Source organism: Vidua macroura, chromosome 2, assembly GCF_024509145.1.
Source record: "Vidua macroura isolate BioBank_ID:100142 chromosome 2, ASM2450914v1, whole genome shotgun sequence".
Lineage (NCBI taxonomy): Eukaryota > Metazoa > Chordata > Aves > Passeriformes > Viduidae > Vidua > Vidua macroura.
The window spans coordinates 75,888,401-75,957,825 of NC_071572.1; the positions used below are offsets into that span (position 1 = coordinate 75,888,401).

Consider the following 69,425-nt stretch of genomic DNA (forward strand, 5'->3'; position numbering starts at 1 on the left):
CAGTCAGATCTGTTAAAGTCCATTAGAGTTTCTTGGATCAGATCTTTCTTCATGTCAGGAAACAACTTCTCTTTTTCACTCATTCAGGTGCCAAATAACTTACCATGATATTACTCCAGGTGTAATTATAATCATCTCGGCACCAGTGCTCATAAAGAGCCCTCAAACTTCAGGGCACATTACTAAGAGTCTGATTCAACCTCTTATAATCCTATTTTTAGCACCTTACTCATGATATTTGCATATAAATCAATGGGATAAATTACATGTTACACAGGATTGGGCTTGCAGAATCTAGAGGTGTTGATGCCCTTTTCCTCTAACTGGTATAGACTAGGCAATTCAGAAAGCTGTCAAAAATGCAGTATTTAGAAACCAACCTTATCGTGGAAAGTAAGACTTTAGAGCTGAGAGTCACGACTCAGGATTCTATACCTAAGATGGTGTAAATACTACAACCCAATTAAAAAAAGGCCTTAGAAGAGGGACAAGGTCATAAGATGCTTAGAGGGCTGGAGCACCTCTTCCGTGGACACAGGTTGAGACAGTTGGGATTGTTCAGCTTGGAGAAGACTCCAGGGAGACTTTATTGCTCCTTCCAGTACCTAGAGGGGCTCCAAGAGAGCTGGAGAGGGTCTTTTGACAAGGGCATGGAGTCTTAGGACAAGACAAAATGGTTTGAACTGGCAGAAGGCAGACTCAGATTAGGTACTATGAAGAAATTCTTTTATGTGAGGGTGGTGAGGCACTGGAACAGGTTGTCCAGTTAAACTGTGGATGACCATCCCTGGAATTGTTCGAGGCTTTGAGCAACTTGGTCTTTTAGAAGGTGTCCCTGCATACAGTGGGAGTGGGGGGTTGGAACTAGAGGATCCTTAAGATCCCGTTCAACCCAAACCATTCTGGGATAATTATCTGTAAAATATGAGCAAGCAATATGTAGGAAAAAATTCCGTTTTATTTTTGTGACTGATATCTTTATTTTAACATCATGAGAACCAAGCAGTGAAAACACCTTCGGGATTTTATATCAATTTTATCTTCCCCTTTGTACACATACTCTGATGAGAGGGAATAAGTACAATCTTCCCCAACATATGTCTCCATAATGAGTTCAAAACAATCTGCTTATTAGGTCTCATTTTATGCAGAAATAAAACAACCAGCAGCACAAGCCATGATAAAGTGTTTGCACAGAGCAGAGAGAGATAAAAGTGTTCCTCAGGTGTCATTCCCTGAATTTACCTGATCACAAGGAGCTAACCACGTGCTATTCTTGAACGGCAGTCTTTCCCCATTGCCAAGCAAAATACTACTGGATCCACACACTGAAGTGACAGGACGTATCCCTCTAGTGGTGTAAATTGACATGATTCAATTACCCAGGGATCAGTTAAGCCATAAGGTTTCAAGGCAACATTAAACTGTATGGAAAGAGGATCCTTTGCCACAGGCAACCTGAGGTCACAGCAAAATATTCCATCGGCATGACAAACACGTTTTTAGTAATACTGAAAATAGGCATTTCAGCAGCTCTGCTTGGTTTTTGCTATTTGAGAAACAAGACATTCCCTCCATAGGTTGTACAGATCGGACAAAGAAAACCCAATGCCTGGACAGAGGTACGTTTGATCCTTTAATCAGGCAGACCACATTTAGATGCAAAGAACTTCAGGCTGTCACATTATATCCAGTGGAGTATTGGGCAGGACAAGGCATAGCTCAAGGTTACAGAGGAAAACTTCTGATTTTAATATGTACTCTTGTAACAGCTGAAGCAGTCAAAGTTGGTTTTGTGGAAATCAAGTTTACCTCTACAAAACATTCTCAGGAGGAAAGAAAACCATCTATTGTAATAGTTTGAGGCTGCCTCTTCAATACTATCCTTCTGAGTGCAATGACTGAAAGGTTTGTCAGAGTTCAAAAGCAGAGAATCAAGCCACAGAACAAGTCGGAAGTAAATGCATTTTGTGATGGAGAATACTCTAGAAAAGTGCCAAATAAATAAAAATTCCCTAGTGATTGGCCAGAATCCTCCTCACTGTTTACAACCAGTTTTATGCACCTTGATCAGTCTGGTACTCTTCCAGACCCAATCTTGAAAGTCTAAATCTGTGGAAGTAATCTAGGTCTGAAAAATATAGGAAGAGAAGTCTGCATATAAAAATCCACAGGGATTTTGACGATGTTTTGACAATTTAGGTGTATTGTCATTGCATCACTAAAAGAATTTATTTTAGTGCTTTATAGCATGATGAAAAATAGTGATATATGTTAAATACATCTCTACCTGATGCTGGAAGCAATTATATACAAACAACTTCAGAAGGTAAGATGCTCTTGAAGATAGATGTATACATTCTGCCATGTATGTACAGTCAGAAAGGTCTGTGTTTAGACTGGCATTTCTTAGCTTACAGAAGGAAAGGTGAGAAGAAATAAGATGTGGAAAAAGAAGTCTGTGTGTTTATATGCAGGTATACTAAATTCTGCTGGCCAGCAGGGTATAAGCACTGCATACAGCCCCCAAGGTCTGCCTGAAGCTTCTCCTCAAGTCTTTGGATCACCTTCTGAAAAACAAAACACACGCAGCATTATCAGGCCTTTACTGGTACACTTTATTCTTTTCTCTTACGTCTCAAGTCTTTCCATTTTTAGATTGTACTTGCCTCTGGATACCAACTCTGCTTGAAAAGCAGTTTGCATATTATGGGTGTAAGTATAGTACACGTAGTAAGCACTGAGGAGACTAAATAAGGCATCAGGGAAGAGGAAAACCCCCGTTTAGTAGGCAGTGCTATAAAAAATCTCCTTCCTTCTCCCAGCCCACGAGTATGAGGAACACTTGCCTCTTCATTGCTTTCAGGAAGAAATTCTTCAATGTGAAGGTGGTGAGGCACTGGCACAGGCTGCCCAGAGAAGCTGTGGCTGCCCCATCCCTGGGAGTGCTCAAGGCCAGGCTGGATGGGGCTTTGAGCAACCTGCTCTAGTGGAAGGTGTCCCTGCCCACAGCAGGGGGTTGGAACTGGATGGTCCTTAAGGTCCCCTCCAACTCAAATCATTCTAGAATGCTGTGAAGCCGTGTTTCAACAACATGAAGGCAGCACGCTGCCCTGCTCGCCTTACAAACGCCCCACGGAGTGTATAAGGAAAACCGGAGTGGAAAGCTGAGTGAGGAAACATCCTCACTGCCCCCAGATCGGCTTGAAAAGTGGGTGAAGAGAGCGCCGTGATGTTGCACATCCCGCCTTATCCTCACAGGGACATCGCGCGGGTTCCCTGCGAGCCAAACACGCTCCGCACCGGTGCTTCACCACAGACTCTCCCCACATCCACGTTTTTTAGCACAAGGTGTTTCTCCGCCCCCGTTTGCTCCGTCCGACAGGCCGCAGCCCGTCCCCATGGCGACCGCGGCTCCGCCCCTCGGGGCGGGCCCAGCGCCGGCCCCGCCCGCTCTCCCGCCGCCGCCGCCGCTGCGCTCCGGGCCCGGCGCCCTTCTCTCTCCGCTGCCCCCGTGCCCTGGCTCCGCTCTAGCCTGCAGCGGGCGCCGCGATGGCTCCGGCCGCCGACCGGGAGGGTTACTGGGGTCCGCCGACCTCCACCCTGGAGTGGTGCGAGGAGAACTACGCCGTCTCCTACTACATCGCCGAGTTCTGTGAGTGGCCGCCCCGGCCCCGGTTCCTGCCCCGGCCCCGGGTGCCGCGTCCCACCGCCACCTCCTTCTCCCTCTCCGCAGCTCTTCGTGCTCTCTCCCCGCAGCGGGGGAATCCCTCCCCCTCCTTGGCCCCTCTTTCCTGCGGGGTGCCGGTGCCGCTGCCCCTCAGCCAACCCTGGTGGGTGGCAATGGGTGTTTTTTACCGCCTTCCCCCACAAATCCGTGTCGGAAGCGCGGGATGGTGTAGCCCCTTTCTCCCCAGCGTGTTGTTTGGGCCCCCATCCCAAGCGTGTCCTTTCGGCCTGTGTCCATAGGGATGGCAGGGCTGGAGCGGGGGTGCCGGGGGCCTGCGGCGGTGCCTGGGATGGAATGGCCCGTGAGGTGTGTCCTGGGGGTTATCACGGGAGCTGGGCTGGCCGTGTGGCCCCGCAGGCACGGGTGTAGAGAGGGGCTCTCGCTGGAGTCGTGCTTGGGGTGCCACGCTATGCCCACCGCACGGGTCTGCTGCTCTGCTCCCCTTGAGGCGGAACCATCTGCCCAGCCTGGACGGTCAAACCAAGTGAAACTGCTCAGGGAGAGAAAAGGTATCTTCCTTTGCAAGATACGGCTTCATCCGTGGATGACACCTTTGCCCAGCTGGTCTTTGGTGCCTCGTGATGACCATCATCTATTAGGTGGCTCTGCTGCCGGTGGTGGGAGTTAAACGAGGCTTGAAGGGTCGCTCTGTTTAATGTGATTGTCTTTTAGGATAGCTCAGAGCATTGGCAAGACAACAGGCTATTGGTTTGACCTTGAAACTCTGTTATTCAGAAACAGTCAGGATTTAGCATGTTTTAGGGAAAGAAGGGGCTTCAACTACAGGCTCATCCATCAGGTGCTTGAGAAAAGAGTGTCTTGCAGATGATAAAAGATCAAGCCCTATGTCAGAGGTTTTGTTGAAAAACTAAATATTTTTGTGTCCTGGGCAGCAACTTTAAAGGGTGTAGTAGTTATAATTATGTGCTGCTGCCTGGCATACGCCCTGTACTACAAAAAACTTTCATACACATAAGGTAGGTACTGCCTTTGAAGTGTTAGGGCCCTGGGTGCTGAAGTGACCAGGCTCACCTACCCTGAAGTGCTTGAAGTGGGCAATCTGCAGAGGCCTTTCACATAACTAGGATGCTTCAGCGGTGGTTTGGAAGAGCTTGGCATGCAGAAGATGGAGGGTTCTGGGTGCCCATGCCAAGCTGTAACTCCTGGTTGCAAACACTGACATAGGTGAGGATCCAAAATGAATAATTGTGAAAGAGGCTTCAGAGTGTAAGAATAGGAAGGAGAACCAGCTCTGAAATGAACAGCAGCATAAGCAGCTTAGAAGCTCAGAGGAAAAAGGAAGTTAGTGTGTAGATTTATGGCTGAGAAGAGACAGGCTGGCTGAAAAGGAAACAAAATTAAATACTCTTAAAAAGGAACAAACTTAAAAGTTTAAATAGAATGAGACTTTTGCCAAGTATGTATATTTGGGTTTTCCTTTTTGTCAAGCATAATTTGTGAGATAATTCTCATAGGGAAGAGGAAGTTCTGTTCCTTCACTAATGTAAAAATTAATTTGACTAGCATGTAAATTTTTTTAAATAATCCCTGCATTGTTTGCCTTGTTAACTGATACTTTTTGTCTACTTTTGGATTATTCAGGAGAAGGAAGATGATGATGAGAGTAATGGGAGGCAGAAAGGCTTGTGTTCTGAAGAAAAAGGGAGTAGCTATACAAGGTCTGGTCCCTCCTTATGGTTTTGGTGTTTGGGACCACAGTTTGTTGGTCTGTCAGTTGCACTGGAAAAAACTGTATGTAAGGGCTGTGCTGTAATATAAAGCATTTAAATTGTCTAAGTTTAAAATGCAGAACAGTAAGTAAGCCTGCTGTGGTGTAGGGTTAGCTTAACAGCAGCTAATTTTAGTCCAGATGCCAAGATGGGTTAGATTGTCTTCAGCAGTGGTTCTGTAACAATGCTTTCAGGGTCTGAGGCAATAACTGTTCTGGGGATATTATTTGCAGTTTTACCTTACAGAAGAGTGAAAATCCGTTTCTGACTTGGTACCACTCAGGTACAGCTGACTGTATGTAAAAATTTTCACGTTAAATGTTTGTTGCTAATAATTTATAAGAAACTTTGGAGGCCCAAAGATTGAAGAATATTGGCAGGTCCAAACCAAATAGGTTGCAGGCTGAAGAACCAAACAGAAAGCTTGTGCAAATTACATTTTTGTGCCATTTAGCAATTTGGCTTTCACATGCTACTTTTAGTACAAAATTGCTACATTGTGTTCCAAAAGCCCACATGCAGTTCCTTGCTCTTCACTCCTTAAAGAACTAGTGTAAATGATAGCAGCTTATCAATTGTATGTAGTGAGAGATGTGGAAGTGAGGTAAGGTGATGGTGTAGCATTTCATACTTGAATTCCCTTGATGTATCCGAAACACAATGGCATGTATTCAGAAGGTCATTTTTTTAATAATGAAAAATGCTTTTTCTTGCCTTTCTGAGTCTGCACCTAGTCAGTTTTTCTCCCCTGTGGAGGTGGATGACTAACTGCTCTTCATCCGTCTGTAGAATATTAAACCAATTGAAATGGTAAACCAGTTGAAAAGAATTGTTTTGCGAGCTTAACTCTGTTAAGCCTTAAAATGAGTCTTATATCCCCCAGTGACTTCTGGTGTAGTAATTCCTTTTTCAGGGTTTCTCATTGATTGACTCCTGTGTGCTGGAGGGCACATGGGACTTTTTTTCTTCTTTAAAACTAAACCTTTCCAGGTCCTGGTGCTTGAAAGCTGAATTATCCAGACTTTTGTACACTTGATTAAGAAAAATAGTAAAGGATAAACCCACCATCTTCCCACATAAGTAAATAGAAAAAGGGCAAATATAAGTTCTGGTTTTTAGCACTTATCACTCAAATGTTACAGCTTACTCCTTATTTTAGCCCATGTAGCACTGAGTTTTGGGGGTCTGTTTTGATGTGAATGTCTATGACAGGAGCCTTACCCTTCTTGCATTCAGTCATCCCTGTAAGAAGAGTTTCTCTTGTACAGTATGATGAGTGAATATAACTAATCTTCACATATTCCCTTTGCTGAGAGCATGTAGAGTAGTAATAATTCAAACAAATATTTTAGATTCAAAGCAGCCCTGTGTGGTACATGAGGGCTTATAATTCTCAGTCAGGAGAATTGTGGGAGTGAATTTGTTGTTGTTATCAACAGAATGCTGTGTTCCAGTTTGGATCAAATTTGAGTCATGTTTCCAGTTATGTTGCTTTGAGCTATCATTGTCCATGAGTAATATGCATCATCTACAACATGACAGGTTTAGAGATAGTATATCCTTATGCTGGCATTTACAGCAGCAAGCATCTAGAACATCGCTTCAGGCTTCTCAAGGAATTGGTCAAATTGTTTCTTTCTTGGCTTCTGGTTTTGTCTAAGCATGTTCTGATATCTTCATATAAGATTTTTTTTTAATTATTATTATCATTACCAGAGTTAAATCCATTAGTTTTTGTTTTCATTAGAGATCTGGTAAGTGACTTCTTGTAACTGGGAATTCCTTATGGGACTCTTATTTAGGAAAAAAACGTACCCATGTCATGAGAATCTGCCCATGTTTCTAGCTATTTTTGTTCCGTTTCCTTCAAGCTTCTGATTTTTGCCTCAGACAAGAGATTGAGATAAGATTATGGTGACTTGTGTTGTTCAATGTGAGATATCTCTTTATCTCACATCTTGGATGGCATAGAGTACTGTCCAAGCATTCTTGACATTGTGAACAGTGACAGGAAAATACTAGTTTCCTTTTAGGCATTGCTCAGAGAATACGGCTGCCAAAGATGCACAGATCTGTATTTTCCATGGGGATCATTGCTTTAAAACATAAAAACTGCAAAATTTACTTAAGCTTTGAATAATGTCATTAATGTTGAATTTGTACTGCCACGTATGGATTGTCACTTGTTCCTCGTGGGTGTCCTGTTGCATATTGCCTTTTTTGCCAGAGGCTTTGGAAAGCAGCCAGGGACTGTTGGGCTAGGTACTCTCTAAGTGAGAGTAAGAAAACTAAAATAAAGCCAGCTGTCTGCCTTCAAGAACTCTTCCTGTCCTTTCCGTGATAAAGTGGCAGATGAAGGAAACATCATCAAGTTTAATTGGGTGGGATCAGCCCAACTGCCTGGCTGCGATGGAGCAATTTAAAGATGAGTTCTAAGGAGTGCTTTAACAGAAGACAATGTCACAGACCTGTAGACTTTAAGACTGAAAGGGATTTTAGTGTGTAAATTTAAGGACATCATTGGAAGAAACCACATCACAACTTTCCTCTGGAAATTTATTTGGCTTCTTGAGGGAGCTCCCTGAACTGAGGAGACACTGCAAGCAAAAAGGTAAAGGAAGCATTAAACTAATTGATGATGAGTGTAAAGTCAAGTGGAATGTGCAGAACAGTGCTCAGCTGTGCAGTGCATTTTTGGATGAACACTTCTAGCTTGCTTTTTGTGCTGCAGACAAAAAGAAGTTGAAAGAGGGGTTCCTTTCTCCAAAAAATAATATAGCAGAAGCAAAATCATAAGCCAGATGGTCTCTGCTGTCACTTTTTTTTACTTCTTTCTATTTGGTTTTGAATCAGTAGCAAATACTGTTGCATTAACTTATTTCCTTTCCTAGACTGTAAAACTTATTTCCTTTCCTAGATCTTGTCACACAGTTTTGATGCATTTTGACACCACTAATGATTTATATATTATTTTTAATTCCTCCTTGTTTTTTATCTTCCATCCATGAGGAACTCTACCTTTGATCTCATGACAGCTTAATTTTCAGTTTTCCCATCAGCCTTTGTTGAAAGATGAGGTCAGGGGCTCTTGGAAAGTTGATTTCTCCAGTCATCAGTTCTTATGTATCCATCATGTTATGGATATGCTTAAAACCTGGCAGATGCTGTGCTAATGGACCACATGTGTGTTTATCTACTAATATGTGTGTAGTTATTAAGCTACAGTAAAATTCTTAAATATGGTTTAACAAAGCATTTGATGACTCTATAATTAGTGTTTCACATTCAGTACTTGTACAGCTGGCAGTTGGACATCTGCCACTCCAAATGGTAACAGAGCAGTGACATTTGTACAATTTAATTTTTCTTATGTGCAAACTGAGGCAGACAGGTTTATTAACTGCATGATATGAATTTACAGAATATATATTTGTAGATAGAAATAGGAAGATTAATGTAAAATAAATGATTGTAAGGGAACACTGTTGATTTTTAAGTTACTTTTAATGGGCTTTTAGTCACAGGTTAAAACGTTTGTCATAATTGAAAGACAAAAAGTCTTCAGTCTGGGGTTTGTTATGTCTTGTGTGTGTGAAACTGCTATTTATGTAATGCATTTTCTATATTTGCTGGTGCCTTTCACAGATAAGTAGGAATTTTTTTTTTTAAAGAAGAAAGATTTAATTATTGATGCAAAAATGTTCAAAGAAAGTCTGGGAATTGTCTCCAGTCCCAAGAGCTCAGCAGAGTATGGCTTTTTTGTCTTGCAACATGTGCGAGTACTCACACACTTGGCTGTTTCTCTGATCCTCCAGAGGATCATGGAAAGGTTTGTGGCTCATGAAAGGTTATAAAATGCAAAGAGTTCTTTTAGTCCAAAATGTTATCTAAATGTGACATTATTATGCTAGAAGAGAACCCACTTGCAAGTTACCAGGGCAAAGCTACCTGTCTTAGATTACCTTCTAGCTGGGAGGCTCTTTGTATCTGCCTCATTAATTACACTCATTCTTCTGTCCATTAACAGAGAAGCTGAGCTGCTGCATGAATTAAAGGTGCTTGGTTATTCTGTCTTTGTGGAATTACTACAAAGAGCAAAAGAATGTGTCAGGAAAATAGAAATTCTAGAGAATGTTGCAATTAAAAAAAACCCAGAGCAACCCTGCTTTAGTGTCAATCATTTACCATTAATTGATCTGAATATGCCCATATAGGCAAGCTCAGTGTAGAGGCTCAGTGACTTTGCTGGGTACTGTTTAGATTTAAGCTTTCAGGCACAGACCCTTCTTTGTACTTGAAAATGCAATTATAAATTTTCAGAGTTTTTGTGATAGCTCAAAAAAATGGAGTGTCTAACCATGATTTTTTTTTCTGTTTCTAAAAATTAATTTCCTTGAAGAAATATGCTGCATGTGCACTGTGACCAGTGACTAAAAAACTGATGTCTCTAAATGATCGCTACAGTCAGCATCTCCAGGATCATTACCTCCTTTACAGTCAGGTCCATCATCCTCTGGCAGAGTACACACTTCAGTGTGTCTGGAGTTCAGGAGGCATAAGTCGTTCTCTCTGTCAATCTCAGTGGAGTGATTGCACCCTTTGGGCCCCTTCCTCAGCCTTACAAGATTCCTCTTCAATTCTTTGCTTCTTCACCAACTGGTGACTCAACCTGCCCTGCACATTGCAGCACTTTCCTGAAGGAAATTCCAAACTTTATTTCAAATTTGAGATTAGTGTCCAGCAGTGTGTCTATTTCCCAGTTGTGTCCTGGGGCTTTAGTTTCTTATATTCTGTTTTACATTGTTCCTTGATTCATTTTGATGTATTTTCTGAATGCAGTGTCCTTGGAGTGACCCTGAAATGGTATGTACAGAGCGTGTGTCTCTTAAAGAATCTCTGGCTGGCTTTGTGAACAGGAAGGTATTTTTCCTTAGCCAACTCCAGGTAATACTGCAATTCTCCTCTCTAAGCAGAGGAACTGGAGAAGGGGACAAGAGTGTGGCCTGATAGAGCTGGGCAAGGCTCAGGATGTTAGTTTGAGACTTAACTTTTACATTTGAGAAGGCGAGATTTAGGCTTCTTCAGACAAGAAAGCAGACAAGCAGAATTAGGAAAAGATGTGGTGTTAGGGGTGAGCTGAACATCTGTATGTTTTGTATGAATTTGATATTAATATATTATATGTATTCCAACTAGCAGGATTTCAAGGTATCAACTGAATAGTCGTAAGACATGACCCTAGAAGCTCTTGATTTATACAATGCTTTAATGAGTTCATTATTTGCAGTAAGCTCATGATGCCACTGCTTTGTAGGCTGGATTTTTAGTAATTGCTAATTCCTGTTGGATAAGGATTTTCATTTGAACAAGAATCAGCATCTGGGAAACAGACACAGTATTAGCTCAAAGAAGTCCTTTAGAGCACTGAGCATTAAAATTAGTCTGGACACTTTCAGTCTTGAGACAGAGGTATTTCTGTGTTAACCTGAGGAACAAATGACATCTCTTTCTTCATCCTGCCTGGTCAACACCATTTGTTTGTTCAAGCAAAGACCTGCTTCCTGACTGGAAAGCATGCTATTGTGATCCCTTCAAATGGGTATTTTAAGCTTCATTGAGGAAACCCAGGGATAACTGAAAATTTACTTGTATGTCTTTGAGAAAGAGGATTTGCAGATCTGGCTTGCTCTGAAATCAAATGGGTTATCTGCAACAGGAAGCTGAAATGACCAACATAACTGATGAACTGATTTTGTCGCAGAGAGGACTTTACAATACTTCTAAGTAAAATGGGTGTATTTTTCTTCTACAAGTACTTAGCCTTTCTTGCACAGCAAACCTTTTCATGTTTGTGTGAGTCTCATTACAGATTTGATTGTTCTTGGAGGGAGTTTGTAGAGCTGCTCTCCTGACAGAGACTTCCAGGTCTGGTGCTGACACCAGACTGCAGCAGCCAAGCTGCTTTGGGGGTTATTGCATGCAGGTGCAGGGTATATTTCTACAGATATTCCTGCATTCTTTCCACAGGATAGAGACAGTTGTCATTTTTTTTAGATTTTAAATCCTATAGAATTAAGAAAAAATCCACAAATATATAAACTCAGAGTTGCTCCAGGTGATATTTTGTTCATGAATGAAAACTGATGTCTTCGTCTTTTTTCTTTTCTTTTTTTCTAAGTCTTTTTCACAGCTGTGAAAATGAGCTGTATAAGCCGAAAGAATAAACTATACACAATTTGCTGACCCCACTGTATGAGTAAACTGCCTGGAAAATCAGAGAAATAAATTTTTTTGCTTTATTTTTTCAACTTAGTAGCAAAAATGTAGAAAAAGTGTTGGCAATGCACTTCTGTTCATACCAGTTTAATGTCATCTCCATAAGCTGCTGCTAGCAGTAGCAGTGTGGAAGTTCAGGGCTTTCTTTAGCAGAGCAAAAACCAGAAGATCCTTGCTGGTTTGTGCTACTCTTGAGCACAGTGTCTCTCTAAGAATCGGTTCAATTGAATTGTGTCAATGCCTTGGAAGGCAGCAGAGAAATGCACTGTGGTAGTGAAATCATACAGCAGATGTTGTTTTCATTCACTTAAACAAACTGCTATGCCTTTGTGATCTGTGATACCACAGTTGCTTTTCACTCAGAGTTTTGGTGGCTGTTAAATCTTTCAAGGCCCAAGTTTTATAATCCTGCAAGGCTCCTCACAATACATTCTTCTGCACAATGCATAACATCAGTGCAGTAATGAAATGCTGAAACTCTTAAGTCTATCCCAATTTAATGTTTCATGTCCTTTTTTCCTCCTCTATTCTGCGCTGCAGAGAAATACTGTAAAGCAATTTCCGTTTCTTAAACACATTTCCTTCCAAGCTCTTCCATGCTGATTTCCACTTGACTTCTGTATTATTTTTTTTTTCTACAATTGTCTCAAGCATTTCCTCTGAAAGATTTCCTCTGCCAGCCTTTGGGCCACATTTTGTTGGGAACATGTTTAATTTGTATATGGTTTTCAACTATTTTGTATCTTATTCAGTAAATCAGATTTCTGCCTAAATTCCTGCCACCCACCTTACGAACTATTATTGAGCAGGTACTATATTAATTTATATTTATTAAAAAAATAGTGTTTAAAGTTTGAACCTTCAATGTGTTTTATATCTCTTCCTTTATTTGGCTTAGACTGTGAGATACTTAAGATATGGTCTTTGATCTTACTGTCTCTGTGGAGAAGCTTAATTTTCCCTCCAGATAAATAGCTTTTGCCAAGATTTGTGGATCATAGATGATTGTTAATCTTTTTTTTTTTTTTCATTGAACAAGAAGGTTGTCTTGAAATGACAATTGGACAGTGACTAAAGAATACAGTTGGAGTTACTTGTAGACTAGGAGTGACAACCTTTGATTCCTTGCATTATTGAATTAATTGGGTACTATTGAAATTTTTTGCTGGAGGTTGTTATATTAACTGGAAAAGGTTATGAAAACTTTGGAGAAATGAAGTACCTACGTAAAAGAGATAAAATTAGATATTTAGGAGTGAAGATGATGATACCATGTCATTTCTGTGATCAGTTGCCCGTCATCACATGTTCCAGATAGCCTTAGGGTTTTTCATTTATGGCAGCCCTGACAAAAAAAAAAAAAAAAACAAGAAAAAATATGGTGATTTGCAGAAGGAATTTTTTACTACTACTGATGATAAGAGGGTGAATGTCACCAATCAGTATTTGAGTGGCTGCGGTGTGTCTGAATCAGGCTGTGGTTGCTGACCAGTTTCATTATCCTCATGTGTTCTCCTACACTGGTCACATAATATTTCACCTTTAATTTCCTGCCATCCAAGTAGGGCAGAAGAATGGCAGGAGTCATTAGTAGAAGAGGCTTTAATTGTTCTGGACACCCCAGGGAAATCTGTATTGATAGTAAGAAAGGGAAAAAAGTGAAAGCGAGAGAATTTGGATTTTGAACATGGACTACCCAAGCTAAAGCTACAAATACCCGGACAGAAGCACTGGTGCACGTTATTTTCTGCAACTCACCATCCAGTGAGCATGTTGGACTCTCCTAAGGCTCAGCTCTTCTCTGTCACTGCATAGTGCCTGGGACAGTCCTACCAGAGCCTCTGGGCTGATACCCACAGCTTCCATGCCTCAAGTTGGTTTTTCCATTGTAGTGGGGACTGACAGATTTTGAGTTGGATGTACTTGGTAGCTCAAAGATATCAGCTGCTACAATCTGTGCTTTCTGCTCTGGACAGACTCTTTGACTTAGAAGAGTTGGTGCAGATACTGAACAGGAAGCCAGGATGCTGATGCCACCATAGGAGAAGAATGGCTGGAAGGAGTTAAGAATGATGAAAATTACATGGATGATCAGTGTAATATGTTGGTCACTGCTTAGTTTTAGCAGGGGCTGAACAGTAATCTCCATGTCTGTTATTTTCTTCCAGTCTGACATCATCAACTTGCCTTAAAATAACATTTAAAATAATGTTTTATTTTGTTTTCCAGTAAAGGATATAAAAGAAGTGAATCTGCCCTTCAGCAACAAGCTTATTGCATGTAATATTCTAACTTTACATCGTCTCAGCCTAATCTCTTTAGACTTTGATTGCATTTTCCAGATATAAGCACTTGCTTTTAGCGAGCTTTCTAGATTGGTATTTCAAATGATCTGCCTATGTCAACTGTTTTTACTTTAAATTTGCTTTCAAAATCCTTCCAGGTGTACTTCAAAGTAATTGGTGTGCTTACTATCATCTTAGATTCACGTTTATTAGAGAAATTATGCTTCCTTTTCCACGTGGTTTCCCATACCCTAGGAAATCAATATTAAAATATGACAGGATGGCATAGTATCTGGCTGTAATGCACGTTTATTCCTTGCAGTCTGGTTAATTGTGAATTTCTTGGATTGAGAATAAAATGTCCCGTAAGGAAGGTGTGTACTATCATATTTGTCCAAGCTGCTTCCTGCAGTCTCAAAAAAATGGTCATGAATAGATTCTTGCATATTTATTATTACAATTCTAAATACTGTCATTTTTCATGTTATGGTACATTCAAAATGCAAAAACCATTTATTAACGTTCCACCGTGCCCTGCGCTTGTGACAGGCATTGGTATGATAAACATACAACTACAGTAAGATAATAGGCTTCAAAAGAGAAGACAGTATTTGGCTTTTTAATTTAAGTGTTGTAGGTACCCTTATTCTAGCCTATCACCTCAGAATATTTTCATTGCAATTGCTTTCATAATTATCTGTTAAACTTCACAGCTGGTCCTCCACATTTTAATCTGCCCTTCTAATGCTCTTCTGGGGAAGAGCAGTTCATGCTGATCTCAAACTTCACTCCTAAAATGTTTTGAGACAGATTGCTTGGAAAAAATCAACAGTTACCCTTCCTCAAGAAAAAAAAATCAATACAAGTTCTGGGGCTTTAGGCACTTTTTCTTCACTTGTGATAGCCTTTAAGAATTCCAGGAGGAGAAGTTCATTATGCTAAACATGAGAATTGGCAACAAAAACATTGTTTCTGGAAAGTACTCAGCTCTTATTGTGACAGTAATTTCTACTTTGAAGCTTTACTTACGAGAAGCGGTGTCGTGAACTCATTCATTTTTATTGTGGCAGCTAAGGATAGTCAAGTGGCTAGAGGAACACTTTGGTGTTTGAAGGTCCTGACTTCAGTTTTATGCAGGTTCCTTTGTGACTCAGGCAGCTTTATCCAGCCTGTCTTGCAGGGATATTGAGATAGAAGACTGGGGTTGCTTAGACTCTGCAGTAAAGGAGACTAAATAGGTGCCCAATGTATTTTAGATTTGAGGGGAAAGAGCAAAAATTTCTTTGTCCCTGCAATAAATGTTTCACTGTCTAAATCAAAATTTGCACTATAAACACAAATGTTGTATTTCTGGGATTGCAAGGGTATCTCCAAGTGTATTGATTTCTTATGAAGAAATAAGTGGAGCTTTAAAATGTGAATTTGTTAAGTATTAGCTTTCATTTATTTTTACAAGAAGCAAGGTCAATGTTAGTATAGTCTTCTGTTAGGTTGTAGTTTTCGAATGCCTTTACTATACAGTAAAAGCAGATTGCAGAGATGAGGGTAAGGAAAAGGATAGCTTAATTGTAACCTAGGGCAATTCAGAAGCAGTTTATAATAACGGCTTTTGTAGGTTGTGCATTCCAAAGAGGCTTGTGCATAAGAAAATACACCCACACTTTACAGGTTTGAACTGAGCTTACTTGTGTGTATTTTGTTAGTCAGAACTGTTGAGAGCTTTGTATTCTAAGTACTTTTTGATTGTTTTGAAGAACACAAGTGTAACATGAAATAGTGTAATCAGACTAAAATCATCTGAAAATATTAGCTGGACTAGTATTATGAATGTCAAGGGAATGAATTCTGCAGCTGGAATATAAAGTGTGTAAAACCATAAATCAGAATGTATCACTTGACACAGCATGTTGGAACCACTGAGAAATGTACACTGGAAAGAAAAATCAAACTGTGTTGTTAATAATGAATTTTTTTCCTAAAATTTCCTCTTTACCCTTCCCCAATCCAATATATCACTGAAATGGTTTACCTCTTCAAAAGGATATCAACTTGCATATCTGTGCTGTGCTATCCTGGAGAAATAGAGGCCCAGCAAGGGAGAAGCAGCCTAGAAGGTCTAGAAGTGCTGCCCTGCATGCCGACTTTAATCACTTAAACCTTCCAGCTGGCCATCAGCTCTGCAGCAGCAATGTTGCCTTCAGTTTTTTTGGTCTTGTCCCAGCACTTGGACTTATTGGAAGCAGTTCTGCTGCTGCTGGGGCTGAGACACGTGCGACTGGAACGCAGTGTGCTCACACCAGTGGTATGCATCTGAGCTGGTGCTGGCCTTGGGAAGGAGCCTGTGTTCCTGCCTCATTTGCCACCTTTCTTCACCCACAGTGTGTTGTTTTCTTCATGTGTCTTGCAGTGAGTTGTCCATTCTGTTTGAAACTCTCTCAGGATTCATGGTTTCTTTTGGGAGACGTTGATGCTGCCAGATGCTAGATTTCTAGATGTCCTACTGAAACTTCCCTTTTCCTTGGCTCAGCCTATTAGTGCTCATCAGAATGCTCTTCTTTAGTAATTAAAATAATATTTCCTTTCAATCCTTTCCCTGTGTAAATCCTTTGGATTCCACATTGCTTTCTGGTAGCTTTTGTCTGGCTGAGATTTAGGTAGCTGTTCTTTCCCTTTTCAAGTCTTCCTTTTCCTGTGTAGTACTCCTAGTTGCTGTATCTACTCCCTCCCTCTCATTTGTGCCTTACAGTTTTTCTCCTAATAGTATGACAGTTTCTATCCAGAGCTAGATTAATGCAGCATTGCTCTGTAATGTACTTCATTACGTTTTTCTGTGCTGTTTTATCTGTCTTTTAATTTTATGATTCCTATGATCTATGTGAACTTGCTCTATAGATTTCTGATATTATTTTAAATACCTAGGAAGATCTAGTAGTCTCAGTAAAGATCCATTTATTTGAATTGTTATTTATGTGTACTCATTTTTATAGTTCCTCAGGAAGCCTTGATACACCACTTATGCAGTTCACTAGTTCCTTCAGTATTTGGTCTCTTCTGTATGTTTCCCATTTTGTTATTAGAAATGTGGTGGCCAGTACAAGTTGCAGCTAAATTGCTGAAGTTGTAACTTCAATTAATGTCCCAGTAATCAAAATCAAGGGCTACTTTAGTATTTGGAAAGGAGAATAATAGATTGTAAGAAATGGATCTTGCAGCTTAAAAACAAACACCCCACACTTCAATTTTTTAAATTTTTATTTCATAATTTTTTTAAAGTCAGCATTGGTCCTGTATTCCATCCTGCAGTAAAACTGTATTGTATTTCAGTAAGTGACAGGAAGTTTATATTGATCCTTCATGCACATTAGCAAGTAGGGAGTACAGTAATTACATATTGGCAAAATTCCTGTTGGGATGACTTGGTTTTCTCCCCTTGAGGTCCTTCTGAAATATCAAATGGAAACAGGAGTTTTCATTTCCTGCCACTCTGATGTGCAGTTATTGTAGACTTTGAAGTGGAATATATTAAATCTGGCTGGTGGAAGTGAAAATCTAATTGCTGCTCTGCCCTCCTGGTGATAAGCTGTAAGCGAAAACAGCACAAGGCTGAAGTTAGTGGCCAAACCAGGTGATTCTGTGTAGTTGGCTCTTCTGAGCAAGAGAGCATACCTAATGGTAGATGGTTATGTTCTCAAATGTGCATGAATTGCATTGCTTTGCAAATTCTTGAAACTTGGTAAACTCTCTAATAATGAGCTGTAGTTTGCACCAGAACTGCGTGAGGTGATTTCAGAAACAAAACCATGAAATAGAATTCCTTGTATCTGAAAGCAGATAGAAGGATGAATCAAGTTCTGCATGATGCCATCTGACAGGCTTTGTTTTTTATAATTATTTTTAATTTCTTCCTGCAGTGATGTAAAAAGATAAAGCTACATGATCCAGGAATTGACTGTGCAGAGCACCATGATATCCAGACAATGAAATGGATGTTTTCAACCCCAAAACTTTGTTTGCTTGTGTGTTTTACTTAAAGGGATACTTTGACTCTATTACAACTTAGGAAAGTGGCTGCTATTTTCTTAAATATATACCTTTCTCCTGTTTCATAGTGGGATGCAAAAATCTTACTATAATGAAAAAATCTTACTGTGGTGAATGTTGTGTTTGTTAGACCTGATATTAAATTAGCTCCTTATGTATAGTCAACTTTTTAAACAACTTTTCTTCTTTTCTCTCAGAGGGTAACATTTATTTCTATTGGTTTGAGTCTTTTAAAAACCATAAGAGAGTGAACAGTCTTAATTTGTTTGACAGAGAGAGCAAGAACATTTTAAAATCTGAAAAGATCTTTGTGCTTAGTCAATCTTGCTGTCATTCTGTATACAAACATAGGAGAAAGAATCTCTTGACACAGGATAAATCACACTGATCACCTTGTCAAAAGTTGAATGTAATTTTTTGCTTCTTTTTTATGATAGCACTTTTCCTCCCTCACCAAAACCACCATCTTTATTCTAGCTCCTAGCATTTTTCCTTATCTTTTTGCATCCTGTTTATTATTCCTTTATGACCATGTTATTTTACAACTTATTTACAACTTTACTTTTTTTTTCTCTATTGACTCTTCATCCAAATTTATTGTAGCACTTACTTTCTAGTGTGGAATTAACTACATATTTGGAAAAATGGGAATTTTATGAAAGGCATTTCAAATTTGTGTCCTTCCCAACTGTTTGCAATGTCTGTGCAACAGTAAGCTGTATATTGTATCTGTGTCTGCCTGTAGAAACTCTTTTCCCTTTTAAGTTATTTTTGTTTGTATTTGTGGTCAGTCTTTGTATGGATCTTTGTGTGTTGATGATAATACACATAATTTTTAGGGCTTGAAGATGACTGTTAATGTACATGCATTAGAAAAAGACTTTTCAGGTTTTGCTGCTGTATTTGTAGAACGGGAAGCAGATGTGGTTTAACACTCATACTGTTCTTCCTACAGACAGAAGCTTGTTGAAAAGATGTTTTGCATAAATTTGATTTTGTTCTTGTACCTTATGGCATTCTCTCAATAAAGAAAACATTACTTTGAAACAATGATTTGCATTAAAACAGTCTTGAAAGACTTCTATGGAAATTTGTGCAGTCAGTCACATTGTCACAATTAGACCTTAATTTAGCCCTGTACCAAGTACCATGTGCAGTCTTTGTGGATGTGCTCTGGTTTAGTCCTCTGGTAGGCTGCTGCATCATGTAATCTGATTGTGGAGCTTCCTGAGCTCCACTCTGAAAGCAGGTTCATCACGCTGCTCATTTCTGTTGGGGAAGCACTTGTAAATATTTCCTCTCTAATGGGAAGCTTTCCTCTTTATTCTAGCCTGCATTTATTTGGGGTTAGTTTATATCTATTTAGTCATTGTCAGTATTATCCTTCAGTTCAAACAGCTCCCTTTTGTCATTGGCTTTGACACACGATGTCTTTACAGAGCACAGTCTTGTTCTATCCAGCCATTGCTTTGTTCAGTGAGCTGAGCAATTTTTGTCCCTTCTGAAATTATAGGCTCCCATTCATCACTCCCATCTGAGGGGAGCTTCTCTGCACCTGATGAGCTTTCTTTTTTCTTTTATCAATAACTAGAGAACAGTGTATTCCACTGTTGACTTGCATGAAGACATAACTATTTTCACTGCTTCTATTGGAAATAAATTTCAGGGGTTTGGTGCGTACAGTGATGGTTTTTGGTCAGTTACCATACAGTCTAAATTCACTTTTCTGCCTCTTCAAATAGATTAATTCTACATATGGAGTAAGGATTCATATTCATATTGAAAGGTGTGTTCGTGGCTGTCATATTTAATCCTGTTCTTGTCATTTCAGTCTGTAAATTCATTCATTTCTCCATCAGATAATGTGATTTGCTTTTCTTTTGATGGACATGTTGAAGATAAAATGTTGAGAAGCAGTCTTTGGTCACTAACAAAGTTAGGTCACTCCCTGGACCAGTATTCAAGGAATCCAGTAGTCAAATATAAGAATGCTGTACAGAGTTAAGCCCAGGTCTATCCATGTGCATTCGTCAACTTTCTGATGTACCCGATTTCTTACAGGCATAACCAATAATTTGTTCTTTAATTATTTTACATATCTTTTGCCTCATGCCTTAGTTGCAATTTCTCTATTCACTAGTTTTTCCATAGGAAAATGGGAATTCTGCTGCATTGTCTCTCACCTTTTAAAAAAAGGAAATTCAGTGAATAAAGATGAGAATTTTTTTTGACTTTTTGAATTGTTTTCCCATTTTCAGCTTCCATATTTATTCCCTTCAAAGCTTGTTTCACTTCCTTGTTTGCTAAATAACTTTAGAGTTGTGGGTCTGCATTTTGTCACCGTTTTTTTCTTTCTTGGTATTCTTTGCTAATCTCTGTGCATATCCCACTGCCATTTTTTGATGGAATTAGTAAAAATCCCTTTAAATGAATTTATGAGCTATTCTGTGTGAGCATAATCCTATAAAGACTAGACTTTTATGAAATATGCATTCCTGGGGACCTTGGGTTTGCAAGAGGCCTTGGAGTTTTGTTCTTAAAAAAAGTAATTTTGCTAGCAGCATGCCAGAGGACTTTATTGTTCCCCTGCCCCCATTTCCTCTTCTAAAAAAATGTACACTACTTTCAATAAGTATGTTTGCAGATAGGCTTGCCTAATCCATGCTGCAAATGTTCTGAATAATATGGGCCAAAAAGTGCAGAGAAGGAGTGGCAGGAATGTACAGCTAGATTAGGTCTATGGTATTTCCTCTCTCAGCAAGATGTTCCCAGATTAAATGCTCATAAATTTTCAATAATTTAATGTAATTATAGCTTTACAGGAAGTGTTCAAACCTTCCCTTCCCTTTCCTACAGAAGAATCTGTTTTCTGCATTCTTACACGCATCTGAAGTTTGTTATCCTACTGCAACTCTCTTCCACAGTCATGTGCCTTCCCAATTGTGGATAAACATTATGGTATTTCTTTTGTTTGGCATTTTCATATTTGAATTTTTGCCAGGCTTTTGACAGTTTCATAATCAAGTGACCTTGAACAGTGACATTTATATAATGTCTACTGACTTCTCTTAAAAATGGGCATAGTTGAGCACTGCTTTAGAAAGCAGAAGTTTTGCTATCCAGACTATGTAACCTTTATTCTACTTTTCAAGGCTCAATGACATGTTTGCATGATTTACAGGAGGACATGGCAATGGTCAGTGTGTCACACAACAGCGTTTTTGAGTGAATTTCTTCCAAACGTGGTCTCTGTTGAAAGTGAATCACTACCCATTGCAACACTGTGGGAATGTGGTAAAAGAGTAATGATTCCACCAAGAATTTAAACACAAAAAAGGCCTTTTATATTGGTGTAAGCTTGTATATCCTTACAGAAGGTTTTTTGTTTTCAGCTGGGCTTCTTTTACATGGAGAAACTTACTTCAGAGCTGACTAGAAGAGTGAGATCTCTGGCACATTTGATTTGACTTGTTAAAACTTGGTGAAATTCATGGTTGGCCAGGATATGATGTTAAATCAGTAAGGAAGTGATTTAAAGAAGTTCTGATAAAAATCAGATGAGATTTTTAACTGGTTGAGAAGGCTGTTTCAAAGTGAGATTTGTATGTACTTTGTGAGAATATAGAAGAGCTACCTTGTTCAAGGGAACTAGGTACACTTCTGCTACATGTGTTCTGAAATAACCTTTTTTCCATTTGAATTTTCTTTAAAACTGTGAAGTATGGATTTTTGTTTTTAGAGGTGCTGCAATAACTTAGGGTTATATGAATATATTTTGGTATGTTTTGCTTTTCTTTTGGATGGAGCTTGGCAAGTAGGACTCCTGAAAAATAGCTGCTTGAATTAGGGGTGTGATTCAAAAAGGACCTGTTCACTCTTGTTCCTTGTTCTAGAATGTGAAATGCTTTTGGGATTTTCTGCTGAATAAAAAAATACAGAAAAAGGGTTTTTTTGGTGTCTTAATAGCCTCATAAATTGTATATTTCATTGGGATATTTGCAAATTAGATTTCAGTTTTATATATATTTAACTGATGGTGTGTGAAAATGTGCGGTTTATTTTGTATAAGCCTTTTTTTAACAGATTTGCTAATTTCCCCAAATTGTATGGCATTTAATTCCCATAACATAACCTCTATTCTCAAAATTATAATTTGTGGTTAAGTGAAAAAGCTGAATCTGCATCCCTTCTGTTGAGAGATGCACCATTTCCTTTTGTTTCACTTAAACTTTGCAGGATTTCATTGCACTTTTGCTTAGGTCAGCACAGTTGGGAAAAGAAAAGCCAAATCTAAATCAGCGTACAAGAGCTGGGCTCTTGGCTTGTATTGCTTTCTCTGGTCTCTGCAGCACATGTAATTTCTTTGCATTGGGTAGAATGTAGGATAGAGTCCTAGAAAGGTTTGGGTTGGAAGGGACCTTCAAGAACATCTAGTTCCAAGCCCCTTGCTGGAGGCAGGGACACATTCTGCTAGACCAGGGATGGAGAGCAGTGGTGTTTTGCTGAGTCACTTTCTGGATGAAAACTGTTTAACCTGTCTCTAATGAATGAATATAATTTTGTTAGATTTAGTTAAAGTGCATAGTACCCAATTCTAAATCTCTGCTTTGTGTTTCTGTCCTACAGGGAACACAGTGAGTAACCTGATTTTCATTCTACCTCCAATCTATGGTGCGATTCAGACCTATAAAGATGGCCTTGAAAAACGGTATTTAGCTGCATATTTGTGTCTTACAGGTATGTGTAAAACTTAATTTGCTCTTTCATTACAAAGAGAGCTCAGCTATACAATGGAAAATATGTCTAGATATTAATAAATCCAGTAGTTAAATCCAAATACTATGTGTGTGAAAAGTAGACCTCAATTTGCTACACTTGTTAATGTTTACAGAAAATTTCTATCTGTTGGAGGAACATGAAATTAGAATTCACTAAATAATTTGATCAGATTTTAAAGTGATCCTTTTCTGGCTTTGGGTCCTGCTCAGTGCATCTTAGCTTGCTCTGTACTTTTCTGATGATTACAGAAAGAGTCTTGTGTATTCTACTTGTAAACAGTTTCACACTATATTAATATTTTTATGACATTTGTATGGGAGAGTAATATAAGAAGTTGCCAAGATGTAGAGGGAACTGGAAAGGCATTCTTTCATAACTTCAAATTTGTTTCCAGTTCCTCTTTGGCATATATCACCTAGCCATCATGTCTGGGAAGTTTTGCAAGAATGGAAGAACAACATGATATTCATGTTTCAAGAGGCAACTCAAGGGAAGTCTGTCCATTCTAAAATAACATAATTCAGAAAAGAACCAACTTCCTTTTAAATGTTAATTGTGTGACTAGAAGTCTTGTTCTTTATGAGAAAAGATGTTTGAAGATGGTTCAGATGCGGCAGTTGGGTCTCAAAACTAGATTTCATAGAATTTCTGTGTTTCACAGGATTTCTGTATTTGCTATAGCTCCTGTCTTTATGGAGATTTTTCCCAGTCTTTGGAGTGGTAAGGGATTGATAAATGTGACTTTTAAGATTGGCATGTTATGCATTTAGGCGGACATTGTTGAAAAACAAATATCCACATGCTAAATGTATCCTAGATACCAGTTAAGCTGTAACATACACAAGGTGCAAATGGACAAGTTTTCAGTTATATTAGCTTTGCTGATCTATTTGAAAGATAGGCAGCAACGATGCACGGCTTTGCATATTGTCTGAGCACTTTCTAATAAGCTATTTATAGGCTTTCTATGGTTTCACGTAATTACTAATTTTTGTCTCAGTATGAAACAGAGAGAATTGTTAAATGTCGGGGTTTACTTTTAAAGAGACATTTACACATCATTAAGAAATTATGTGTAAATGTTTGCTGAAGTTGACTTTGGGTGTTCTTGAATCAGTGTCCCATACTGCAATTCTTTTAAACTATGAAAAGGAACCCCTTAAATTAAAACTCAGTTTGAAACTGTCTTCACCATGATTTGTGGCTACCTCTGTCAGTGGCAGTTTATGATGGACAGAATGTGTGGTCACTATCTGACAAGAATGCCAGGCTGTCACACCAGATGGGCATTTCTCATATCCCATTTAATGTTTAAAATATTAAAAAAACAAGAACACACAAACCAAACAATAACCAAAAACCACCAAAAAAACAAAAAACAAAAAAACCAAAACATACCCACTGTCTTTGATCACAGTAAATACCTTGGATTTCAATTTTTCCTCTCTGGTGTTGCCGAAGGGGAGCTCAGCCTGTATTTAGACAGCAGTGCTGGAAGGCAGTCCTGAGTTCCATCTAGGCTCATCTGCGACTGAGTTGGCTTTGATTCCTGTCTCAAGTGATAGATGGCTTGATTTTTATCTCACATGTTGGAACCTAATATTAAAGGTCTCTCCCAAAAATGTTTCCCTTCTGCTTTGTGTCTGCTTCAATATTTGTAACCCTGTTTTACAGCAGTTGAAAGATGTAAAGAAATGTAGAAGACTTTATAGTTTGCAGTGAAAAACAGGAATAAGATTTGGAATTTGGAATCACAAACCACTTAACATTTGCTCTACTACAGGATAAAAGTAGTGAATGAGAACATAAAAAGAATTTTAAATATGGTTGAAATATGTCCGGAACATTGCCATTCTCTCTGTGCATGTGGCTGAACAAGAGGCATACTGAAGTGGAGATAGAATAAGTGTACAGAAAATTATTTTTGTAAGAAGTACCAGACAGAATTCTTTCCATCATATGAATTTTGTTTATTAATAGGTTTCAATCCATTTATTTAATTTGTAGCAAATAAATGTAAACTTAACCTGTGAAAAGATAGTGAATTTAACAAACTTGTGATTTCACTTGAGGCAGCATGCTTCATTAAATTTCATGCAGCAGAGCTTCTAAGTGAGGGTTGTTTTGTCAAAGTAGAAATTCTTTAACTGTTCTGCTGTGAAGATGGGGGTGGAAGGGAGGGTACTTTAGTTCGGTTTTAACAATTTTGAATAGTTACTGAGATTTTACAAGATACTAAAAGACAGCTGTCAAAGCCAACGTTAAAATTAAATCTGTTAGCATTTGAGAACATGAGGTGTTGTTTCTAGACATTATTTTGATCCAAATCAGCTGCTTCTTTTGCATGCTTCCAGACATTTAGCTGATTATCAGTTTCTTTGTGTTTTACCACGCCGTGTTCAGTGCTTGCCTTTTATACCCACAATCTCTTTGGTTGACATTTATTTCGTTTTTGAAGTACATGCATTTTCCATTATGGAAGCTCTGTTTCACGTACATGGTAAGATCATGGCAGCACAACAAGGGGTATTTCGAAATAATTGTTCAAATAAATTTCTTGTTCATACTGGTGCCAATACTGAGTTACATTTTTCAACAAGGCCTTTGCAATAAAGCACACTGTTCTCATTCCTTTTTTCTGCTGCCTTTCAGCATAAAGTGCATGCTCTCAATTAACTCAATAGGAACTGGATATGATTTTTAAGCTCTGGAGAACCATTTAACCAACGTAGAAATGATGAAGAATAATTTTAAGCCAATCTTAATCTTAGTATGTTCCATCACCTGAAGTAGGTGGAACAAATCATCAGACCATTACTACCTCAAGGAATAAGCAGTTGGTTTTGAGTAGTTCCTTATGATTCTGGAGTGTTGTATCAGGTTCTACACATGCCAGTTCCTCATACATCTTGGGGAACTGTAATTCTGTGTAATTCTGAAGTGGTTCATATTCCGGAAGGGTCTTGATTTTTTTAAAAATAGTGTGTGTGTGTATATATATATATATATATATATATATATATAAAGAAGTGTAACTTCTGGACCTGAGGAAATAAGAAAACATTCAATGAAGTAATGTTTGTTAGATACTTCACTTGAAATTTGGAAGGATTGTTCTGATTTGTATTTCTTTGGCCTGTTTAATAAGGGCTCAGTCATTCAAGCAGTGCCAAAGTGGAGAAAAGATAAAAGATGTAAAAATTTTTCTGTATTAGGCATAGCCATAGGAGCTCTTTAGCAACTTACTAAATCTAATTTCCAGTGAAACTCTGTGTCTGTGAAAAGAACCTCTTCAGTCAGAGTTAATTCCCTTCCTCTTACCTAACACCTGTAGAGAAGCTCCCAGGGCTGTGTCAGTGGTGGTAAATCAGCTGTGGTTGGGAACATTCCCGAGTGCTGAAGCCAAGCAGTGTGGAACAGCCTGTGTCTGTTCCTCTTAGCCTCCAAAACAAGGTGACCGCATACAGATTCCCTGCTGAGCATGGGCCCCAGACTCTGCCAGCTGCTGGGCTGTGCCTGGAAGCTGCTTGGGGAAAGTGTTCATTGGAACAGGCCAGATTCATACCACAGACTGTTCCAAGAACTCACTAGTGCAGACACTTGTACCGCAGTGTCTGGGAATAGTACCAGCCAGGCTGGAGGTTAATTGTAGAGCTGTACCTCTGGAGTAACCAGTGTCTCTCCTGTTTCTTAGGCTGTGGTGGGAAACCATTACAACACAAAATAATCCATTAAAAATAGTTAATTTAATTCTTCTTCTTTTTAATCTTGTTTCATTCTTTAACTTTTAATGACACAGTGTGTTGTTGGTTATCTTTAATTAAGTTCTAGCATTGTAAAAAAATAGAATGGAATTTAGCTCCAAATTTAAACACCTAAACATATGTGTCTAGCTGTGCAGAGGGTTCTGTCTGCCAGTGCAGTCAATAAAGCCAGGAGAATAATTTGACTTTTTCTAAAATACCCATTTGGCCAGCTGCATTGCTCTTAATAATGGCATTCTCTTAGTGGAAGCTTTGACACCTAGTTCATGTGTAGATACCTAAATAATGGTGTTTATATCTGGAGCATCCTTCCTTCAGAATATTTTCAAACAGTGTCTATATAGTTACCATTTCTGTGAAATCCTAATAAACTGTTTTTTCTGTAAAGAATTTAGGCTCATAACAAGAATTTTGAGTGCTGATGGAATAGTTACATCAAACTAAATTATCATTGATTATATGATGCTTCTGATGCTTCCTAAAACTATTGAAAAAATCCCTCTAGAATTCAAATCTTGGAGGTTTATAGGGTTCATATGTAGAGCTGGATCTGTTGTATAATATTCAATTATTTCTAGCCATAGGTATTGCCCATAAGTTTTTTGACAGTATGTGTATGAAGTTAAGTTTGTAGATGCATTGTTTTTACATCATCATAACACTACTATTTTATCCACTGGCAGTAACCACACAGGGTGTTTGCTGCAGGGCAGAAAAAGACCCTGTTAGTCTACATAGAGCAGCAGCCCTGACTTTGCATTTCTAGTCTTCTGAAGTGCCATTTTGATCTCATAATATTGTGATTTAATGTGTATTCTGTGCTTAGTACATAATTTATATACATCCCACATAACTTGGGAGGTTCACTGATGTAAAAATGCCAAGTGACTTGTAGTATTTATGAAAAGTGAGTAACAGTAGTTAGAGAGGAAATGGAACGTACTGCTTCAGATGGTGTTAAAGCTTCCCAACCAATATGCAGCTTTTAGTCAGTTAAGCTCCTTTGCAAAAGGAAACACCTAAAATATGAAAATTGCTTATAAGGTAAGGAGCAAATTTATTGTTCAGTGTGTCAGTGGCTGTATGGGACAGTTGCTTCTCTTGAAAACTTGTGTCATTGCAGTGATCGTGATCGCTCATATTTTGAAAAGTACCAAGCTGGCAGAAGGTCTCATTGCAGATGGTTTTTGTGAAGTAAATATTTTTTAAAAATGTCTTGAGCCTGGAACCATAAGATTTATCCCTGTAAGCTTTTCTTCTTCCAGATACCTATTTCATATAGATACTATGAATAAAACATTGTTCTACAATGCATAGTAAAATTTCATAATCAGAGAAACTCCAGGAGTGATTATTGCGCAGAAGAAAGAGGGGTTCTATCAATTTTAACTGTAGAAATTAACTATAGTCATGGAATTAATGACTTGAAAAACTAATATATGCAGCATTCTAGATTTTTTCAAAGACTGAAGAAGAATTAGTTTAGAAATAATTGCTTCTTACTGTATAGGAGGAAGGAAAGAAGCTCAGTTGCTGATTGTTGAGATTTATTAACCCAAATAACATTAACAAAAACAAACAAGAAAACCACAACCACATATTTAGTTAATTTAAAATCTGTTGAAATTTCTTATGCAGTGATTTTGCTCATACTTGAAAATTACATTTGTTACAAATTGTAAGAGTTTGTATTCTGTGACAGGATAATGGATGGCACTATTTTAATGATTATCTTAATGGTTTTTTTCCTCCAGAATGAACAGTTGTTGTCATATATTCTGTATACATAGAAAAATGGCTATGAGAATTTCTCATTAGAATCTCAATGAAGGTGAAAGCAATTGTGGATTGCTGTTTGGAAAATTTTTTCAGAAGCAAACTAATGTGATCAAAGTTTACAGAAGTGCATGTGGTTGTTTATTTTCTGGTAGGAACTCTGCTTAATTTTTCCAGAGAAATAATGACATTGAAGTGTGTGGTAATACATTTTGAAATGATTCTGTATTACAGTTTTGTATTTCAATAAAGCTACATGCTTAGGTATTTAATTTCCTTGAGTAAGTGTAATAATCACAGGTCTACTTAATAACATCTAAGGAAGCATCTCCAGACATGTCTCTTGACCGTCTTGGCAATCCTTTACAGAGTGCACAGAGATAGAATTGTTGTTTATGCATTAGTGAAACTTGACTGGTGTGTGTAGACAAGGTGATACTCTAGCCACAAAATATGGCAGCACTACTTGGTGATCAAGGCTCAAGTGCAAAATACTTGGCTTTCTCTGAAACTACAGTCTGAAGTAAAACATAATTTCTTGAAGGAAGACAAGACATTACATTACTGTACTTGTTTTTGCAGTATAAAACTGAGCTAGTGCTTGATGTGAGTGTTTTACTGATAATATTTCAAAGTAATGAATGATGCATTAAATACTTTACCAGCTTTGCTCTAAACAGAGAAATCTAACTTCCAAGAAGCATTATTCATGCCTAACTGAAAAAACTGTATAGGCAAAGCATATGTCTCAAAGTAATTTCTGAAGTAAATTTGAAATGTGTGAAGAAAGTATTTCAAATAAATAGAAATCATTTCTTAGAAGCTCATCTTTCTATAGAGAAGGCCCAGAAATGGTGATCTCATTTCGCAAAACAAATCCATCCTATGTGGGGTTGGTTTGTTTACCTTGAATTTCTAGTTCTGAGTTCTAGTAGCGAATTCACTTCTGCTTTTGAATCACAGAATTGACTTGAGTTGGAATCACAGAATTGACTTGAGAATCATTGAGTCTAGCTCTTTAATGACTAGCCTCTGTGGGTGTCAAACCCCAAATACTGGTGTTATTAGTGCTGTGTTTTATGAAGACAACAAAAAGCTTTTGGTAAAATACATGTTTTAAAACTGGAGTGTAAACAGAAATATTGAGAGGCTTTCAGGAGTACTAGTTATTGAATGATGCTTTGCCTTATAGAAGGGTTGGAACAGAGAAATCTTAATTCACTTAAAATTAAAAAATGAAAAAGATAAATTGATATATAATATTCCATTTATTCTGGTTCTCTCTGCTCGTCTCCTCTTTGAGATTATGCCCAATTCATAGGACACCGTATTAAGAGAAGTTTAAGAGGACACTCACACCCAAAGCCCCATAAATTCAGAGATTTCATTGGTGACTATATATAAAGTAGAAGGCTGTGGGAAAATGGGGGTTTGTCCCTGCTGTAGAACGCTGGTGTTCTAATTTATTTCTCACTGTTAAGCATGCATTTCATAAATTTAAGTTAATGTACCTGAAAATTTTACATAGATACCATTATGCTGATGATAGTTTTGATTTGTTTTCAGCTGTGGGATTGGGATCTTGGTGCTTCCACATGACCCTGAAGTATGAAATGCAGGTGAGTACTGATAAGTAGCTGTGAATCATTTTCTGTGTGTATCTTGCTGTACAGTCATTTTTCCATTTCTTGGCTCGATGAAACTTGTATAAAATGAGTTAATCTACCTTAAGTATCATTGTGCATGACTCCTGCTCTCAACAAGGCAGTAATGCAGGTCTTGTTTCAGTAGGTATTATCCACTGATTATATACAGAAATATATACTTGTGTCTAAAATAAGAGCTATCATCAATTGCTTGTGGTGGTAGAGGACACTTTATCCTTTTGGGAAATCATGTTATCTTTTTACACGAGATGTTATTTTAAAATTCTCACAGCTTTGGCATAATAGCAAGCAGTATAAAGTATAGTTATTACTATTTATTGTAACTTTTCTCACCTTTATGTTTCTGTTTATCTAGATATACCTGTAGCATTAATTCTGAAATCAGTATCTTCTGAGTAGTGGTAATTGAGTCATTTTCTCTCTATTTTCAAGTAGACAGCATTCTGTAACAAACCACAGGACATAGGGATTGTCCTGGTATTTCCTGTTTTCTAAAGGGACACAGGAAGTCTTGTCTTGTTGTCCTCTTTTAGCTCTGTAAAGAGTAAGGAAATGCATCTTTGAATTAAAGTCAGGTGAAGTGGGATGTTGTTCAGGATTAAGAAACCTACATTTAGAAGTCTGTGCTGGAAGTCTGTGTTCCCACCACTGTCAATGGAAATACAGTTTAATCAGTGGAGTGGAGAGAGGCTGGGCTGAATCATTCTCTAGACTCCACTGGCAATCTTTGCACAAAAAAGATTCATTTGTCTAAACAGAGATGTTTAGTGTTATATTAGACCCTGTGAGTGTTCTCTCAAGCCTTCAGCTTCCATCCCACAGAGGTGCAGGTTTCTTAGACTCCTTTCACATCTGCCAGTCTTGGATGGGTGTATTGGGAATGACAGAGCATCTCAGGTGGCATTAGACAACTATGCTGTGGCAGCTGAATTGAGTCTTGCGTTTCTGCTGATCACAGTGGGACCTACATATTGCTGATTGTTTGATGTTTGTTCCATAATGCTCTGTTTTGTATATCTGGCATGTGGTGGAGACTGTCAGCTTCCACAAAGCATACTGTTGGCACCATGCAAGAATATTTGGTGCTTTTCTTGGCATGAAAAAAGTGGTTTGTAGAACCATTTCACCACTCTCTCCCAAATTAGGGTGCCATTTTCCTGTATTTGGTGGTGAAACTGCCTTGAATTTCCACCTTTTTCGTATTACTTCCCTCAGCTGCTTGTTCCTATCATGGCCAGTATTTCAAATTCTCTTTCTCACACTGTTGCAGAGGTGAGCAAGGACACCCTGAAATCACAATAATTAAAATGATCCAGACTTAAAACCTTTTATGAAGGGGGAGATTGTGTGTTTTTGTTTGTTTTGTTTTGGGTGGGGTTTTTTTGGGGTGTTTTTTGGTTTTGGTTTGAGTTATTTTTCAGTTGTTGTTGGAGGTTTTGTGTGTGTGTACAGAGGCTTTATTTTAATCCAAGTCACTTTGCTGCTACTTGCCCAATAGTTCTGGTGTTGCATCAGAACAACTAAGGGGCCTATGAACTGTGGTAAATAAAGTGGGGCAGAAGCAGATGAGGGGAAGGCAGGAATGTCTTGCATCATCTTGTCAACTGATGTAAAAGGCTTCGTGTGAGGCAGAGAAAGTACATTTATTTTGGCAGCCAAGTGAAATCCACAAGCGGGCCATAATTATTCCAGTTGTTTGCTTACTGATCACCATGGAGGAAGCAGTTCAACCAGTAAATAAACTTTCCTCATTCACTTTATCTCTTGTTAGGGTTAAAAATCAGCATAGCTATTAAAGGAGACTTTTTTTTACATTTGTTTTGTAGTTTTAATACTGTAAATGATCGATTCAATTTGCTGAATTAATATAAATGTGAACACTTCTGTTATTGAAATCAGGTGTTTAGAATACTTCTGAGCAGTTCTCCCCTTTCCTGTTATTTTTATGGGAATTTGCTTGATTGGATTCTTGAGGAGCACACAAAATGCTTATTTAGCCAGTGAAATCAGCTCCCTGAGTTCCCTTCTTTCCATAGTTCTTCATTGTCCAGGCATGCCTTTGACAGTACTCCTAGAAGAATTAATTCCTTTGGATACAGAAGTCATTGTCTTCTGCATGCAAATTCTAGTTAAGATCTTTTGAGAGGCTCTTTGTTGCTAATGTCCCTGAGATGCTGCCAGCATATGAACTTGAGTGTAAGCACCTGTCCAAATTTGAAAGATTTTCCTGTATTTTATTTCTTGTTCTTCCCCCACCTTTTTCTTTAATGAGGTGTTAAATGACTCACACTCTTGAACAGCCACATGAATTAATCCTGTAGTTAATTCCTATCAGACTTGGAAAAGTACATCTCTGAATTTGTAAAATATATTACTATAAAGCTGAATTCAGCTATTGCTTCTATTTTGTCCCCTCTAAGGCATCACAACAATGCCACCGAACATGCCTGCTAGCTTCAGCTGCTACCAAAGTTCCTGATACTGTCTTTGTGCTGCTTGTTGTGGTACCTGACCATGTAATGCACAGGTCCTGGGATTTAAACCCTGCTCTGCAAGGTTGGTTGTGTGCTGGCTCAGCACCTGGATTTGGCTCCCTGTAAGTCAGACCAGCCTGACCTCCCACTGGAGAGAAGCAGTGGCAGTCTGGGGGAAGAAGCAACATCTGCCCTATCTATCAGTGGTAGCTGGGCAGAGAACTGTTTAGCACTCTTGTGAAACAGTTCCTGAGCTTTATATGACGAAAATCACAACAAGCTAATATTTCACACTCAAGATAATACATCTCTCTCCTTCTGTAAAGAATTAGATCCACTTTTTTTTTTTTTTTTTTTTCCCACAATAGGAAATTCCAAAGCTAAAATGAAGTTTTTGACTGTGCAGTTAGAAAATTATCCCAAACCAGGCAGAATCAGGCTGGCTTTATAAAAGAGTTTGGGCAAGCTGCTTACTGCTCTTAACAAGTCTTGTTGCTCAGAATAACATGGTTATGAACTTGTTAAGTACCCTGTAGCAGTGGTAGGAAAGCAATTTATTTACAGGCACAGCCACCAAGAACTTTGAGTGATGATGGAAAAAGGTCAAAATCTTTTTTGCATCTAGTTCTTGTTTTTCTTAGAAGTCAAGCTCTAAAAGTTCTAAAAGCCCTAACTATTAATGTTTGCTTAACATATTAGAAATCAGAGGCTGTGGTTCTTCATTGATCCATTTGTATCCTTTTTCATTTCCATTATTTTCAGTCTTTCTTAGGAGGAGGTAAGTTTAACTGTATATTTATAATCAGAAATTCATGAAAATTATTTTGTGAGAAGTTTTACAAGAAAATGATGCTATAATTCTTTTTCTTTCTAATGATAAATGGCAATTTTGAGTTTATCTGCTATTAAGAAATCAACTCTCTTGTGATTACCATTTTAATTCCACTCATTAAGGTGGCAAGTTCCTGGAGAAATAACTGTTTTAGCTGTAACACACCAGTCCTCTCCCAAAGTATAAAAATTATTTAAGATAAAAAAACATTATATGCTGCCATAATTTCTGGGGGAAAACCCAACAAAACAGCCCACAAGATTCCCACATAAACCAACAAAAAACCTTGTCTCTGAATTAAAACAATGTAAGAAATTTTGAAAATTAGGAAGTAAACATGCGAGCATATTGCCCATCCTAATAGGCTAAAATTGTATTTTATGCTATGGAAAAATACAACATTTCAAGTTCTCTGTCAAGTCAGAAGATGCTACTGACTGTAAGGCCACATATGGGATGGTCTTCTTCAGCCTGGCTTTACAGAACTAATTCTTACAAATATTTTAAGAGGTGTGAGCAGCAAAAATGTCAAGATTCTTTGAAGGCGTGGGCGTTTATGAAGCATAATATTCAAAAGATTCTGAGTTACAAGCTTTTAATGCAGCAGCTTTGGTAGCTGAACAGGGTTTGACAGTACTACGTGTCAGAGTACAGTCAAGAAGATGGATATCCAAATGACTTAAAAACTCCTGTTTATTAAAACTTACCCTTTCCTTAATTAACTTAGACAAGCTTGTGAGTTAAAAGTAACTTTCATGTTTTGATGTCTTTGCTTTTTATAGCTGTTGGATGAACTGCCAATGATATACAGTTGTTGTGTGTTTGTCTACTGCCTGTAAGTATTTGTTAATTTTTTTCCTTGAATATTTATGAAATGTTAACTTTTGAAATGTAGAGTCTCTGAAGCCAAATTTAGCATATATAGAGAGAGAGCTTCTACGGCTTTCAGGGAGATCTGTTTTTGTACAGCATTATGATATTAGAGTACTAGGCTGGCTTTAGTCCTAGTTTTTGCTAATTTAGATATGTTTTACCAGTGGTTTTTTTAGTAAGGAAAAAAATCTACTCATTAAAGGCTTGGTGTAGTATACAATCAGGGCTCAGTGCTACTTGTATAAAAACAGCAGACATAATAAAATCAACTAACTTCAGTAATGCCTACAAAATTAGCAACATTATAGTTTATTTGAGCTGGATTTCTATGATGTAGTCTGGCTCAAAATGAAAATTTCAGATTTCTGGCTAAACCTGCTTTTCACTCATCTGTAAAATTAAAGGGACAAGATTTTATGAGGAGTTGAATGCATATTTTGGGGAGAGTGTCTTGGAACATGCATGACAGCTTAATGCGAAGCCAGGATATGTTCTCCCGTTTAATTGTGGGAGCAATGTAACATTTGACAACTGTAAAGATACCCTAAGTTGGCTTTTTCTTGCCTGTTGCTGCAAGGCCTGAATTCAATATAATTTGTTCTGTCACTTGGCAAATCCAAATAATAGATCAACTTGTTGCAGACTAAAAGAGAAAAAAAAAGTATTTTTGCTTTTGAATATGTCAAATACTCAGCTGTTGAAAATTGTGATGTCTTGGTGAAGATTATGGTAGCTTGCAATGCAGATGGGATGCTTTAGGACTAAACCCCTATCTATGGAAATGGCCCTCAGTTTGTGACTCATACATTAGTGTGATTTGTACAAACTCAGGACCAGAATCATAATGCCTCTTTTAGTGCAAATATTTCCATTGTAGCTCCTTATCTCCTTGAAATTGCCTTTGCATTTGTCTGATTTGAATGTGATTGGAAAACAGGATGAGAAGTGGCTATAAAAATCTATCTGAATTTTTTTTTAGTGCAGTGGTTACTTTATCTTCAAAAGCACTGAAGTATGTTGCTGCATTTATAATTTCAGTAAGATTCTGTGCATGTATGTCTAGTAGCAATTAAAATGCTCAAAAAAATGAGCTAATGTGTAGTTTAGGAGGCCTTTAATAATTGTTTTGGTTTGCCCAGGACATTCCCTTATACATCATTCAGTTCTGCTGATTCTCAAACTGTGTAATTACTTCAGCAAGCCATTTTGCAATGTAGCACATTGTGCTGCCTTTAGACTTTTTGTTTCCCAGATGTGTTTTTATTTTATTTCCTTTTATCAATTCATGATGGTGTCTATTTCTCCAAGTTTATAAACAAAGGAGCTAGACAGATTTAATTTGGATTTATATAGACAGCTTCCTCCTGACAATAATGGGCTTCTCAAAATTCATTTTTGTTGGGGTTTATTAGACCTTTTTTCTGATGTAGATACAGTCTGGGATGTGTGTGTATTTCCATCACAGCTGAGACTGAGGTGTAGTGTAGAGATTGTGAAGTTAATTTTAATTGTTTGTTTTACATACTGGGAGCAGTCAGGTGCTTTTACCTTCCACTTTTACCAGTACCCAATCTAGCAAATGTACTGCACTGCAACTGTAGTGAAGCCATAAACAATCTACATTTTAACAAATCTGAGTTCAGTGTTTTGTAAGGCAGTCCTTTTCCTACACTGCTGCTTGCTCAGTAATGTTTTTGACAGCTGTGTTGCATTTTAAACTAATTTCTAATTTGCCATCCATTATCACCCTGTAAGCACCATCTGAAAACACTTCTGCTTCACAAACTCTTTTCTTAGAGTGGGTTACTTCTTGACATATGCTTGAGCTTATTGATGTCAGGGTTTTTTTGCCTTAGATTTAAAAAAAAAACATTTATTGGCAAGAGCATGATTTTTTTTTCTTAAAATAATGCATCTTTATTTAAGGAGTTAGAATTTCTTGGGGGGCCTAAGACTAATTTGGATCAATTTTCTGACAAATTTTTTAATATTATACCATGGAAATTGCATCCATGATATGGTAAATGATGAATGTTATCTCTCTCCTTTATCCTCTCTTCCAGGTATGAATGTTTCAAGTACAAGAATACAGTCAATTATGCACTGCTTTTCTTGTTAATAACATACAGCGTCGTAGTCAGCATAGTAAGTAACTTTTCTAATATGGCATTTTCACCCTTAAGTTGGCAGTTTTTCTGACAGTGGAGAAATGTTGTAGAGGCAACACTAAATCTCTGTCACTTCCAGTCAAGAAAGACAAATTATTCTTTTGTTGGGAAAATTACGTTGCTGGCCAGAGAAACCTAAAACCTTTCTATCTAAACCACTGTATAGAATAAATAAGGAAGAAAAGCAATAATCCAGTTGCTAGAACAGGAATGTGAGAAAAACAGTTGCCATTGACTTGATATGAGACCTTGGATAAGCTGTGTTCCTTACCTTCTCTCACTTTAATTCATCTGTAGAAATAAGAATAATTCTGTCTGACTGCAAAAAAAAATGAACTGTTATATCCAGTCCAGGATGCAGACTGGTGTTCTAAAACAGGCAGAATAAGAGAAGAACTTAGTTGTTAGTTAAAATGCTTCTAATTTTTTTTTTTGTGTCACAGCTAACTTGACTCCCTATGTCAATGGAGTATTCTTCCTTTATGAATAAATTCAGTTTCATGCTGTCAACCACAGATGGAATTTGCTATGTAATTTTTATTGATAATCATTTCTTTAAAAATTAAAGTATTATTGTAAGTCATCTTCAGCTGCCAAAATACTTGCCTCTTCTCTTCTATTTCTCCTGAAATTTTTTACACTTGTGGCACATTATGCCTGAGGTCTAGGGCCCTTCTCTCTTCAAGAACATAAATTAGCTGTATTACAAATAGGAAGAACTACTAGCTTTTCGTAAAATGAATTGAAACATTAAATTATTGTCAAAAACAATAAAAGCAAATCAGAGTTGAGTATGTTTTCTTCTTGCAACGCGTATTGAGAACATCTGGTAACTTCAGCAGCTTAATTAGTTTTGTGTGTAGTCAACTCTACTAAATTAGAAGCCTTATGTTAGTTGTTAATATTTGATATTTGTGCTTCTTAGTTTAAAATAATTCCACAGTTAAAACCTCAGGTTCTGCCAGAGGAAACTTCAAATATTTGATCAGTTCTAATGGTGCATGGATAGGTACTCATGTCTTGATTCTAACAGGAGACACCTTGGCAATATTTAGATTAATAATATTATGATGGTTCTGATGCAAATTATTTCTCCTTTTGAATCTTTCCAGGTTTACCTAGATTTGAAAGAGCCTGTATTCCATCAGGTAAATCTTGTTCTCTTGGAGCAGCTAATTTTGGTTTTCAACTATGCTATTTTAGTGGAATACATTACGGTATTTTACTGCTAGAAGAAAGATGGAGGGGAAGCGCAATTTGCCATTTGCTTTTTCTTTGAGCAGTATTCCTGCCTGTCATGTCATCATCCTCTTACTTAGTGACCTGAAAAACTAGAATGCTTCAATGTGTGTTGTCTTTTAGCTTGTGACCTAATATTTCCCATGGTTTTCATCAGTGGCAAGTGTAATGAGGTGACCCTAAGGTGTGTGAGAGAGGAACAGCTAAATGAGTCTTTCTGCTGCTTTCTATTAGCAGCTGCTTTGAAACTATGACCTTACATCATAAGACGTCTTGATTGACTTAGCACCACATTCTTCTCTCTGCTTTTACACACTTGTTTATTGGGTTTTTTAACTACTCAGTTTTACTTTGTGGAAATTCAAGGTGAGTTTAAGCACAGAGTGCCTTCCGGGGTTATGTAGCAGACTGCTTTGTAGAGGCTTAATGGAATATTTGGTACAGGCTTCTTTTGTAGCAGTCCAGGAGTATTAATATGCATCCCCTGCCTATGGAGATAGGACTTGCATTGCTTACCTCTTCACAGGAGGTTAGAAATGATGCTCATTTCTGTATGTCATGGCTAGTTTTCCCTCATTTATGATTTTTTTGATTAGGAATAACAGCTGAAAAATTGCCAAGCAAAAAGCACAGAGCTCTTTAAAGCTTTAAAGCTTTAAAGCCTTAATTTTTGAAATTGTTAGTGCCACTGCTTGTCAAAATGTGCCTGCTGCATCAGCAGTTGTAAAAATGATAACTGGCTCCTGTTGGTGGATTAGTGAAGTGCTGATCAAGAGAATAAATTTTCAGCTGTTCCAAATAGTCTCCTCTAGAAACATGAATTGTTACCATACCTGTAGATAAAGTAGAAAATTACAGTGTGGGAGTTTTTGATTATATCAATTAAATCCTTTCTTTTTTTTCCCGATTTACATTTCCAGCCGAAAGATACTGCCTGGGATTAAAGTGACAATTTTTGGTGTTTTTAGTGAGCTGGTCATAATTGGTTTTGAATGAAGCATCTTAGAGTAGTTTTGTTAACAACAGTGGCAAAATTTACTATTTATAATGAACCTTTATCTCTTTAATCAATTATTTGCCCAAGCTGCATTTTTTGGAACAAATACATCACAGTTTCACTGTAGTCCAGTTTGATGCATTGACATAGGTGTTGCCCCATTTCACAAAAACTAAAACAATAGCTATTACAACATTTTGGGAAAGAGGGTAATAGAGAAAGTTTAAACTGTTGTCCCAGACCTTTAATTTTCTGCATCTGGTTTCTCTTAGGTTCAGAATATGATTTCCCTGTTATAATTCATACATGAGGAATCAATGTAGAAAATATTTAGATCCCATAAAAGTGTTGGACTTTTTACCACAATTCTTTGCAAATTGATTTTTATGGAGAACATACATTTATGGCCATATTCAAAATGTTCAAGTACTGTACTTATTTTTTCACAGTCTATGCCAAATATGTAGTAAATCCTGAGGAAATATTTCCCTGACTGCACAACTAAACCAGGTTTTTTCCTTGATACTTATACATTATTTTATTATTTAAATTATTAAATTAAATTTAAATGTGCATTTAAAAAAGTTAAATAATTTCTGTAAGCATTTTCAAGCTGCTTTTCAAGTCACTTAGACTTGAAATAAAATTAAATATGTTAATGTAATCATAGTTTAAATCACAATCTTTCTAATTGGGTTAGAAAGTAGCATCAGGAGATAAAGCAGTATTTGGTTCCTCTAGGTGTTTGTCTATGATAATTTTAAGTTGTCAGCCTTGGAAAAAGAGGAAGAACTACAAGGATAACTTTTTATTGTTCATTGATTCATTGTTGCAGTATGGATTGTGAGTTTTTTGGGTTTTTTTCCCTCTGGAAGAAGGCCAGTAAGAATGGAAAAAAGGAACATATTATATTTAGCAACCAAGATCCAGTCCTCATTTTTCCCCAAATTACTTTCTATTTGTTTTTCCAATTTAGGCTCATAAATTGCCAGCTGCCAGCAGGGCACAGAGGTGATTTCAGTTTGTTATCCATGGCACAGTAGCAATAGAGACCAACTTCTTTTTCTGCATCCACATATTAAGGGAGATCTTTAAGTATTTTAGTGCTTCAACTGTAGAAGGAATGAGATGCGTGTTTTGGGCGGTTGGAGGTAGCACATCATTAGAAAGAAAAAAACAATTCCTGTTTGACAAGTGGTCTAGTATTTTTTGCCACCTCATCAATTAAATAAAATATATTAATGGCCTTTACAGGCATATATTGTCTTGTTTATGTTCAAATATCTCAGGTTAGAGTACTACTAGTCCTAATTTTCAAGGTGCTAAACAACCTTAGTTCCCAGCTGCCTGGTTGTTTTTAAGGCAGATCATTGTCACAGAAAACAGCTGTGCCTCTCCCCTCTTTTCCATCTGGCACACAAATTTATTTTCTGATGTGAATTTGATTGGGGAACTCAACAGGTTAAAACTCTCCTCGGAATTAATTTTAAATCAGATTAGTTCTTTATCCCTGTTTGCCACATGTATACAAGGAAAGGGGCAGGAGAAGAATGGCTGCTAGTGTGAAGTGATCCACAGGCATACAGAGAGAGCCCTGGAAGTAGAAGTAGTTACTCTGGAAGTTAAACTTTCAACTCAAGTCTTACAAGTAGCCTTCTTCCTAATATGATGAGGTCTAGGAACCTGTCACATACTAAGCAACATGTTCCATCCTGATGAAGTTGCTTGCTGCATGCCATATCTGATCACTTGGAGTGATCAAAACTCTCATTCGGTTAGTGGGCCAAGCTGTGTGAATAGGGAAATAGTTCTAAAAACCTGTTTTATTTGCGTGATGGTTTGAGGCAAATTTTAACAAATAGTTAAAAGATTAATGGAAAATTAGATTAAATAGCTGTTTCTTCTACATTAGGAAATGTGATGTAAAAAAAACAGGCATTCTAGAATGTTCTTGTAGTGTCCCATGAGAAACCAAGCCAGCTAAAGGAATAGATCAGTAGGAGAGTTGCAAATAGGGTAAGGTAGTGACTAGTGAAAAATGACTGAAGGAGATTATGAAAAAGCCTGGATTTTCTTAGAATCAGTCATGGAACTGTTTTGTTTGGTTGGTTCGTTTTTTAACAACCTGTAGCAGGAAAAAGAAGAGTGTACTGCTGGTATTTGTGATGATACAAAGTTCACTGAGTACTGGGGAAAATGAAGCGATAACTGGGATACCCGGGGGACAACGATGAGGACTGATTCAAAATGGAGGACAAATGGACAAATACAAGCTATTCTTGTTCCAAACTGTTCACAGATCACCAAAGGAGGGGAGGGAGTGCCTGGATGTGTTCACTGTTTACAGCATAACAGCTTACCCAGAGATTTTTTTTTTTGCTTTTGGTAGATATAAAATACAAGTATCTTATAATACAAGTATTGCATTTACTTCTTCTGGTGACTTTGTGTAAGAGGAAGAAAGTAAACATGGCAGGAAAAGGCATTTCATTTGCTTTAATTAAAAAAAAATAATATATTTTTTTAATAGGGGTATTTTAAATATACAAGTGCAAGGAAGAAGGTGAAATCAAGATGAAACGTGTAGCAGTATGGAAGTACGTAAGGGAGCCTGAAACTGCATGAAGAATATATTGTGTCTGGGCACAACCTGTTCAGACTTGAAGGATTCACCATTTTGGGGAATCTGTGTGTACCCACTGGATATCTTACAGTTCTCCAGAGTTCCTCCTGCTGCTAAGGCAATAGTTAATAATTAGCTTGTGGCTAATATATTGTGCCTTTTGGTGGAATGTGTTCTTACTTTCTGTACGTTTAGGTTCCCCAGTATTCTGTTCGAAATGACCTTTTCAGGCTTGTCTTTACCACAGAGCTTTTTCCGTCTGTCATTGTCCTGCTGATGAGCACATATAAAACTAACTTGAGTGACATTTCACTCTTACACAGTCTTGTGGGATGTCTTCCCAAGCAAGTACAGCCTTCATTCTGGCTGGTGCTTCTACCTGCACAGTAGCTTAGGGAATGAGGAAGGATATTCTGACTCTCCAAAGGTTCAGCTCTACAAGTTGTTGGAGGGGAAGCTTGACTTTCTGTGGCAGACAGTGTACCAGAAGCTCTACAGCAGCAGTGACTTGTGTGTCATTTTGCTATCACATACATACATCTAAACAGGACCAAACCCAGTGAATCTGAGTTAGTTAATTCGGGAGCTGTCGAGGCAGCCTGTGGTACTACACAGTTGTAACTATGCTGAGTTACTTGGTGTTTCAGTGTCATCTTGGGGTTGTCCTTCCTTTTTCTCTCAGCTCAGATTTCTTCTCCAGAAATCCAAGCCCATGTAGAATTCAGTTTTCTTTGTTGCAAATTGCAAATACAACTTCCACATTAAAGTATTTAAGTAACTATCTTTTAATAGCTGGTTAGAGTATTAGATAAGCTGGTTGCCAAGAACCCAAAATCTCTCAGTACAGTGCCCAATGTGTATACTAGTATTTGAAGCTGATAAATTGACTTTATTAACTAAAGATGGGTAGAAAGCCAGGAGCAGAGGAAACAGAGAAGTGGAAATAGCAGGCTATTGCTGCTTTCTGTACTAGAAGGGTAGATGAAGAGCCAGTTTTTTATGCTCCCCCTCTCAGTATGGAGTACCAGCCTTGCTTCTAACTTATGTAAGTGAATTTATGTATGATTTGCTTAATTGCCTCCACATTAAAAATGCTGCCAGACATGGATCCCATGCTTACTTCCCATTTGTGAATTAGGAAGTTCTTCATATTTCACCTTCTTATGAGGTAATCCACTGTGTCTTCATCAGACTTTGGGTTTTTCCCTCAATTCCAACGATACCTCCAAAGCTGAGATAAGCAGAGCTTTATTTGCATCTGAAACAGCAAAGAGGGAACTGTCTAGTAACAGAGGATTGAGATTGTGATCTTTCCTTTTGTTTCAATTGCAGTAAAATGATGTTCTTTGGCTTACAGTTTAAAGGTGGTGTGAGACAAAATAGCAGAAAACTTGCCTGGGCTGTCATCTGTCACTTAAATGATGCCTTAGTTAAAGAAAAGAAGGACAAAGGAAGTTAAAAGAATGGGAAAATTTGAGCTAATTTGAAGAAGGCAGATTTTTCTTTTTTTATATAATATTGGACTTTGTCCTTATCTAGATGGATGGGTAATAACTAACAAAGTTTTACCATAATAAAAATAGTAAAGCCATGGATGGTAAACGAGATAAAGTAAGCACTGCTGCTTGACATTTGAACTAAGTTGTGCAGTTTGGTATGTAGCCCTCTAAGTAAGAAAGTGCTGAGGGAGGCAAGCAGGTACAGTCTCTGTATATCACATCAACAGCTCCTGGGTGCTCACCTTCAGCAAGGAGGATTGGAGCATGCAGAGCAGAACAGTTTGTTGTTCCAGCTTTCACAGGCTTTTGAACACAAATGTGTTTTACTGCTAACAACCTGTTTGGGTGGGGAAGCAGAAAAGGCAAGAAATTGAAGTGTCAACGATGGACATATTTTTCTTCAGTCACTTCAAGGTTCTCTTCCTTTTTTTTCCCCCCTTCCTTCCTCCATTAATACTGTCCTCTTCTACAAGCCATTAACTCAGCAGGAAATATCAAGCTGGAACCTCTGCAAACAAAGCTTTTCTTAGCTTTTACTCTTTCCTGCTTTTAACAACCGCTGAAAAAGGTAACATTGTACCTGGGCTTTGGGCTGCCTGTAAGATCTGTTTCTCTAGGCAGAGTCTGACACTATCGAACTCCCTGTACAAAGAATCCAAAAGCAATTTGTGTACAGGCATAAGGGTGGTCACAACCGCTAATGTGTATGACAGAAATTGCTCTTAATGGATAGGTTTTTCCCATATCTCTACTGCAAAGGAGTATTTTAGTGATGGAAATTTTAAGAAGGAGAAGATCAGCAAATCAAACTGTAATTTGGATCCTGGAGGAGCCTTTCTATGAATACCATCCCTCTCTTAGAATAAATTGCTGAATTTTATTAGAAAAAAAATGGAAAGGGCTGTTTTAAATGAGGCTGATACTGGTGGGATCTTTTTCGCCAAAATGTCAGTAATGAAAAATTGTACCAGCAAGCAGCAACCAAGCACACCTGAGCACTCCCCTTCCTACCCTTACCTTGAGACTGATAAGCACTTGATACTCAGGCTATGTCTAGCAGGTTGTATTGGTTTTCTTTTTTTCCTGGTTTACATGCTGTACCCCAACAAGGGGACTGGAAATAACTAACAGCTTTGTATAAATTATAAGGCAGAACCAATTAGCCTTTCAAATACTTTTGCTTTGTTTAGTTCTACAGAGCAGAACATACAATAGTAGTAGCTTATTTATTGAAGTTCTTTAATCTTGTTCTGAATGCAAATGAAGAGCTGCTGTGCTGACTGACTTTGAATAGTCAGTATTGGAGCTCACTTCTACCTGTTGTTAGACATAAGGGCTCTCTGTTTTGTCCTGTATACGTGCCCTGATAATACAGTGTGTGCTGCTAACCTCATCCTTTAAGCTAAAGGGAGTTTGCAAATTTGCTTTTACGGACTTTTGGAAGGAAGGTTTCACTTTGCATTATTACAGTAACCTGTTTTATGTGAGATGACTAGACATGCTTTCAGGATAGTAGGATCTGAATGCCCCAGTTACAGCAGAGTGAGAGGCAGTCCCTGTCTCAAAGACAATTGAAAAAAGGAGGGTTATGAGGAGGTCACTAGAACATGGTAAGGACATCCATTTGTATGCACACTTATTTCTGTGAGGTTTAGTGGCTTTTAAAAAAAGACAGCAAAGGTTTATAATTTTTCTGTTTCATGTTAAACAAAGGCAGAATTAGATAGTAGCTAGAAACAAGATGAGAAAGTTAAGTTAGTGAACAAGGAAGAAAAAAATACTGGGAGGCCTGTGGGCCACGGGAGAGAGGCAAAAAGAGCAAGGCACAGCTGCTTGGAACAAACTGCCTTTTGGCAGGGGGAAACCAGTGTCCAGAATAAAAAATATAGAAAGTAATTGAATGTCACCAGTGTCTAAAAATCCTCCCTGCTGCAGTGACTTCTGCACTACTCTCAGGCATGACTGGCCACATTTTTTCTCTTCTTTAATCTGCACATCTTGGAGGTGGTGTTACATGGATTTTAAGTTTGTGAATTAAAAAAAAAGAGAGTGATTTAAAGATCACTCTTTAAAAGATCATTCTTTTGCCTTTTAGAAGGCAAAAAATAAATTATTACTTTGACTTTTTATAAGTCAGGTGATTGCATTCAAATTCATCAAGCCTACAGTGAGTCAGATTTTGCTCTTGGATCTTTTCAGATTGTGCAGCCTTCCCACTATATAATTAGATTGAATCCAAACAATCTGTAATAGTTGTTTGAAATGCTTCCTGGAAAGTTTTTCCCAATAGTGATGCTCAGTGTGGGAATAGCGCATAGTCTGTTCTGGTATTTGCTTTCAAGAAAACATTAATCAAGTATCAATGAAAGAAGCATAGCTTTCAAAAACAGCTTTAGCTGATGCTTGTACAATCCTGGGCTAAAATGCACAGAGAGAAGAGATAATTGGGGTTAGTTACTGTTTTTTATTTCAGGATGCTTTCTGAGTGCCATCTAGTGTTTGCTTTCTGATTCAGAACAGTAGAACATTGGTTTTACACAACTGACGTTTCCTGTAATTGTATAAAGGACATGCTTTATAATCATACTTTTATTCAAAGCTTTAACAGAAGGCTTTCTGGAGATGAAGTTAGAAGGAATGCTATTTTCCTGAGACATAAAAATAAAATAAAAAAAACCAAACAGAAGTTTCAAAAGATTTTTACTCCTGTAGTATTTTATATGATCACTTGAACCCAACTGCTGAATTTTATCTCTTTTTTTATTTTCAGATCATGTATGGAACACTAGTTTCCATCATAGTTCTAAGATCTGTTTATATAGTATTATGGTAAGTAACCATTTAATTCAGCATTGTAAGTTACAACATAACATTTGCAGTTTTGGGGTTTTTTTTTGGTCTGCCTAGCATAAGAAATTGGCAATGGGAGAATTTCTTTAACTAGGTACATAATGTTAGCCCTGGGCTCCCCTGGGTTGAAAGGGATTGGCTCATCACCTTGTACTTTTTTGAAGCCACTGGGATAACATTAAACTAAACTGAGATTTCTACATTTATGATCAGTGTTTACTGTCAGGTGTTCTGCTGGTGGCTTCAGCTGTTAGACTGGGATTTAAACAGAAATGGAGTTTGTCTTCATGTTGCTGGGTAGTGTGAAATCTGTTGCTAGTGTCAAAACTCTAATGATAATACTGGGAGAGTGCTAAGAGTAAGACTGCAGAGTGGAATCATCACTTAGTAATTTCCTTTCCTCTTCCCTGCTCAAGTATTCAAAAAATAATAACATATGATAGTTTTTCTTACAGATTTGATGGATAAAGTTAGGCATAATGCTATGGAAATGGAAATTAAAACTGTAACAAACAAAAGGTATTAAAAGCTCTAGGAGACATTGAGAAGCATTACAATCATTAGAGCACAGACTTGGTAGGTAAAAGGGAGGAAAGTGGAATTTAATCAGTATTGGAGTAAACACATACCTTTAGCTCTCAGAGGCTCAGTTGGTTGCCCACTTCTGTCTATCTCCTGTGAATATTTGGAGTTCTCATGCCTTTGGGGATTGCTTCTGAAAAGAACTTATTTCTTTCTTCTGTCATCATTTTAAATGTGCTTTTTGTCAAACTTTGATTCAAGTTCCACATGTGTCTGTTCAGGAACACCAGGAAGAATTTAACAAAATGTGAATTTGAAGTATTATAGAATCCTTGAATTATTTGAATTATTGAATTATAGAATCCTATAGAATTATTTGAAGTATTATAGAATATTCTGAGTTGGAAGAGACCCACAAGGATCAAGTACATTCATTGAATCACCTTCCAATTGCCATTTCAGTTCATGTGGTTTGGCTTTCCCCAAGAAATTCCCACAGACCAAGTGCAAATGTTCACAGACTTTTTTATTAAGCAAGAACTTAAAACTGATAGTGTGTTGCAGCTTCAGAAACAATCGTCAATTTAAAGGCACTTTTTAAACCTATGGACTGGAAATTTTAATCCTCGCCTAGAGATCATAAGTGACACTATGTTAATTCACCTCCAAAGGGAACTAAACTGAATCAAATTGAAGTCATTTTAGTTTTGTTCTTAGTCAAGGATTTAAGACAGTTCTAGTCTTTTAGATTAAATTTCTTTTTGTCTATGTAGACAGACTCTTGGGCCTGCTATTTTTCTACTTCTGCAAATTCCACACAGTTATGCATTTTCATTATTTCTGAAGCATTTCATAGTCTTCTGTCTTTATCAATAACATCACCACCTTCCCTCCCAAAGTATCATTGATTATTTTGCTCCAGCAAAGTCTGTCTCTGAAGTCCCACCTACTTTTTCACTTCAGTTTTAAGAGGCTTGGAGTGTATATTCTTAATTAGCTTGATCACTTCATTGCATCAGAGCCCTACAAAGACTTATTTCCCCTGTTGGTGTTACTATGCAAACTGGGTAGAAAGTTGGGATGGGAAGAGAAGTAGGTTTAAACTACTTCTAAATTTTAACTAAACTACTACTAATTTTAAATTAGTTCTGCTAGAGAACCTCTGCCAACCTGAAGAAGGTACCCTTTCTTTTCTCTAAAATTTGTCCCCAAGCGCAATTTTGGGTTTATTTTCTCTGCATGGCTAGAACATACTCCTGTATATCCATCAGCAGTGAATATTTCCATCACTTGGCCAAGCCTTTTCCAGCTTATATACTGACCCTGATTTCTGCTTGTTTTTTGTTACTTCACTTCCTATCACTCACATTTCTTACTGTGAACCTTGAAGTCACTCTGAGATTAGAGTGAAAATTCCAAAGAACAGCATGTTATTCCTTCCAGGCTACTACCTCATCCTATCCTCACCAGTTGTTCCTCTTCCTGCCTCTTTCCCCAATACTTTTCATCTCTTTCTTAGTTGTGTTTCCTCCCAAGATTACAACTGGGCAAATGTTGTTCTCTGTTCACAAAGCATGTTCCCTGTTAATAGGTGATGCCAGTTGATTCCTTCACAAAACACCACTGTTTATTCCTCAATAATTCCAGCTATAATTACCTAATTACCAGCATGTTTAATATACCATTTAGTGCTCTGTCATGTCATGATCTTGCTTATGTCTCTGGAGCACTGAGGGGGTAATATTACAATGTAGTCTTTGCCATGTACTGCATGGTGCTCCACACATTTATTAGACTAAACAAATAATAATTTTGCTAGTTTATATTGGCAGTCAATCTGTGAATATGTACAACTTGTATCTGCTTAGAGCTTCTTCCACAGGGCAGGCTACCTGTTGTGTTTTGCACATTTTGGTTCCCAGTGTTCACAGCTCTGAAATGTGCTGTAACACACACAGTGGAGGAAAAGGCAGCTCAAGAATGTGTTTTAACCCAGAATCTCAACTGTGCATTAATAATGTTTAAAAATAACTTGAACAGTATTTCATGGTAACCTTTCAGGGTTGGATTCGGTTTTGCTCTTAGACTTGTCTTATTGGTAGGAAAGGAGCCTTCCATGTAGGAAGTTTACAATTTCATGGTCCAACCTGAATGTAGCTAGGGACAGTAAATTTATTAATGATGCACTTTCTTGCATCTGATTATTCAGTGTGTTTTCCATATCTTAAAGAATATTTTTTTTCTGCCAAAATTAAATTGACATTTTTCTATTCCCAGTACCATTCAACTCAAAGATGAACATAAAAGTACTGGGGTTTAATACCATTCATTTGGTTAGTTGTTGGTCATGGTGGTCTACATTTACAAAAGAGTAATTTTGAAAGACCATATTTATACAAATTCCCTAATATAGAGATATCTCTTGGCAAAGACCCTCTTCTTTTGGGAAAGAGAGTCTTACTTGGTAACAGGGCTTTTTTTTTTTTTTTTTTTTTTTCTTTCTCTTTTTTTTTTTTTTTTAATAAAAGAACATACACGAGACTGAAGAATTAGTACCTTTTAGCCAACTTTAGTTTTCCCACTTTTTGGTTTCACTCAGAGAGTGCAGTATTTAGGAAAACAGTTATAATTATAGAAGTAAAAGAACAGTCTCAGGGAATATGAGATCAGGAGAGAGGAGTAAAATACAATATTTAAACAGATGAAATTTGAAGTTGGTATTTGTTTCTTTTGAGGGAAAAACCAAATTAATAAAGAATTTTATTTACATATAACAGCATTTCTGTATTTACACATATTCAGTGTAGTATATAGTAGTATATTTCTGTATCTTAAAGCATTCTGAACTAAACTTTCCATTATTTCCCTCCGTAGGGTATACCCATGGCTTAGAGGTCTAGGCTATACATCTTTAACTGTATTTTTAATGGGATTTTTTCTCTGGAATGTGGACAACATTTTCTGTGATAAGTTGAGGTGAGTTTTTTCACTTGTCTGGATAGCTCTTAATAGCCTTTAAGTATAAAGACTGGATTATTTCTGAGGTGCATATTCAAGTCCATCTCATTGTATGTATGGTATGCTGCCTACAAAACATCCATGAGATTTTATGCAGATTGCTCATGACTAGAGTCAGCACTCAACAGGGGTTTTTAAATTTTTTTTAACCATTTATAGATTTATTTTGTTATTTCTCTTTTAACTTCAAATTAAATTGAGAGAAGTAATGTTATGTAATTTTGAGGACCTGTGGCTGACTAAAGCCACACTTGATTTCATCTGAATGTGTTTTTATCCTGCTCGTTTGGTTGGGGTTTTTTTCCCTGCTCTTCCATTTCCTAGGAAAATAAAAAATGGTAGTTCTGCATGTTAAAGAAGACATGCAGAACTATTGCTACTACTGTTAAAGAATTACCTATTTCAATATCCATGTTACCAATAAACAGCACTTAGTTGCAATTCATGTGTTGTTCAGCAAGCTAGAGGAGATGGAAAGGTTAGTTCCAGCATCAAGAAAAATACATTTTTGACAATTTGAATCACTGTTATGCCATGGAGTCTGTGTTGTACAGAATTGTCCTAGTAGGCTGGTTTGTCAGAGCCAAATAACAGTGTGCTGTGAAGAAGTCTGAAGTTTTCCATCTCTTCTGGCTCTTCAATCCCTGTGCTAGGTTAAGCCAATTGAAAGTTAATTCCAACAGAGTATTTGTGAAACTTTTTTAAAATTAATATAATACATGATCTTCATCCCTGGGAGCACTTGATACAGATGGGATAGAGTAATTATTTGGCAGCACAAGTGGCCTGGGTTTACAGTTACTTTGCAAATATTGGCATCAGGGTTGATTTTTGCAGCTGCTTCACATCACTGGTGAGATCACAACCCTCAATTCACCAAACCTGCTGAGCTGCTGTGGGTCCATGGGGCTTTTGAACTGTTTCCTAGACCCAAAAATGACACCAGCTGCTGAGGCACTTTTTTCCATCCTCATTTCATAAGGGGAAAAAATGTTAGTGTCTTTCCTGTAATGCTTGTGTGGTTATGGTGCTAGAAAAAAAATATGCTTGTTTACTAGCTTTAATCAGACATCTGCAGAGCCTTGGATTTATCCAGGAGGTATTATAATTTGAACCTTTGGAGAAAATACATTTAAATAGATTGAAATTCTTTATTCTCTGAATGTCGAACTTGTGAATCATCCACCTACCTGTTCTGTTTAGTTTTAAAGTTCAAAACTGGGTTTTGTTTCAGGGCTTTTTGTTCTATATTTCAGTAAATCTACAGCTTATTAAAAAAAAAAAAAAGAAACAAAATAACAAAAAGTCTGTAGCACTCAGTTTCTCCTGTTGGAACTACACAATTTGAATTTGAGCTTTGAAATTTCCTACCATCCAAAGGCTCAAAGGTTGTGCTGGGCTGCCAGGCTGCATGTTACACTGTGTCATTGCTGGGCTGACTCAGTTGGAGCTTTGTGCTAATATTTGTGACTGAACAGCTTTGGACCAAGCACTGTAATACCAAGCAGTAAGGACTTATTACAGGAGCTGCAGATTTTTCTTCCTTAACACATGCAATGGTTGTTTCCCATTTTTTACTTTGACAAGTGAAATTAAAGTGAAAAAAAAAAGACCAGCAGATGAAAACAGTTCCTCCACCATCAACAAAAATAGGCATTATCTGCAGAAGCCTAGTGAGCAGGAGAAATAAGAGCAATGTAGCTCCTTTTCTTCATTTCTTTATCTCCATCACTTAGCCCCTTCCCAAGTTGCTCATACCCTATAACTACAAAATGCAAAGCATGTTGGTGGAGTATTTCAGACCCTCTACTTTAATTGCTTCCTCACTAAACACCCATTTTGTCCCTGTTTTAGAGTCCAACAGAGAAAGGCAAGTTGAGCTTCCATGGACCTGCAGAATAGGTGGTGTGATTGCCAGATTTAAAGTGATGATGTCTGATAAATCTCATTTTCTCTCTTGGACCTTAAACTCAACATTTCATCCTATCGACAGTAGTTTGCAGGGTTTTGGGGAGGAGAATGGTAGAATTCATTTGGGACTGTGGGATGCCATAAATATATTCCCTGAAATTTGAGTCCAGAAGTAATTGGTCACTCATCATATGAAGAAATGTCTGTTTTCTTTAAATGTATAAGAAAGTCAGTTTGCTGCTATTTCTTTGTACTGGCAGTATAAACTATAACTGCTACTCCTCACCTGCTGAAAGCCTGACTTCATGAAGCCTCACCTGTCCAGCACATGCCTGAGATATGGAAACAATAATATGTGATCTGATAATCCAGCATTGTGATTTGAGATTGCTTAGCTGGGAAAAAATATTCCATTGCATGATATTTCTTTCTTTCAGAGCATTACGAGAGAAGATGCCTCCCGTGGTGGGAGCTGTAACACAGTTTCATGCATGGTGGCATATTCTCACAGGCCTGGGTTCTTACCTTCATATCCTGCTCAGGTAGGAAATGTTTTCTAAACTGGATGTTCACAGAGATCTTATGAGTTTTCTCAGGTTCAGATGTACTTCAGAATGTTGTACCATCCAGAAGAGCAGGAAAATGACTTACTAAACTGGTGTGTGGTTTTCTTTCCTCTTTGTAACTGATGTAAAAACTCTCTAAAACTAATCTATATTTTTCAAAATGTAATCATTAGTCTTTAAATAGTCATGGTTCTTCAAGAAAATTTAATTCAGAAATGGGAACCCTGTGGCAGTTAAACCAAAACTATTTGAGAGTATATTAATTTCAGAATGTAAGCCATTAATACTTGTCTGTTCCTGAGCAGCAATCCTGAAGTACTTAAACATGTTTAAATTTAGGAGCTTAACAAATCTTTTGATAGGCACTGTCGCTCCTGAAAACCAGCAGGCATCCTGCTGTAGTGCAGAAAGGTGATGGCTAAAGTAGTTGCAGAGGAGCTGTTCCCAAAAGGGCCAGGTATTAGTTTGAGGAAGAGACTTAAACAAGAATGTAAGTTAGCAAGTCTGGAGCCAGCAGATTTTTGTCTTATTTTTGCTCTGTACCACCATCTAGTGGAACCAGACGCAAGAATAGAATACAAGCTGAAATCTGAAGAATTTCTGCAGTTTGTTCATCATCTAATGAATTCATATTTTACCACTTAACCCATAACAAAGAGAATGTCTGTCTTATGTTTATATCCTATGCAGTCAAGAACTTGCTTATATATTACTTTTTCTACATCTAACATGGTATTCACCTTTTTTGTCAGATGTTAAAATACCTAATAAAGGAAAAATGCAAGGAAAATAAGTACATTTCCATTAGATGATCTGATAGCTCATCGTTACATTTATGCGTATATATATGCAAACATATTTACTGACACATATGTAAATGTAGATATACATAGAAACATGGGTATATGGAAAACAGTTGCTCCGTTTTGGTTTACAGGTTGTCTGCTACCCTAAAGAGCTTGAGGTAATTTTTTTAAAGAAAATTCCTTGCAGGAAGCAAGCATAGGCAAGGTTTTCCAACATGCCACAAAGTGGCATTACTACTTAAAAAAGTGTGAGGTTGTTCACAGGAAAAGATCTACTGAGAGGAGAAAGCGTGTAAGAACAAAAATAAGATATAGAATCAAGCTATGCTGCTTTTGCCCCCCTTTAACATCTGCTATATTTTGTGGTACACTGATAGGGTAACTTATTTTGTTGATTAGTCTACTACAGGGGGATTTACTGGAAATTAACGTCTCCTATATTGACTAAATCTAGGCAGAATGGGTAGCTTTGTAATCACAGAAACAATTCTTCTATAGTTGGAATATAGAACTGGGATCAAGACATCCTTATTTTATATGCTGTCTTATAATTGAAATTTTAAGCATACTTTTTCCTTCTCCTTAGTTTATATACAAGGACACTTTACCTGAAACACAGGCCAAAGGTGAAGGTAAGAAAGCAGTATTTTGTATTTATTAATGTACATTTGGATATCTTGTGCTTTGAACTGTTGGTGGGGCTCAGTAATTATGCCTGTTAGGGTACTGTCTGTGACTTCTGCTTACATCCCAAGAAATGCAGTTGAAATTTTCTTAGAATCACCGAATGGTTTGGGGTGGAAGGGACCTCAATGATTATCTAGTTTCAACCCCCCTGCCATGGGAAGGACACTTTCCACTAAATTAGGCTACTCAGAGCCCCCAGGTTACTCTAACCTGGCCTTAAATATTTCCAGGGGTGGGACATCCACAACTTCTCTAGGCAACCTGTGCCAGTGTTCCACCACCCTCAAAGTAAAGAATTTCTTCTTAATATCCAATCTGAATTTACTCTCTTTCATTTTAAAGTGATTCCCCTTTCATCCTATCATTAGATTAGGTTTAATAGTGTTTGGTTTCTGTTCCAAGAAACATAATATTCCAAGGAATCTTTCCCCTATTCCTATTTTTCTTTTGGCAGTTTGTTTTTGGAATATGGCCTGTTCTTCTTGTGGAGCCACCCAAGAACCTTTGACAGAGCCCTGGGCAGCCACAAGCAATCACCTGGCCTGGCTGAATAAAGCATTTCAACAGTTACTCTGGCTGAAGTGTCAAAATTATGGATCAATCCAAGTACCATTGCTATTAAAGGACTTCTCTGTGCTACGAGGCCAGTCGGCCGGAACAGAGCAAAGAGCTGGCACACTAGGGAAATAGCACTTAGTACAGCTTTATTTTAAGTTGTTAAAACAAAGATTAAGACACAAGGATTTTATGTATATATTGTATAGCTGATGATATTGAGGTAATATTTCGTGCTGGACACAAAAAACTAACCATTTTTGAAGTGGATTTCATACGTTTTTTCATTCAGTTTTTGTTCTTTCTGTGGTCTAAACTAATATTAGTAACTGAATGACAAAACTAGGCCATTGATGGCCAAGCTAAGCATCTGTGTGGCCTATAGTGAACTGAATGCTTAACCCAAACTACTTTAACCTTGCACTTTTATACAATTAATGAAGTATGTAATGGTTGATTTAGGCCTTTATTCTACCTTGCTTTTCCACAGCCTCCTTTGCAATTTATATTTTAAGCAAAATGGTTGGGATACCTGTGCCATTTAGCTCATTTAGTACCAAGCGTCCATTTTCTCTTTAGTCCAACTGAGAGGTTCATCATGGAGGATGTTCCAAAGTGTGACCAGCAGAAGACACTGAAATGGTGAAGCTTTATAGGTGTTCCTATTTGTGTCTGGGAGCTCAGTTCCTAATTTTTTTGACCAGTGATTTATCGCAAAACTGTGGAGTGACTGTAGAATCATAAGAAACACTCTTTTTAATTTTTTTGTAATTGTTATTTACATACCTAACTATTCTATCCCTTTCTTTAACTTTCCATTTCCCATTCATACTACAGATTGACAAACACCTTAGATGTGCTCTAGTTCAGCTTTGAATTAATCTTTCTCTTACTTTACAAGTCTTAAATATTGGTGTGACTTTCAGAAGCATCTTATTCAGAAACTTTGAAGGAGGAGTAAAGAACAAGACTGAGGCTGAGGATATCCCCAGATACAAGGGGCAGTGCTTTGCTTGCTTTTAATCTATCACCTGCTTGGTCTGTGAGAAAGCTGATCACCTTTTAAAACCAGACTTAGGGGATTAATGAGGGAGACAAACCCTGTTTTCTGCAATTTTTATCTACCCAACTGATGAAAGTTAATAAGTAAATTTAAAGAAAATATTAAACCAACACAGTTTTTCAAAATATACCTCATATGTAGGCTGTGGTTTTGATGCTTTTGATTTTGGGGCAACAAACAGAGTCTCTGTGCCTACTTGCTGCCATTCTATGCAATTTTTGTCTGCTTTTGATGCTCTGAGGGATTTATCCTTGTTGCCATGAAGAAAAAAAAGGGAAACGCTCAGACTGATCCAGAATCCCATTTTGTACTGATTTACAACATGCTCACAGCAGTAAAGCATGGTAATGTAGCTGTAAAGCTGTCTCCCAGGTCTCAGAGTCCTGACTATTGAACAATCAGTGCTGCCTAAAATGGTCTCCTCCCTTTTCACTGTTTGCAGTTTCTCTGCATCTTTCACATCCATCAGTAACTGATGTGAACCTCCATATAAAGATTTGGCTTCTGTTATGTGACAACCTTGGACCCTTGAGATCAAATAACCCCAAACTGCATTGGAAAAAGATACTTAACCTTGCGTGAGTTCAATGAGGTTTAAGCATGTGCTGATAGCAGTGCATTTCAACCTGTACACCCCTATAAAGACACCTGAAGGGTAATTTTAGAACAGCTTTGGTATCAGGAGGCTCCAGTTCCATAGACAAGGTCAGCATCTGTGCTGGGAAATTTCAGTGCTCTTCAGACTGAAGGGAGTTAGCATAACTAGCACAGAGGTAGGAAAAAGCTGTTATGGATCAGGTGTCTTTAATTATCCAGAAGACATATTTTTTGTAAAGAGATTTGAGAAGTCTTTCAAAAATGTAGCTTGAAAAATAAGTGCCTGCCTGTTCACCTCCAGGCTTTCTCAAGCATTTTTCTGCACACTGTATCCCATTTTCTTATTTAGTATGTTTACATGTGTTCATAAGTTAGGGAAGGAGTCTCATAAGAGAAGCAGTGCAGCAGCAAGACATATCAACAGTCACTTCTGACATCTGCTAGGTATGATACTATTTTTATGGAAATGGAAAAAAACTTTCTTTTAGTGGCCTTAGTTTTGTTACTGAAGGATCTGGGGGCTCTGTTAATTAATTGCAAGAACCAAAGTGCTTGAAAAGCCACTTTCTTATTGATCAGGCATCTCTACAATGGCATATTTTAAAGAAATTTGTTGAATCTTCTACACATTTGCAACTAGGAAGTCTATGATGCGGGGGGTTCAGATCTTGTTGGATTTGTCAGGATTTAAAAAAAATGGAAAAGCTTATATTTTATTTTTATAGTGCTGTTAGTTTTTCATTTACGTATTGTTTGTTGTTGATTCTTTCTTTAAAAAAAATGCAAATTGGCTTCTTCTGACATTCCAAATGAGCAAAAACATGCACACTTATACCACCCTGCCAGCAGCCTTTCTTTCAACAGGCTATATTAGACCCTGAGGAATGTAATTCACCTGTGTATCCTTCTTAGCATAAATAATCTAAAATCATGGGTGCTTTGGTTTGACTGCCTTACTGATCTTGTGAGTGATATTGAAAATGACAAGCCAGTTTTAACTGTATGTCACTGACATTCAGACTGCCTTTTCTAGTGTCTGGAAAGACATACATTCTTACTCCTGTAATGTGTTAAATGTCTGTTAATTGCTTTTTATTTATATTGCTTGTATGACAATGTTAATTTTTTTTTTCTACAGACCTTAGAGCAGTATATCACAAACTTTTCCTGCACTACATCTTAGCAACTCATGTGTGATCCTGTTTTTTGAGTAGGATTCAGACAGCAGCTACTTTAAAGAGATTTCTGGAATTCTCTTTAAAGAGAATTCTGGAAGTCGCTGTCATTTGATATGAGTTCTACAGGATATGTTGGACAGACTTGATAACAATGAAATCTTCTATTCCTTAACATCTATGAAGAACCAGGAAATCTGCCACCATACAACCATCAATTTGACACAGATGAGCAGTAAGTAGCTCTGTAGTCCATGAGCTGAAAAATTCTTTCTTGGAAATAAGAGGAAAAACTTCAAAATTACTCTCACAGTACAGATCAAACCCATACCTTATTATGGGAATTTAGATTTCTTAGATACAGCTCAAGATATGCATACTCCAGTAAGGAGGAATCTCATCCGTGTTTCAGCATCCATCCATGCTGTTGGCTAGCAGTATTAGTTATCTCTAAACTTCATCTTAAAGCTTTTCTGTTAGCACAGGGCTGCTGTGCTGCCCATGAGTGTTTAGAAACTCCCCCCAGTCAGAGCTGGAATATGCAGTGTTACCACTTGCCGGTCTACCTCTGTCATGTATTGTACCATACCTGTGCCCTTAATTACATTTGCCTGAATGTGTGCACATCGGAGCAGCCTGACTTAGACCGTGCATCCCCTGGGGGTGGGAACAGTGTTGTATTGATTTGTGGCTGACTCTGTTCACTGCCTGTAAACATTCTCACTTGTTTGGTGTCTGTCACAGCTTCTGCTCATCTGCCCTCTTCTTTGTGCAAGTCTGGCTGCTTTAGAGAGAGATTCGAGTAGGAGGACTTAAATTCAGACAACTGTAGTGAAATCTTTTGGGAGGGATATAGTAGAAAATATTGCTCTATAATTAGTTTTAATTCTCTTTTAATTGTGTTCTGTGCTGTCTTGCTTGGCTAAAGCTGAATTGTATGATTTGAAATGCAGTTGATTGTTTTCACCATCATGGTTTGCTTCTAACACCTCATTTCAAGCAGCTCAATGTCTTTTTCATTAAACACTTCCATGTGAATCTCAGCAACAGAAAATCCTTCTAATACTACCAGTGTTTCTCACAGTCACTATCACCTTGTTTAATGTGCATTCAAGAATTTCAGTAATACTGTTTTTTAAAACCTGTTTCTCTCTGTGGATATATTACAGCATTTTAATAGCAGGTGGTGAAACAATTCAGTACAGAGGAGCTGTAACAGAGCAGCAATGCTGTTTTCTTTAGTAGACATCAAAATTCAGGAACACGCATCCATTTTGGGGGATTGTGTGCCCTGTAATTTAGATTAACATATTCAGGTAAAACTTTCAGTTTACTTAAAACCCCATCTGCACTTTTTAACTGCAAAGTGCTGTTTGACTGTGAGACTTTACCATGAAGACAGATAAATGATGGTGTCTTTATTATACATGAGCAGAGAAAAGCCAGAAGGAGATTATGAAATCTTACATGAAAAGAGAATAACAAAAGATTAAGCACAGAATCCCATAGTATTATGTCAACCACCCTCCTGGTATCTGCACTTTAGATACTTGAATGTTTTCCTATTTATACATTTAACTTTCCATGTTGACTACTGCTCTCTTCACCACAGAAATGATGTAGTTTCTGTTACATTCAGTTCGTTGTAGATTACTTAGAGGCTGTTTTATGAGGATGGAACATGACATATGTTTTGAAATGTTTTATACATGAATGAATGCATTTCTGACGTATCTGGAATGTCTTTTGCCAGCTTTGTTTGAGAGTCTGTAACCTAAAGACAGAGAACATTCTATGTAACTATTAAAATTGGGTTTGGGTTTCTTTATTCAGTTTCTCACGCACAACTGCCTACCACTGCCAAGTGCCTGATCTCATTGTTACAAGGCTTTTCTGAGAGCTGGGGCTATGTTTTCTTCTGAAATTCTTTGGTAGGTGAGGGTCAATATTTTTTAAAAATCCTCCTTCTGCGGGAATCCCAGCGCTATTTTTAGAGGCTTTCCTGTTAGTTATCCAATACATGTCTGCCTCTGACTCAAACTTGAGCCTGGCTACCCACCTTCCTGATGCCATTGCATCTTTCCAGGCTTTGTAAGCTGGGTGAGGGATTTAACCGTACAGGAGGTGTTTATTTCGGGTTTTGTAGTTCAGTGACAGGCAGTGTGAGGGCGCAGCAGCAAGCACTTTATATGGAGCCCCCTTATTGGAGTTCACAGCCAGATGCTGTAAACAGGACTGGGGACAGGGGGATTCATATGTACAGTTTGAGAGGCAGGTTTAATGCCTGAACCTCTTACTTTACTGCAGAACTCTCCCATTTTACTTCTTGAAAATGTTTAGGTTTGAATAAGTATGTAGTTGTAGATTTAAGAAGAACCAAGTTCAGAGTTAATGGAAGACCCTAAAACAGTGCCTGCAATTTTGGTTTTTTTGCACATGTATCACACACATTGATAAGAGCAGATTGTTAAGATTTTTAAAAATGCAAACATAAAGGGTCTTTTGCTTATTTGTCCACAAGAATAGCTATAAGGACAATCTTAGATTCCTTCTTCTGTCCCCAAAGCTCTGGAACATATATATGTTTCTCCAAAGACAGTGCTGACTAAAATGGCTCATAGCAAGTGATATACCAAAATGTCTTCCACATTAAAGGTGTGGAAGAACTTTGTTTGTGTATCCTACTGTTCCCTGGATTTTGGAAGAGAGGGTTTCAAGCAGCATAAGCAGTAGTTACTCCTTAGACTGAACAGAAACTAGTTTTTCTCTTGATTTTCCAAATTGATGTTGACTGTTTCATGTTGATTGTTGATCTCAGCGTAATGCACAGATAATATTATAGTCTGATCAAACACCATCTGTCCACCTGGAGTGGACATGAAATCTCCTGTTCATTACCTGACCAAACTTTCTAACATTGACACTGAGTTCTAACTTGTGGGTTTCTCTTCCTGAAATTCAGTACATTGTTGCAGATAGATAATAACACTGTGACAGATGAGTAGCAGTTGACTTGTAGAACACAGCTACACTGAGAAATGTTTATTGAAAATTTTGATACACAAAACTGACTCTTCCTACCAAACCAGCTGGTAACCAACATTTGGCTTATATGTATCAGCATATCTTGTTTTCCAAAGCACAGTAGCTTTGAAATATTTAATACGTTTCATTTCTTATTCATGCTGCAGTCAAGCACTAATTTGTCTTTATAGTATAAACTATTAAAGAATTTTGTTTTAAATACAATATTTCCCAGGTGGTTCTTGGCGTCTGTGTTGTACAGGGCTTGTTGGTTCATCTGGATGCTGTTCAGTAGATGGGTGGTTGTACATCTTGGCCAGTGGTGTGCAAGCAGAACACCACTGGATTTGTGTGTCCTGCATGGATGGGGAAGCTGCCTGCCTGCAGCCAAGAGCCTCCATGGCAGTAGAGGTCCCCAGTCTTTCTGCCTTGTGCTGGGGCCCTTTGAGCACTGGGCCTTGCTTGGGGGTGTAGTGTTGGCTGTAAACACTGCAGGACCATCTTCCCTTCAAAGGCCTTACCCAGCACAGACCAGTTCGAAGGGACTGCAGGGTGGGCGAGGAAAAGGCAGGAGTCAGGTGAACATGCAGGCAGCCCAGAACGTGCAATTTGCACATCCTTTGCTTCAGCCTTTTCCTATTCCTTTCAGTGAGAGAGGAGAATAATCACTGCAGGGCAGAACATTTCCAAGCAGGAATGTGGACAACCAGGCACTAACCCAGCCAGTCTCATCACACCCCTGCAGCCAGAGTCTGGTAATGACCATAAGGTGTTTTCCCCACTTCTGGCTGCTCTTCCAGGTGCTCAGAGACCCCATTTTCTCCTGCTTATCTCTCTCGAATAGTATGTCTGCAGGGACAACCTGGAGTTAACTATTCAGGAGCCAAGACACAGGGCAGCAAACCTCAGAGCCAGTGGTATAAATGGCAGGGGCAACCTGTGCCATCTCCCCTCAGTGGTGCTGCATACAGAGGCACATCCAGACTCTGCAGACAAGCGTTGCCAGGACTTTGAGGCTGGGTGAAATCCAGCTTTGCATATTGAGCTTGTGGCTGGTCTAGAGCTGAGTAATACTTTGAAATTTCCCTGGGGATAAAAACATTGTGGTTCTCTCAAAGCCCTCCTTCCAAACAGAAAATTTTGCTTGATTTGCAAAGCTTGATGAGCTCCCTTTCAAGACTGCCAATTTACCTGCAGCTTTATTAATTTCTCTCTTTCCCCCCATTTCAACTCCCCCCTTTGTTTTTGTTTTTTTTGGTTTTGTTTTTTGTTTGTTGTTGTTTTGGTTTGTTGTTTGGTTTTTTTATTCAGCCTGTTCAAAGGCTAAAAGTGAAGGTCTGTACTTGCACCACTTAAATCCCAGTGGCTCTAATCATAGATTTGGCTGTTCATGGTGCTGTATGGAGAGAGTTGCTGCCAGTTAGCAGAGGAGCTGACTATCCAGCCTGTATATTTGTTCCTAGATTCATGGAGATGGACAAGACAATGGAGTCACTAATGAAGCCATGGTGGGTCTGTCTCTTCTGTGGCTCACTTTTGAGGTATTCTCTCATGAGTCCCTATGGAGACATGGACCATGGTTGTGCTGGCATGGGAGAGGATCAACAGAAGAAGGACAAGGACAAATGTCTGGATTCAAACTTGGTCACCCAAGAGGAGATAATGTGATGAACTCAAGAAGAGGTCCCTTGCACCCTCAGCAGGAACAGAGCTGGGATGTCCTCATTCACCTTTTGTATGTGAGGGACACCATAAAACTCTGTATTTGCCAAGACAGAACTAATGTTGTGTGAAGCACTCTGTGCAATGGATAAAACATGCCAACCTACAAGCAGAAACTTTGTGGATTTACTTTAGACCTATTTTGCAATCACTATAGTTAATTTAGCATCCTGGCTCCTAAACTCCTTTCCAAGGTGAGTCACCCCCAAGCTGGATATCTCACCTGGCTCACATGCAACACCCAAGGCTCTCAGCGCATGACACTTTCCAGCTGCTACAGCAATACAAATAGCTACTAAAAACATCCAACCTCATTAATCACCTTCACTCAGACTGACTTTATAATACATGCAAGAGGCACACACCAACTTAATGAAATTAGCAGTAATTAGTGGCCCTGACACACATGTAGAGCGAACACAGGGACCAGCTGGAGTGTGTGCAGGTCCTGTGGACCTTGTGCCCATGGCACAGCGTCCAGCAATACCTTGGGACATCGAGGGTGCTGATCATCTCTCATCCTGGAGATCAGGTAGGTGAATGCTAATCAACAGCAGCTCACATGATCCCACAGAAATGGAATTAAGCAAGTTACTCTGCTGATGTCAAACCCCTAATATTTATAGGCTGGCCGAGTATCAGAGCTGCAGTGATTTATGTGGATGTCTAACCTCAGCACTGCTTTTTCCTCATAGCTGGTGTGTTGACTCAGTGCCGAACAGCAGAATGGAGTACATTTGTTAAAATATTGCAGTATTGTAGAAGCCTGGGGACAAATCCAACTTCTCAGGTAGGAGAAGTGATGAACAGAACAACCAGATCCCCTCTGCAGCCAGGCAAACCTGTCCAGGCACTTGTGAGTCATTGCTTCACAGGGTTTTATTGCTTAACAGGGTTTTGTTAATTTAGAGTCCTCTGAGGGTTCATTTGTTTTGAGGTTTTTTTCTTCTATTTGTTTGGGATTTTTTTTTTAATCATCTCATTTTTAACATCCCACCTCAGCTGAAATGAAAGCAAGATTAAGTGCTAGTTACAAAATGAAAAACAACAATGAATGTGCAAGCCACAGCATGAAAACAGAACTGCTACAGAAGGGATATTTTTATACAGGTTATCTGAAAAGCAAACAAACTCCAGCTGTTTTCTTGCTGCTGACATTAATTAAAGCAGGAGGGCTGATTAACGCTGTGGACTTGTTTCTGCTGAAAATCTTTCTGCCACATCCCCCTGGATTTGACAGTTCACTATCAATTTGCTTTGCAACCGAGGCACTCATGCACATCCCTCCAGAGTGACTGTGGCTCTTCAGTAACACCCAGGACATCTGATACTAAGTGGCTTTGTCCATATGCTCACATCATGTGGTGTTCATGCTCAGGGTGGAGTAAAAACCTTTTTCCCATGCCATGAGCTGTGTTACATCCCAGCAGATCCCTACCTCTCCAGTAAGCATCACAGGGCACATCAGCAACCCCTTGTCCAGTTTGTACAACCATGACAGCAACAACCCCAGGTCAAACTTATGATGATCAGGCTTTAGGGGAAATCAATGTTTAAACATATGAAGGGCAGAACCCTAAATCAAAATAAACCCCTGGCCATTCTTGCCTTAATTAGGTTCAACAGTGCTAAACACAGTACTGGAGGCAATTACCTCCAGCAAGGGTGGTGATTTATATCTGGAGTGGAAACAGCATCATGTTGGAAGGCCGGAGGTAAAGAACATCTCTTTACAACCTCTGATTTCAAAGGAAACCCTGGTGTTATTCTGCCTGAATCCATGCCCAGCTTGGCTGTCTCTTCTTAGAGAGCCGTAGTTTCATTGTATACATATACTGTCTGATAATATCAGAGATGGCAGCTTGAAGCTTCAAGATTGTGAAGCTTGAAGTTGGAAGTCAGCAAATTAGAGATGGCAGAAGGAGTCTTATTTTATTCATTAAGGTGTGACAGCAGTTTTAAGTCTCATACATGGGTCCTGGAAAAGAATATATATCTGTGTGAGCTGTGAAGGTATGGTTCATGTCAATATGAAGATTAAAATTCTACTGCTCTTGCATTAAAAGGACTTTTTTTTTCCCTTGGCTTAGCTAATGAGAAGTGACTGATTCCTGCAACCACTTGCACTCATCCAGATATGAGGCTGTGGGACCTCTGCTGACAGAGACCTCAGGCTGACAGCATTAATCTGTGGGTATGACTGGAGCAATGCCTCTTCAATTAAGGTGCCCAGAGGAAAGGACAAGCCCTGTGTCCCTGGCTGAAGTGTCTCACTGGTTAACTCACCCCCAGATCAAAACGGCACACAGCCACACTGTGGCAGTGGCAACTGTACCAAAAGCACTGGGGTGTTTGTGCCTGGGACTTACCCTGTTTCCCCTTGGGGGAATGAGATGAGCCAGAGAGGGCTGACACCATGCTCCATCCCTACAGCTGCCATGCCCTAGCACAGCTCAGCCTCTGTGAACCCTCTGGTGACAGGGATCCTACAGCATCCCCTGCCTGCTCACTCTAAAGCTAGACTTGGAAAGTATTCCCCAATAGCTCAATTAGATACAAACCTTGTCCCTCCTTTGGGCTTTTTACCTTGTAAGAAGCTGAATGTGAAGGAGAATTTCATCTTTCTTTTTTTTCTCTAAATTATTGATGTCACTAAACTGGTTGTTTTGTTGGTTTTTTTAGAATATTTTCCAGTCTTCAGAGTTGAATTAGAAACTTTAGAAACATTTTTTCCTTTGTCTCTTTTTGGCTTTATTGCCTCCTTTTTGGCAAAGACATCTAACAATGAAAAGATATTAACAATGAAAAGACATTCTACTTGCTGTGTGTATCATTAGCCATTAAAACACCATATGCAAAGATGAAGTAATCTGGGTGCTTTGAGATGGATTTATATCCTTGGGCAGTAAGATTTCCCAGCCTCATACAAGGTGATTGGTCTTTCTGTGCTATATGACTATTGCTGGGTCTGCTTTTTCTCTCTTTTTCCCTTTTAAAATACAGAGATGTGCATATTAATTATTTTCCTGCTGATTCAGAGGGAAGATAGCCAAGCTGTGAATCAACCCTGCCTCCTCTTGCAATACCCATCATTTCCCTAGATCTCCTCTCCAAATCCCAGCCAGGTCTGGCAGCGCTTTGTTAATGAGATCAGTAATTGCAGCACGAGCCATACAGATGCAGAGTCAGGAGAGAATTGGAGTAACTCTGCTTCTTCCACATTGCAAGGAAAATGCTAACTGTGAGCTGGACATAATTTTCTCCAGAAGATGGATTGATATTTATTTTTTCGCAGGATCAGAGGGTTCTTTGCCATGATTTCTTTGCCATTGCATCTGACAGACTGTGCAACACCAACTCCTTTAAAAAAAAAAAAAAAAAACACTGAGAATCCAAAACACAAAAAAATCCTAAATTCCCAGCTCCTGACCACTACCCAGCAGCCAATAAATGCCTCCTTGTGTTAGTGAAAGTAGATATGACACAGATTTAATGAGGCAACTGCTTCTTGGCAGCACCACAGCTAAGAGCTCTGTGCTCTCCTCAGAAACAGTATTGTTTTTCATTTACTTGACTAATGCAGTTGTGTTGTGCAAAAAACTGGGAGAAAGCTATTTGGAGGGCCAAGTAAATAAGGTTTGAAAAATAACCCCATAGCTAAATCATCAGGGTTTGCTGAAGTTTAGGCAGGCCTTGGACACATCATAGTTTTCGAGGTTGTGGAGAAGCATTTCTGGGAACTCTGTGAAAACTTAGGGGGCCTTGTCACCATGTCTGCAATGCCTGAGGCTGCACTGGTGATACAGAGCATCTAAAATTAGAATCATGGAATGAGTGTAAGGCACCTTCAGGATCATCTAGTTGCAACCCTGATGCCATGGGCAGGGACATCTCCCACTAGAGCAAGTTGCTCAGAGCCCCATCCAACCTGGCCTTGAACACTTCCAGGAATGAGGCAGCCACAGCTTCTCTGGGCAAATATTATTGTCATATTCTCCTCAAGACTGAAACATGCCCATTCTCTAAAACTTTGTATAAGAGGGAAATGGAGATATATAAGATGTCATTGGTTTAATTAGCATCCAGATTACGGGTGTGTGAGGGGACTGTCTGCTGGTAAGCACCAGTCTCATCAGCTGTGCTGGATAATTGCTGCTTTCCCCAGTGCATTTTTAAAAAGCATATCCGGAGCTTTTAAAATTATGCTTGAGTTCATTTCTCAGGCTGGCAGCAATGAAAGACTATTGGTGTCAAAGATCTCTGAAAAAAGTACATTTGGGAACTTCTTCTTCTACATAGTCTTTTTGGCTACAGTACAGTATTTTTCTCCTGAAACATAAAGCTTGGAGGGGAGGACATGGCAGAAGTCAATCAGACACTGCAAGAAGCGAGGATGATTTCTCAGCAAATGTTGAGTACCCAAGTCAAGGCTCTTGTGAGCTCCCAAGCACAGCATCTCAGTTACAGTTCAGAGCTTAGATGAGGATGTTAAGAAGTGCCTTGCTCCTGGGGTTTTCACGAAGAATTACATCACTATTGTTTTTCCCCCACAGCCTACTTTTCTAGCCTGTCTGTACTGCAGCAAATAAATCTTAACTGCACTGATGGTTTTATGCTTGCCTTGTGTTTGAAGCTCAGCCCCGATGAAGCTGAGGTGTGGAGGTGACCTCTCCAATTAATACCCAAGCAATTTCACCTGAGCTCTGTAATCACAGACACCTGGGAGCAGATTTTGGAGTTGGTTTCCTCACCAACTGCAGGAGTCAGCACAAGTGCTAGAGTTGGCTGCACACTGATGTTAGGTCAAGGTCAGGCTGATAAACAATACATAGAAGGAAGTACCCTACAAGCCCCCAGGACATGTCCTACAGATGTTCCTTGCTGAAGAGGAGAAGGTTGTGGAATGAAAATATCTGCCTTGGAAGTGGCAGGGAAACTCACAAGTGTCAAGTTTCCGTGGATGACAGTGATGAAACCAGGAGGGTATGGTTCCTCGTGCAGGGGAAAAAAGGGACTGTTGGAACACATGGCCACTATGACAAAGTATCCTCAGCCACTCCAAAACATCCATTTCCTTGAAGTGCAATGGATGTGAGTGTCCAGTCCATGGATTCTGGAGTATGTTGGAGGTAGCTCAGTAAGAAATATATTGCACAAAATTAATAAATTCTTGGGGAAATTTGTCCTTTCAGATCCATTGGCTACTCATCTTACTGTCTTGTCTTGCAGGGAATCATCTGAGTCACATTTGTCTTCTGGCAGCTTTGCTCTGCATTAGTAGTAGCAAGGACTTGGTCAAGGTGTTCCCATGAGATCCAACATTTGCCTGCTCCTCCTCCCAGGTATGGCCACTCCAAAAGCCAAGGAGGGCAGTCCAAAAGTAACAGCTGAGGATCACTGCCTGGAAGGACAAAGTCTTCTGCCACAGGAACCAGGCAGCGCTTTGATGTATCTACACCTTATAAATGGGCAATATTGCTAGGCAGCTGGGAAAGAAGGGGAAACTCAAAACACAGCAGGGTTTTCCAAAATTTCCTTAGGAAAAGCAAATTCTGCCTTTCTGTGAGTCCTTCAGGAACAAGCCACTGCTTTTGCATAGAGAGCATGTCTGCTAGGAGAGGGAAGCTTTTATCAAGCAAAACGGAATCTCTGTTACACCAGTGTAAATCCAAAGCAATTCAAGTGATCCCAGGGATGACTTAGGCTTGTCAAGCCAAGATCTTATTTGATCTTATATCAAAACAAGCTACTTATCTGCAAGATTAGTTTTGTGGAAGAGCCTTGATATGCAGCTCTGCCTTGCCAACTGAGGAGCTGCTGGAATGAGGAGTTTCCATGTCTCTCTGCAGGGAGGTGAAGGAAGAGATGGTGGCAGAAGGGAAAAAAAAAATCTTTCTTTCTTTTTTTTTTTTTTTTTGGTGAAGAATAGGAAGGGCAGGCAAATTGCCTGGAAAATGCTTGTCAGGACTGTTTGGAGTCAGCATTTTTTAGGGTGGCTTCTGACCTGTCATAAACAAAGAGCAGTTGAGAGGACAGCAGCGCCATTTGCTCCTTTCATTCCTCTCCATTCTAGGGAATGTAGGATTGCAGGCAACCTGCTTGTTTTCCAAACAGTCTTGCTTCTCGCTGTGGAAAATCCTGTGTAAAAATCAAGGTAATTGACTGAACTTCTATAACACTGTCTGCTCTCAGGCAGAGGTTCACTCCTGCCAAAACAGCTGAGCCCTGGCCCCTTCCATGAGGGTGGTCATGGCTGAGTGATGACCAAAGTCCTGGAGGGTTTGTGGCCAGGAATTGTAGAATTTGTGCTAGCAGGGAACTAAACAGCCATTTAGTTCCAAACCCCTGCCATGGACAGAACACTTTTCACTAGACCAGGTTGCTCCAGGCCCTCATCCAGCCTGGCCTTGAACACTTCCAGGGATGGAGCAGCCATAGCTTCTCTGGGTGACCTGTGCCAGTGCCTCAACCTCCTCACAGGAACTAATTTCTTGCTGATATCTAATCTAAACCTTCCCTGTCACTCTGAAGACATTCTACCTTATCCTATCACTCCATGTTCTTGTTTAAAATCCCTCTGCAGCTCTCTTGTAGCTCCTTTAGGCACTGGAAGCTGCTCTAAGGTCTCCCTGAAGCCTCCCCTTTCCAGGCTGAACAACACTAACTCTCTCAGCTTGTCTCTGTAACAGAGGTCCTACTCATCCCAGGGTGTGTTCAAGGGCAGGTTGGATAGGGCTTAGAGCAACCTGGTCTAGCAAAAGATGTTCCTGTCCATGGAAGAGGGGCTGTTATTAGGTGATCTTTAAGGTCCCTTCCAACCGAAACAAACCTGTGGTTCTGTGAAGCACTCACGTGGGAGACCAGAGCAATGAAGAGTAGGAAAGGTGTTAGAGTAAGTCCAGCTTTCTTCTGATCATGCAGTGCTAAGCAAAAGGCTGCTCACATGGCCATGGGACTGGGGACCTCAACCCCATTTCCCATGTTTGTGTCACCTGGTGTCACCTCTAAGGAGAAGAATTCAAGGAGGATTCAGGATAGAGAAGATGAAATGCTTAAGCAGCCAGGTGCTGCCAAAGCTTGGTTTGTGTTACCGAGTTACCTTCTTTAGATACAATCCCAGATAACCTTTCCTCTGCTGATTTACTCACTAGATTTTCAGGGAAAGGCCAGTCTCAGCATCTCTCAGGGTCACACCTCCCACCCTGATCTCAGGTGCAGCATCAACCCTCTCCTCCACTACAACCTCGATGCCATGATTTCATTCCTCTAATTAAGGAGCTTCTTGCTGTCTGCCTTCCACATTGCTTTACAGCCCATCAGAGAGCTGCTTGATTTGTGACTGTGCAGAAGTGAGTGCTGATAAAGACAATTAATTAATGGTATGGATTTCCCAGCAGAGTTCTCAGTTAGCATGACCTGTTTGCCAGCCAGCCATGGTGCAGATCAAGTGTGTGCGCACCCCAAACCGCGGCCGATGTAGTCAGTGGGGCAGATGGTGGGTTTCATCAGGCCTTATGGTTTCCACCTTGCATTGCATGCAAAAACTGGGAAAATAGGGGTCTTTTCATGATTACAATATGGATCTTAGGGTAGAGATGTCATTGCTGCCATTAAATACTTGGCTGTCATGTTTGTGCTGCTCTCCTGGGCATGGTCGTGCAACAAGTTACAAAGTGAGGATCTTCTGGCTGCCATGACCCCAGGCTATTCCTACCTAGTTTATGAACTGAATTTCCTACTTAAACTGGTCATAGACTTACCTAAGTTGAACAAGTGCTCTCAGGTCATTGAGCCCAGCCATTAACCCAGCATTGCCAGTCCACCACTAAAATCATGTTCCTGGCAGGGCATGGTAGAGGAGAATGGAAAAGGAGGAGAGGCCTGACCCTAGGCAGTCTTAAACTAGGAGGAAAAGGGTATTATGAGTTCCCATAATAGCAAGAAGATGCTGATGAAGTTTGAATGGGAAATGAAATACAAGTATTAGCAGAATGGATATGCAGCTTATGAACTGTCTGCCAAGACAGGTGACCAAATCTCAGGCAAGGGCCTGTCTGCATGAGTGACCAAAGATATCCCCAAGTATCTCAGGTGCCCTCTGAGACCTCCCCTCTGCTAAGCACCTCCCCAGCCTCTGGCAAAGGTTTTTTGTGGAAGGAGCATTGCTGAGCTCAGC

At 38.7% G+C, this 69,425-nt stretch overlaps 1 protein-coding gene across 2 annotated transcripts; it reads left to right on the top strand.

Annotated features, from left to right (window-relative positions):
• The first annotated feature begins 3,480 nt into the window (after nucleotides 1-3,480).
• ACER3 (alkaline ceramidase 3) lies at nucleotides 3,481-59,752 on the top strand. Of its 2 annotated transcripts, XR_008435818.1 has the most exons (12): nucleotides 3,481-3,655; nucleotides 22,689-22,799; nucleotides 29,948-30,000; nucleotides 34,137-34,189; nucleotides 36,291-36,372; nucleotides 37,508-37,543; nucleotides 45,524-45,582; nucleotides 49,000-49,101; nucleotides 51,492-51,596; nucleotides 53,013-53,058; nucleotides 53,568-56,738; nucleotides 57,248-59,752. XR_008435818.1 is itself a non-coding variant. In XM_053970947.1 (11 exons), exons 1-11 carry the CDS (start codon nucleotides 3,553-3,555, stop codon nucleotides 53,619-53,621), a joined length of 804 nt encoding a protein of 267 aa, XP_053826922.1. In that variant the 5' UTR covers nucleotides 3,481-3,552; the 3' UTR covers nucleotides 53,622-59,752. The 2 variants fall into 2 exon arrangements, 1 of the variants encoding a protein (XP_053826922.1); XM_053970947.1 differs by having other exon boundaries at nucleotides 53,568-59,752.
• Nucleotides 59,753-69,425: the final 9,673 nt, after the last annotated feature.

Coding starts and splice junctions, on each gene's coding strand:
- ACER3 (XM_053970947.1), top strand. CDS start 3,553: ATGGCTCCGGCCGCCGACCGGGAGGGTTACTGGGGTCCGCCGACCTCC. Junction 22,800..29,947: donor TGCATATTTGTGTCTTACAG/GTATGTGTAAAA, acceptor ATTTGTTTTCAG/CTGTGGGATTGGGATCTTGG. Junction 37,544..45,523: donor AAGAGCCTGTATTCCATCAG/GTAAATCTTGTT, acceptor TTTTATTTTCAG/ATCATGTATGGAACACTAGT.